The 72,089-nt window shown below is 34.2% G+C and overlaps 4 protein-coding genes across 4 annotated transcripts; 2 read left to right on the forward strand and 2 right to left on the reverse strand.

Annotated features, from left to right (window-relative positions):
• Positions 1–14,203: 14,203 nt before the first annotated feature.
• LOC132621648 (proteasome subunit beta type-1) lies at positions 14,204–19,251 on the reverse strand. Its single transcript, XM_060335986.1, has 7 exons — positions 19,010–19,251; positions 18,834–18,941; positions 17,393–17,474; positions 15,313–15,442; positions 15,080–15,222; positions 14,875–14,961; positions 14,204–14,626 (listed from the first exon to the last, which is right to left on the reverse strand). Exons 1-7 carry the CDS (start codon positions 19,054–19,056, stop codon positions 14,552–14,554), a joined length of 672 nt encoding a protein of 223 aa, XP_060191969.1. The 5' UTR covers positions 19,057–19,251; the 3' UTR covers positions 14,204–14,551.
• Positions 19,252–20,063: 812 nt separating this feature from the next.
• Positions 20,064–23,828, forward strand: LOC132621647 (abscisic acid 8'-hydroxylase 3-like). Its single transcript, XM_060335985.1, has 9 exons — positions 20,064–20,502; positions 21,259–21,583; positions 21,828–21,977; positions 22,111–22,362; positions 22,649–22,735; positions 22,863–22,941; positions 23,115–23,221; positions 23,313–23,431; positions 23,523–23,828. The coding sequence occupies exons 1-9, from the start codon at positions 20,099–20,101 to the stop codon at positions 23,623–23,625; spliced, it is 1,626 nt and encodes a 541-aa protein (XP_060191968.1). The 5' UTR covers positions 20,064–20,098; the 3' UTR covers positions 23,626–23,828.
• A 64-nt stretch (positions 23,829–23,892) lies between these two features.
• LOC132621649 (heavy metal-associated isoprenylated plant protein 43-like) lies at positions 23,893–26,506 on the reverse strand. Its single transcript, XM_060335987.1, has 2 exons — positions 26,028–26,506; positions 23,893–24,359 (listed from the first exon to the last, which is right to left on the reverse strand). Exons 1-2 carry the CDS (start codon positions 26,110–26,112, stop codon positions 24,040–24,042), a joined length of 405 nt encoding a protein of 134 aa, XP_060191970.1. The 5' UTR covers positions 26,113–26,506; the 3' UTR covers positions 23,893–24,039.
• A 10,782-nt stretch (positions 26,507–37,288) lies between these two features.
• On the forward strand, positions 37,289–40,213 carry LOC132624042 (probable methyltransferase TCM_000336). Its single transcript, XM_060338864.1, has 4 exons — positions 37,289–37,411; positions 37,553–37,975; positions 39,114–39,386; positions 39,627–40,213. Exons 1-4 carry the CDS (start codon positions 37,337–37,339, stop codon positions 39,957–39,959), a joined length of 1,104 nt encoding a protein of 367 aa, XP_060194847.1. The 5' UTR covers positions 37,289–37,336; the 3' UTR covers positions 39,960–40,213.
• Positions 40,214–72,089: the final 31,876 nt, after the last annotated feature.

Genomic DNA, 72,089 nt, shown 5'->3' on the forward strand with positions numbered 1-72,089 from the left:
TAAAAGAAATTATTTGTTTGTATGCGTAGAGACTAATTCCATTCGAGTTAATACATTTTCTTAGTTCATTGCATTTACAAAAGGGTGATATCGCTTCTCCTTCATTTTCACTTTTCTCTCAGATTCACGGTTTAGTTTTAGGCAGTTTTAATTGGTTTCATCTCTGTTTGGATTCTTCATTGGCGCTCATGTTAATTTGTGTGATCAGTGAGTCTCAGTACTTATTTGCTGGGTTAGTTGAATTAGAATAGGTTAGAGTATTGAACTTGCTTATCATGAAAACAAAAGCTGCTGTTTGTGCACTAATTTGATATAGATGTTAGTATAACATAGTTCCAGTTTTTGAATAACTTGTTGAATGATTAGCATGAATCTGTCTAGGTCATTCAAGCTTATTAAAGGCTTGTTTTAGATGATTTCAGTGTAGCCAGTACCAGTGGTTTGTGTTGTCAATTTGCTATTGGTTTTAGTATTTGAAGATCTCGAAATATGTTTCTTTAAAGGGATACAAGCATTTAAACTCAGTTCTGTCCCCTTTTATTCAAAAGAATGAAATTTCAATTTGTTAAGGTTGTTGTTTCCTTAATGTGATTTGGCATTCTCCTACCCCCTAGGTGTTAACGAACAACCAAAACCTGTGTATGGTATGTATGCTGCCTGATTTTCCCTTTTGCGTATTATTCCTCCTATGTGGTTCTATCCCTTGATTCAGCTCGTTTTCATACTTCCGAACAGTTTGGGTATCTGGTTGAGTCCTGTTTTGATGGATCTGTCGTTAACAGATGACATTAAGTCTAAATGTTTGTTAAATCTCAGTCTACTGAAAACAAGCCATTTTTGTCTTTTGTATTGTTTCTATCGCCTTTAAACTACCCTAGTGCCATGTTTTGAGTCGATCGCTACTGCTGTACTGCCTATTTGCTGGGCTGTTATGTTGGTTGTTTGGAACCCTGGTTGTGCTCGTAAGAATCTCCTATGCTGCTGTTCTGTTTCCGTCATTGCGTCTGTCCTTTGTTAATTATTGGCTGCTGTAATATAATGTTGACACTATACTTAGGAAATCACTGGTTTTAAAGGAAAAAAATGCTTCATGTGATGAGAGTGTAATATTAAGCCTAGCTGCTACTGTTTCGATGTTTCTAAAATTGAGTTTTTTTTGGGTTTAGCATAGTCGATTGGTTGGTGTTTGAAAAGCTAATTTGATATGTTTATAAAGAGTAAAACTTGTTTCACGTGGTTGCTGCTTCGCCTAGATTTCTTTTAAGTTAACGATGTCTGGCTGTTGGTCTGTAGACTTAGCTTGTGTGTGTGTGTGTGTCAAAAGCATAAGTCATTGTGTCCTCATTTGAACTTGCAGTTGTCGTATAAAAGATTTTATCATGTGCCTATCGAGAAAGAAAGTAAAAGAAAGGACATTTTCACCACAACTATAGTTCTCTTCCCAAAACAGAAAACTAGAATGAATTTTGATACCTTCTTAAGTACTGCATTTCATATCCTGCAGCGTGCACTATCTTGCTTTATTTTCTTACTCGATTTTAAGATCATTTGTGAGACTAGTTACCCCTTAGTCACTCATTCCTGAAATACATTTGATTTGTACGTATATCAGTAGAAGCATCCCTTGATTTTTGTTTTCCTTGGCCTCTTCGCTGTTTCTTTGAATCTTACAGGGAATATTGCATAAAAGTTTAAAGAAAGGGGTAAAAATCATTGTTGTTGTATAGTTATATTTGCAACCTGACGTGGTGTTTCTCCTGCTGCTAAATAATATAAATTCTTAGCCCATTGAATTACCCATTTATACAATCTGTTGGGCCTACCCCCTCCAAGTATATGTATAGCTTTGTTTGCTTTATATCTTGGTATGTTTCCTTTCTTTGTGGGCCTGTTGTCCCTGATGTGCAAACTACTTGTAATCCGGATTGGTTTTTGTTGTGTCATGAGAATTAGCTAAAACAAATCAGTACTTGCGTGGTCAAGTTAAATTCATGTTATGTATGCATTTAAAACCATGATATCTTCGAGTAAATTTTCATGTCGCTAATCTTTATTTTTTTTTTACATGTACACACCGGAGTCGAAGAGTCTTACTTTAAGACTCAACGTCATCTCCCGTCTTCGGCGTTGGGCCAAAGTCCAACGGAATCCTCTCGTCGAGTCAGCCCATTCACAGCAATCTATTAAATTTCGCTGGGCCGAAGCCCAATAGCAATCAGAACCGCAGCAGTCCTGGAAAATGGGCCGAACCCATTTAATTTTATTTCAGCCTCTATTGTGTTTTGTGCATTTAACTTGTATTATTTGACTAACTCACTACTTTGTTTTGTTTTCCTAACTTAGATGAATTCTAGAAAATGAGTGGGTTAGCTTAGCATAATGGGTAGTTAATTTAAGAGAGAAATTCATCATTAGTCCCATAAGTCTCTTTTTATATTTACAGCATATATAGTATTCATTTTTATTGGAATAATTGATTTGCAAAATAGCATGCCTACATATTTTGGGTTAAAGAAATTATTTTTATTCTTACTATCTTAGGAATTTCAGAATTTCACTAATACGTAAATATATTTTATAAATAACTCTTTAAGTTTTGAGTCAATTACGCATATCTTTAAGCATACTTAATAAAAGGATAAAGAAGCTCACATTAGCTGTTTTCATATTTTGTTTATGCTCTTAAATCGCAAAATCAATTAATATCTCACCATTTGAGTTGTTTCAAATATTTATTAAAACACTGCACAAACTCGCTTTTTCTTCTACTTATATATTTTATGCAAATCTTATTTTAAATAGCATTATTATTTAAAGTCTTTGCAACATTTATAAGTTTATTTTAAATGGCATTTGAAGTTTCCTTTTATGCAAATTATTATATTTTCTGCAAATCTCATTCTAAATAGCATTTTTATTTAAAGCCTTATCAACTTTTATAAGTTTTATTTTAAATGGCATTTAAAATCTTCTTTTATGCAAATTATTATATTTTCTCTAAATCTTATCCTAAGCAACATTCTTATATCTTCTTAAAAACCTTAGCAACATTTCTTAGCCCCTTTTTTTTTTAAAATTTCAAGCATCTTATTTAGCATTAATTAATTAACCTAAGTTTGGTCGGATAATCGTAGTTAACGGATTCTAAAGGATACCTAACCCCTTCCCTTTAGGATAATATAGAACCCTTACCTAGAATCAAACTGATTAAGCAGACTATTAACGGAGGTTTAGCCAGCTTTACCTTAGTTAATAATTAGGTGCCCTAATTCACCTTAAAATCAATTAGGTGGTGACTCCTTAAAATAAAGCAATATAGGAATCTCCAATATGTTGTACTCTAAATTTAACCCGGTTAAAATGGGGTATAACAAATGCAACAAGTAAAACTGAATATATAAAAATATATATACACAAAAATTATTAAATACACTATAAAAAAATGAATACAATCTAAACATTTAACCAAAAAAAGCTCAAAAAAGTGAATACAACCGTCGTATTCGTGTATACAACAACACCAACCATTAGCTCCGGCCAGATCTGCCCACGATTTCCGGCTAGATCGGCCGGAAATTTCACAATAACAACAACAAAAGCCAACAACAGAGAGAGATAAAACCACAACCAACAACAACAACAACAGCCATCACCGGAGCTTACTTCTCCGGCGAACCACAACAACAACACCACCAACCAGATCTGGAGGATGCACAGGTCGTGGTCACGACGGAGCTACGGCGGCGACGGGAGGCATGACGTCGTTGCTAGCAACCAGATCTGAGTGCACCGATGAGCAGATCTCTTTTTTGGCTCTCACCAGCATATGTCTCACGTACGAGTCGTCACTTCCCCCAGTTAGACCTGGCTGCAATTAACCTCATCAATACATTTTCATTTTCTATAGATAGCCTTACTTTTTTTTTTTTTGAGATGAAGCAATAGAAAGAAGACTCACAAGCAAAATGAGTAGCGGGCAGTCAGGAGGTAACAGGCGATCATCGCCGGAAAAAAAGGGCACGACATTTTGGCCGGAGCTCCGGCGGCGGTGGTGGCCAGTGGCGGAGCAGTGGGAGGGCGGGGGGGGGGGGGGGGGGGGGGGGGAATGGGAGGGATGGGTTGGAAGTGAATAGTGAGATGAGTATTCTATTTTGTGTGTGTATATATATATATATATATATATATATATATAGTTATTAAATGGTATTAATACACAAATGTTTGCTATGAGAAGTAATTAAGTTAAACTATAGCTACTAAATGTCAATACCCACTATATGTTTGTTATATCACGTAGTTAACCCTATATCAATCGTGTTTTGAACATAGTATATATATTAAAAAAAAAAAAATTGGGCCCCATATTAAACGGTCCATTAAAAAAAATTATAAAAACAAATTGTGGGCCCCATATATATTAAACAACAACTAATATTAAAAAAAAATGTGGGCCCCATATTAAACACCATCCAGTATTAAAAAAAAAAAAAAGTGAACCCCATATTAACAAAATCAAGCAATATTAAAAAACAAAAAAATTGTGGGCCCCATATTAAACACCGTGCGTATTCGTAGCAAACACTAATATAATAAAGTTTTAAATACGGAGCACAAACTACAATGTTATAGTAATCGTGTTTTGAACATAGTATCTCATATTGACAAAATCAAGCAATATATATATAAAAAAAAATGAATCCCAAATTTTGGGCCCCATATTAAACACCATCCAGTATTAAAAAAAAAAAAAAGCGAAACCCACCACATCCAAATTCACGGGGAAAAAAAAGTGGATCCCATATTAACAAAATCAAGCAATATTGAAAAACAAAAGTAAATCCCATATTTAAAAAATAAACAATGTTAAAAAAAATGTGGGCCCCATATTAAACACCATGCGTATTCGTAGCAAACACAAATATGATAAAGTTTTAAATACGGAGCACAAACTACAATGTTATATTAATCGTGTTTTGAACATAGTATCCCATATTGACAAAATCAAGTTTTATGTTCACTAAAATAAATATACTTAAAATATTTATATTTTAAAATAAGATAGAATTTAATGCAAAAGACAACATGACAAGTAAAATGAGCTAAACCGAGAATATTTACCAAAAATTAAAAAATAGTATTTCTTCGTTTAAATAGAAAATTAATTTCTACTTTGTTTCGTTTTAAACATGTAAAATTAATTTAATAATTTGAATTAGAATTATCCAAATCAAAATTTGATAAAAAATAATAAGTATTTTACACCTTTAAATTAATCGAATTAAAATTGAAAGTATGCTTAAATATTGCTATTGTTTTATCTGAAAGAGAGGAAAATAGTTCATTTTAAACAAGTCTTCTCTTTTAAAGTTTTTTAATAAATTTGCCGATTTTGTATTCGTAGCAAACATTAATATAATAAAATTTTAGATACGGAACACAAACTACAATGTTATATTAATCGTGTTTTAAACACAATATATACTCTCTCTCTATATATATAAATATATATAATCACTATTCAAAGACAACTACATACACATAGATGCACTATAATCTAAAGTGTTGGGCCCGTGCTCCGTCTAGTATTATATAGAAGCACCAGTTGGGGTGCTTTTTCGTGGTCCGTTGTGGCCATTAAAAAAAATAAAATTTTGGGCCCCATATTAAACAGGCCCATAAAGAAAAAAAAAAACAAAATTGTAAAAAAAATGTGGGCCCCATATTTATTAAACAACAACTAATATAAAAAAAAAATTGTGGATCCCATATATATTAAACAACAACTAATATTAAAAAAATAGTGCAAATTAATAATGTAAAAAAAAAATGTGCACCCCATATTAAAAAATCAAACAATATTCATGTAATTTCTAAAGTATCTCACTAAGTTAATAATGATGGATTCATTGCCACGTGCGTATTCGTAGCAAACAATAATATAATAAAGTTTTAAATACGGAGCACAAACTACAATGTTATATTAATCGTGTTTTCAACATAGTATAATTGTGGGCCCTTCTATACAGTAGTAATATATCCGTTCCAATTTAATTAAAAAAAATTGTGGGCCTCAAATATATTAAACAACAGCTAATATTAAAAAAATATCAATCATGTTTCGAACATAGTATATATATATATATGCATAAAAATAGTGCAAACTAATAATGTATCAAGCAATATCAAAAAAAAAAAAAAAAAAGTGAACCCCATATTAAAAAAAATATAATATTAAAAAAAAAGTGCTGGCTTTGTATTCGTAGCAAACACTAATATAATAAAGTTTTAGATACGGAGTATAAACTACAATGTTATATTAATCGTGTTTTGAACATAGTATGTGTATATATATTATATGCATAAAAATAGTACAAACTAATAATGTCCAAAAAAAAATGTGTGGGCCCCATAATTCTAATATATATATATATCCGTTCCAATTTAATTAAAAAAATAAATTGTGAGCCCCATATATATTAAACAACAACTAATATTAAAAAAATAGTGCAAATTAATAATGTAAAAAAAAAAAGTGCACCCCATATTAAAAAATCAAACAATATTCATGTAATTTCCAAAGTATCTCATTAAGTGAATAATGATGGATTCATTGCCACGTGCGTATTCGTAACAAACACTAATATAATAAAATTTTAAATACTGAGCACAAACTACAATGTTATATTAATCGTGTTTTGAACATAGTATCCCATATTGACAAAATCAAGCAATATATATACATAAAAAAAAGTGAATCCCATATTAAAAAAACAAACAATGTCAAAAAAAAAGTGCAAAAAAAAAAATTGTGGGCCCCATAATTCTAATATATATATATATATATATGCATAAAAATAGTATAAATTAATAATGTCAAAAAAAAAAAGGTGTGCGCTCCATATTAAAAAAATCAAACAATGTTCATGTAATTTTCAAAGTATCTCATTAAGTCAATAATGATGGATTCATTGCCACGTGCGTATCAATTCATTAGTCGGAGCAAATGAAATTTCTTTTTATTCTTACTCTAATAAATGTGAAAAGAGATTAATGTCGTAAAAAAAATATATCAAATGGAGATCAAATAATGAATAAGGTAAATTAGTAAAATTACAATTCTAATCGACGTTTTCTTAAAAAACCATGCAAAAGACAACATGACAAGTAAAATGAGCTAAACCGAAAATATTTACCAAAAATTAAAAAATAGTATTTCTTCGTTTAAATAGAAAATCAATTTCTACTTTGTTTCGTCTTAAATATGTAAAATTAATTTAATAATTTGAATTAGAATTATCCAAATCAAAATTTGGTAAAAAGAAAAATAGTTTCCTTTTAAACAAGTCTTCTCTTTTAAAAAATATTAATAAATTTGTCGATTTTGTATTCGTAGCAAACATTAATATAATAAAATTTTAGATACGGAGCACAAACTACAATGTTATATTAATCGTGTTTTGAACATCATATATATATATATATATATATATATATATATATATATATATATATATATATATATATAATCACTATTCAAAGACAACTACATACACATAAATGTACTATAATCTAAAGTGTTGGGCCCGTGCGCAGCACGGGCATAGGCCGTCTAGCATATATATATATAGGGGCAATATAAATTCATGAGAATGACTAAAAAGACTATGCATATTAAAAAAACACCATTAATGCATATGCAGCCACCTAAATTTATCTTTTTATTTTGACATTTCAACTAAGTGTTGTTCCTATTGAACCCCTGAACTCATCCTCAAATGTATCTATCAAACCCTCTAGATCTGTTTTTTTTTTTTTTTTGGTAACTAACTTGTTTTATTAATCACCAAGTGTGTCAATTACAGCTCCATAGCATAGCCAAACACAGCTATCTATCTCGTTTACTACTGTCTACCTACACAACACATATATAGCCTAATGTTGGGTCTATTACTCCCTCAGAATGTGTAGCTCTACATAAGAGATTGGAGGCCTGGGGTAGCTCGCACATTGCATATGTAGGCTATTTCGCGGGCAACCCTCTCCACTTCACGGCTTCGCTATTCAAAAATCCTCGCATTCCTTTCGGTCCATATTGAGTTCGTCACTTTAGCACACACCATACGAAATAATCTAGCTTGCTCTGACTTACCTTTCCCTCGGTTGATCAGCCATTCCAGGTGCTGCAGCCATGTTTGCGCACTAGTCAGTGGTTGCTGTAACCACGTCAGAACTCTGCTCCAGAGTTGCTGTGCATATGCGCACTTGACGAACAAGTGTTCTCTGTCTTCATTGTACGTTTTACATAGCCCACACACTGGATCAAAGCTCAGTCCCCAGCTGAGTAGTCTATCAATTGTCAACAATTTTCCATGAAGACAGAGCCACAAAATAAACACAGATTTGGGTCGGGCAGCATTATGGAACATTAAGCATTTCCAATGCACTCTCTCATGGTTGTTCAGTAGCTGTAGATAAAAGCTTCTGGTCATGCTTTTGGTAGGCAACGTCCCAGTGGTCATTTGCTCGAGCTTTCCCCAAGTGCCAATAAGTTGTCGCACCATCCAACTTGCTTGACGAGGTATGGGAAGAGTGGCCAAGTGCTGATCTTTGATGTAGAATGTATGAACCCATTTTATCCAGAGTCGATCTTGCTTCCTCGCTAGGTCCCAACAGAGTTTAGCTATAGGCGCTTGGTTCCACACCTGAAGGTTTATGAGATTGAAACCCCCCGAAGCCTTAGGGCAGCAGACTCTATCCCATGCAACAAGTGATTTTTTTGTTATTGTATTGACCCCGGACCAAACATAGCTCCTACAATATGCTTCAATGGTTTTGATCACCTTAGCAGGCAAGATGAAGAGTTGAGCCCAATATGATTGTATGCCAAATAATACACTTTGTACTAGTTGAACCCGCCCTGCATATGATAGTTTCTTAGCAGTCCATGAGGATATTCTTTTAACAAGTTTCTCAATCAGTGGCTGCCATTATATTAGAGTAAGCTTCTTTGTAGATAGCGGTATACCAAGATACTTGAAGGGTAAGTCTCCACATGAATATCCCAGGTGGTGTAGGATTCTATCCCGCTTACCCCACCGAAATAAACAGAACTCTTGTTCAAATTTGCCTGTAGTCCTGACGCCCGAGAGAACAACAAGAAAGACTTATGCAGTGCAGTCACAGAGGCAAGGTACCCTTTGGAGAAAAGCAATAAATCATCCGCAAAACTGAGATGAGTTATCCCTAATTTTGAGCATCGTGGATGGTATTTAAAGGACCTGTCTGTCCGCAAATTGTTCAGGCTTCTACTTAAATATTCCATGACAATGACAAATAAGAACGGGGAGATCAGATCGCCTTGTCGCAGCCCCTTTGCTGCATCAAATGGTTCAGTTGGAGACCTATTTACCAGGATAGTATAGTTGATAGTAGTAACACATTGCATTAGCCAGCCCTTGAATTTTGCAGGGAATCCCAACTCTTCCAAAATCTGTTCTAGGTATGCCTACTCAACTGAGTCATACGCTTTTTGTAAATTGATCTTGATCATGCATCTAGCATAAATATGTTTCCTAGAGTAGGCTTTCACTAATTCGTGAGCCAGTAGGATGTTATCAGAAATCCTCCTACCTGGTATAAAACCCGACTGAGCCTCACAAATTAGGAAAGGCATAATCTTCTGCATTCTTGATGTCAATATCTTAGCGATGATTTTGTTCAAAATGGTACAACATGCAATAGGCCGAAAGTCCTTGACCGTCTCAGGGCTCAGGATTTTAGGCACCAACGTGATAGTAGTACAGTTTATGGCTTTGTACATTAACCCAGAGCTAAAGAATTGCTTGACTGCTGCACATATATCCTCTTTAATAATAACCCATGCTTTCTTGAAAAAATAGGCCGAATACCCATCTATTCCCGGGGATTTCTCATCATCAATAGATCTAAGCCCCTCCCAAATTTCCTGATCTTGGATTGTTGCGCATAACTCCAGCTGTTGTTGTCTTGTCAGGACCGGTCCCAGCTTCATAATTCGCTTATCTACAGCTGGGAGGCATGTCTGAGTTGACCCCATCAAGTTTCTATATAAATTAGTGATTTCCACTTCAATATCTTTAGGCCACTTCAATATCTTTAGATCTGATTTTTATTATAAGAAAAAATTAAATTGTGGTAATGAAGGTGAAGTAATATTCTAGACGTGTGGTAAGCTATTTTTTAGGTCATGAATGTGTCAGTTTCTACTAGTTCTGCTCTTCCACTGCCTGCTTAATTAAGAGCTTGCTCTTTTTTTCCTTGTCAATTGCTGCTAATCTTAGCTAAAAGATAGCATAATTAATTAGAATATATATTAGCATGTTGCTACATTGAAGATAGAATACCATGTAAGTCAAATTGTGTTTGATAGACACATTTGAGGACGAGTTTAAGGGTTCAATAGCAACAACACTTAGTTAAGGTACCAAAATAGAAAAGGGACAAGTTCGGGGGGCTGCTATGCATTAAGCCTTCTTTTTTCCATTCAAGTGAAATTTTCAAGTGGAGTCTTGATCCAAATGAGGTCAAACTATAATTTTTCTTGGGAAAACAACATCCAATATCCCTAAAATATAAAATATTTACCCGCCTCATGCCTCTCCTAAAGTAATTTCGCTTCTACCTTAGCTGGTCGAAAATATTTACCCGACATACCTCCTCGTCCAAACCCCTTCCTATGTGATACCATCGCAGTATATTTATATATCATGATGGTGTCATGGAGGATTAAGAAAAGAATTGAAACAATCCTCCATGATATCATCTCAGTATATTTATATACCGCAATGGTACCATTGTCCTGAGGAGTGTTTAATTAAAAGACTGGAGCAGTCCTCTATGATATCATCACAATATATGTATATAAGACGATAGTATCATAAAAGTTTTTTTTCGAGAAAAGTGTGTTTTTTTGAATAAATGGACATAATCATCCATAACACTATCTCAGTATATTACATACCATGATGATATCATGGAGGATTAAGAAAAAGACTAAAATAGTTTTTCATTATACCATCTCAGTATATTTATATACCATGTTGGTATCATAATTTTGGGGGCATCTCGGGTAAATAATTTTGATTTTCTTGGGGGTACGAAAGTAATGGGAGAATGGACGGGTAATTATTTTGATTTGAAAGGGCACACGCGTTCTTTCTCCTAATTTTTTTAGGTGAGATTATTACACACTTCAATATAATGACGGAATAACCAGAGGTGTTAGATAGAATCTCACCGCGCCAATCATCAAAAAGGATTCCTCATGTTTGGCTCATGCCCATTATCAAAAGGGATTTCTCATGTTTGGCCTATGAAAAAAAAGATTCATATTAGCATATGAGAAATCATGTTAAAAATATAATTAAATAAATAAAATATATTATGAGAATCTCTCTAACAATTAAATTTTTAAATGAGATAGGTCACACGCTTCAATATTTTTTTCCCATAAAAGTTGCACTTAAGTAGAATTAGTGCTTTGATGAGAATAGGTGTGGGCCTAAAATAGTGCTATTTGTGGATAAAGATCATTTTGGGTCTCAATCCGAGCCTTATTCCAGCTCATCTCTCTTTTCTGGTAATGTAATTTAGACATCACGAATAAGCAATATGCCAAAAGAAAGCCATCAGTAGAAAGGTTACTTTTACAAGAAAAGGTCCAGAAAGCCATCAGTGCTTAAGGGTGTTCATGGTTCGGTTTGGATCAATTATTGACTAAAATTATAATTAAACTAATTTAATCGGTTTTTAAATGTTTAAAATCATAACCAAATCAAACAAAATAATAACCACCGTTTGGATATTGTCGGTTTGGTTGGATTTTTCAGTTTATGACTAGCAACCATGAGACTTATCAGTAAAACATTAAAAAGTTGAAAAAGACATATTTTTTTTTTATTCAAACGATAAATTTTATTCATAGTTTAAGGTGGAACATACATCATAGAAACATTTTCACTATTAGTGATAGTGTAATACTCAAGTTACCCAAAGTTGCTAAACTATTACATATAGAGCTAAAAACTAATTTAGTAGTGGCTGTACCATTTTTATCATCTTAATACACATACCTGAAAATAAAGTAGAGCATAGTAACTTTTAGTTGTTGTTACAAACATACATATTAATTAAACATAAAGACTACCTAAAATTAAAATTAAAATATATGACATAAAAAAACTTTGTGTAATGATCCCAAACTTTGAGGCAGTACTTGCATTTTGTCCTCAATTCTCCCATTTTATTAAAAAAAACTTTGTGTAGTGATCCTAAACTTCAGATGTTTTTCTACCATTATCCCCAAGGCTAGGGTCTCGAATACAAGGAGTTGTTCTTTTCTGCTTTTTAGGAGGATTACCCACGGAAGAAGTATTAGGGCATTAACATGTGCTTGAGTTGCAGCAAATGCTGATGCTACTGAAGTATCTTCTATAGGAACCTCCAAATCTACAACCTCTATCCTTTTCATATGAAAAATATTAGAAGTTTAGGACCCATTCAGACAAGAAAAAAGAAAGGTATAAATTCGAAAAAAGAAGAAGAAACAACCTAAAATCAAATGGCTGATAAAGAAAGGCTAAAAATTTAAGTTAAAGACATTAGACTCTAAGGTGAGCTTCTCTTAGTAGGTTTACACTTAACACTTAAAGAGTTGAAAGACTTAAAGACATGGGCTTGGACATATTCTTAAAAACATAGGATTAAAAAATCATGTGAAATAAGTAGACCAAAAATTAAATTAATGATTAAAAGGTAAAAAATATTTATAATTATTTATGAAAAACTAATATTATACATATAAATAATTATAAAATTTATGTATATAATTTATCGGTTTGATTCGGTTATTTTTTAATAGAACCATAACCAAATCAAATATTATCAGTTTTTAAAATTGAAAATCAAATCAAACCAAACCAAACCAAATGTCAGTTTTTTTATTCAATTTGATTAAATTTTCAGTTTGATTTTAGTTTTAACCAAAACCGTGAACAACCCTACTCAATAGATAGGTTACTTAGAAGAAAAGGTCCACTCTATGGAGAACATATTACACATTTGGGATAATACTTTCACTGCAACAAAAAAACAGAGTATTAAAGTTAAAAATAAAAGATACAGTATTTTCTAAAAGTTGCAGTTATATTTAAATATTACCTATAGTAAAAAAAAAGTCGAAAATTTGCAGCCAAAAACTGTTATTTCACTCAAAATGATCCTCGTATAAATTTTTAAATATTTACTAGTGATTGTCTGAACATACTATTCTATGCTCAGCCGACATTATTTCAGTGAAGTAGATGAGGTAGGGAAGAGAAAAGAAAAGAAGTAGTTCTGAAAGGAAAGATGACCAAGCCAATATTTGCAAATACTGAAATACTTCTCAATTTAAGTGTCTTATTTTTTTTAACCTGTTTCAAAAAAGAATACATCTTTCTATATTTAGAGCCCGTTTGTCCATGAGAATTATTCACTTTTTTGTGAAATATTTTTTCACTTTTTTTACTTTATGGTGTTTGGCCATAAAAATTCCAAATACAGGTTGAAATTGTATTTGAAATGTGGAAAACAACCAAAATTTATTTTTCACTTTTTTTCACTTTCAATACATTCAAACAACCAAATATTCTTTGCAAAAATTATAACCAAACGCAACTCGAAAATACCAAATAAAGTGAAAAATATTTGGTTTTCATGGCCAAACGCCTAGTTAGTAAAATTTTCAATTCCAACATTTTACATGACAAATTTAAGATTATAAGATTTAAAAGACTCTACACATCTTTAATTTAGTACCACATGATTCAAAAATCTCCCTTTATTTTTTAATATTCATGTCTAATCAAATTAAGACATTTAAATTGGGACGGAGGGAGTATTATTTATGGCCAAACTATAGCTTCTCTCAGCTGCTGAGGCAACAGCTTCACTCAAAATTTGAAGAAAGGTTATTACTGTTTTAATAAAGAAAGTATTAACTGCTTTTTTCCGGCCAAAATTAGTGGACAGAATAAAAAGATTATCCGAACCAATCAGCCCCTAAAACTTGTCATTTGCGTGCAAGCAACTAGGTTCCAAAACAAAAGATAGCCCCATTAAGCCTACGTTGCAATCAGAGTCCAGACACTCGTTTCAATACAGCAGCATCATTTTGAAAGAGACGTTGGTCAAATGTCAGATGATGGTGATTACATTAAGAACCTTTCATAATTTTTAAGAAGAAACAGAAGTACCGTTCTGATCCCAACAGGTTTCCTTTCTAATGAAAGCTTATCAAATACATAAAATCAACTTGGAAGAAAGCCCTACAGAGAGTTTCTCAAGGACGCTCCACGGTCATGACCTGACAATGAATCTCCCAACAACCCCTCTAAGTCACTTATATACTTTCTTTTTCAAATTAAATTAGTTTAAACTGCCAATCTTTTCATAAAATTCACTTCATTACAATAAGTTTAAACAGCCAATCTTTCATAATCGAATAAGAAACTAAGGAACGGAGCACAAGAAATCAGTCTTTCCTCAGATCCATTTCTTCCCTACGAATGCCATCAGCATTTAATACTACTATCTCCAGCTTGTCACCCTGCAATAAGAGAGCAAAACATTCAGAAATATAGTAAAAGTTTATTTCTGATCATCTAAAACAGAGTTTCTCCCATCAACTTAAGTACATAGGAAAACACCACCTCAACATTTCAGCTCAGTAGAGTTTGGAGGGCGTGAAAAAGGGAGAGACAATTTTATCTCGCTCTTATAAACCAAAGGTCCAAGAACCCAAAGAACTTTAATTCTAAAACATATTGCCTAAAATGCATCACAGAAATGACTTACAGTGTATATATCCCTTTCTGTTGCCGACGCAAAGCATGTCTTAACTAAATCGATGGCTTCTGATTCAGAAAGTGGAGTAACGGCATCCTGCAGGGGTCATGGGAACTTCGTGAGCAAGAGAGCATGTTCATAATTTCCCCTCATTTTGAGGTCAATTTCAAATGCTTATGTGGCAAAATTTGAACAGATGAAGTATGAAGCAAACCTTGGCAGGCAGCAAGAGAGGGCTAGGAGACTTCAGTTGATTATCCAGGAAAGGCATGATCAGAGTTGAACCAGAACCTTGAGAGCTGTAACCAACCCTCTCATATGATCCAACAGCATCATATGTGAAGACACACCCCTTTCCTACAAGGTTTTTGCACGAAATTGTATAAGCTTCTTTACCAGCAAAGGCTACAAACAAACCAGACAGCATTTCCACCGATAACCTATTACCTTCATTGTCAAGGCCACCTAAAACATTGAATGAATAGTAGGGGAAGAATCGTTTGTAGTATAGTGTGTTCGAAAGAAGCTGGCCCATAGCTGGACAACTCATCTGCTTGTTGTGCTGGTGCTGGTAGATCTATTTCAGTATAACAACATCAGAAGATCATTATCCAATATCTTATTAAGAATGTAAATGCTAAACTCTAGAGAGCACATGATTCATGATAAAAGAACTACAGATTAGCATTTCAGACATCATTCTATATCTTAGACCCATTAGGGATAAGTATAAACATGCTATTTCCTGGACTGGATAACCAAGTTTGACTTGGCACAATAAATAATAAAAGAGTTGACAGTAGTTTACCAGACAGTGTCAGAAGAATAAAACATGTAAGGTGAGGATCGATATTTGTTTTCTTAGGAAATCAAAATATAATGAAACAAGAAGAGTAAAATTAGTGCTCTATGTTAGAACTTAGCATCTAAATTATTTAACAACCTGTCTATGACCTGCATAACAAAACATCAGATGCAACCCCAAACAAGTCCATGATCTATTGTCCTACTTTTTCCAATTTGCAAACCAAACATAAATTTTAGCAATTATCCATACAACTGTAATACTTTCTTTTTGATCAGTTCCATGGAATTGTAACACTTGTATCTCACACTTGGTGCAGGGAGAATAAAAGGTGGATAAAAATTTCAAAGACAAAAAAAAAATGGCTTAAACATATCAAATAAGCTATAATAAATTAATAAGTAATCAACTGAATTCATATCATAGAAAAAATTAATATAGGCACGGAATGCTAAATTTATACCTTTCATAGTGTTTTTTGTTTTTAAATACAAATTTCTACATTAGTAGAGTTATAATAAAAGCCATAAAAATAGACGAAAATGAAAAGTAACAAAATAAAGAAATATTTAAAAGAAAACTAATAATATAGTCTATAACATGGGAATATTGTCCCTTATACAGTATCCTCTTCATTCCAATCCGAAACTTCCACTTAAAAATAAAAAAGAAGAAGGTAAATCACCCCCAACAACAACAATGTCTCAATCTTGTACTAGTCGGGATAGGCATATGAATCCTCATTATCCATTTTGCTTTATTTGGAAAATTTCATACCAATATTCAAAACGTCAGGGTTCTCTAACTCTACAAATTCTCTACATTTCATACTGATATACAAATCTCTAAATCTCTAAGCATAGCACCATAAATAAGCCACAATATTGGCATCATCAATATGATCTTTTGCTTCTATTTATGTTCTGCTTTTTTTGTGTGTGGCCAAATCTGCTTATATTGTTAGAGATTATAGGTCCTTTGAGACAATTTCCTTCTTTGTGATTTTAGGTCTATCTCGTTCTTTTTTAATACCTTCGGTCAACGTGGTTTTACACCAACAGACAGATCTACATAAAACATGACCAAACCATTTCAAAGGATCTTATCTTATTCTATCGTCTGTGTGCTACTTGCATAGTTTGTTGGATTCAATAATTTCGGGTCATGTTTTTCCTAATTGAAAGAAAAGAAAAAGAGCTTAAACCTCTGGCTAAAGAATTTTAAGGCTTATGGAGCAGACCATGGTCACTGTTTCCGTCTTTCTACCACATAATGCTTATTCACTTTTTTTCCAAATAAATCAAGCACATAATGCACCTAACAATCAACCTTTGGTTCTCAACAAGCTCATAAGATCATATTGCACAAATAGGTGAAGCACACTGAACAAAGATACAACTATTTTTTTTTTTTAATGACAAGGGAACCCGCAGCTGCTACCCTTCGGGTGCACACAGGGTAAATCCGCTCCTGTGCAGTAGCCCGCAAACTACACAGAAGAGATAACCCGCACTAGGCAAGCCCCTTGGAATGAGCTCGACCCAGAAGGCAAATTCCCTACTGTTGCAGGTAGGGGGTTTTGAACTTGAGAACTCAATTATGGAAGCCCTATGCTCAACCAACTGAGCCACCCTTGCGGGTTAAAGATACAACAACATCTTACATGCTCCGTAGCGAACTGTCTGAAGAAATAAAGGATAAACGATTTTTTTAGCATATTACCAGATGCCTTGATGCCAAAACCTTTTGCAAAGCTCTCACATCAGCCTGAAATCCTGAAGACGCCATCACACATTTATCCGCTCTACATAGTCATATAGTTGACATACAATGCTGATATGTTAGAAAAAGGTTTGTGTGTAAAGATAAAAGGAGAGAAACCAATTACTATCATGACATAAGGTGAAGATTACATGTATCCATATGCATCTCATTCATTCTCTCATAATACAATTTACACGTATCTCATTCATTGTTATACTTTCTTCCACCCAAGGCAGAGACACATAAAGGCAAGTGAAATTTGATTGTCTCCCTCCCCTTTGGTTGTCTGGCATCAACTCAATGAGATTAGTTCTCTTCTTCTCTTTTTAACATGCTAAGTCAATAGTTATGGCTTGAATTATGATGGTTCTCTATAGTCTATTCAGGGGCGGATCTATTAAGCCCCGGGGGATGCCACGCCACCCGCTAGCTTCGGTGAAAACGCTAGGTATATATGTATACACTAGTATAAAATAATATGAATAATTTGATTGCCACCTGGAGTAACATATGACGACTCGGTGCCAGTGGCAAAGAGCAAAGGCTGCCTCCCTCAGTGGTGAGGGTTTGAGCTTCACCAACAACATTTTTAACAAAATTTTTTGCTTGCTGCACTAAATAACGCACAACAGCACGCATACACGGTAAATTCCCACAAATTTAGGAACCCATTATCAGTTAGTATCAGTTATATATTTTATATTTTAAAATGAATTTATCTTAATGAATGAGATTACTCCACAAATTTAGGAACCCATTTATATCAGTTGCCTCTTTCTTTTTCTTTTTTTTTTTTCCTTCTTTTCCTTAATTCCTCTTGACTTGCTTTTATTTTTTCCTCTCTTATTAATTATTTGCTTAATATAAAAAGTTAAATTATCATAAGTTTTATAGTTCAAATATCTTCCTCTCCGATCAGAACAAAAACGTCATGTGCCAAGTTGTCATAGTTATTATATTTTTCCATTCGATCGATTTGTCTAATTAAAATTGAAAAGACGAATAACCTGAACTGAAGCCCAACGTCATCAAACCGACCAATTTAAATACTACATAATAGTTTAACTCATCCGTTTGATATGAAAACAGAAATTATGTGAATAATTTGATAACAGCACTTCTTTATAAGCAAGAAATCCTGTAGGTTCCAATAACCACGTGCCACTCCGATTGCTGTGTACGCTACTGTTCCCCCCTATTACGAATATTATACATGGGGTAGATGTCAACATTCTACCGGAAATTCCAATCTAACTAGGCTCCCAGTTACCAATTTCAATGATTACCGATCAAGTATATACAACTTTATATCAGGTGTTATTAGCCTACTACATCATATTAGGCAGCTAAACGGAACAGAAAAACAAGTCAATTGAAACAAACAAAAAAAGGAACATACAGTTTAATGATCTTGGAGTAATCACGAGTAAGAATGTTGTAACCAGTGGACATGCGAGTATCTGCTGCAATTACACAGTAATCTGCTCCAGCTACTGCCACACACGTTCTGCAAAATCGTACCCAAAGGACATAAGAAAGCAAGCCAAAAGAAAGTACTAATTTATGAAAGATTACCCGCCATTGTTGTCATAAGGAGACCAGTTAGCTTGTTGCTTCGTCATAGTGATTCGATGTGTATGAGAGATGCAGCTAGGGTTTTTTTTTTTGGAGAAGAAGATTCAATTGGAAGAAAGAGGGAATAACTGATTGATTATTTTCCTTCGTCTTCAGCAAGTCATCAATGGGCTTTAGTATTTCTGCTTCCTCATTAGGCCCAATGTTTTGTCTGTGCAGTCTTCGCGATCTACTTGAAAGTGGGTTTATTGGTCCCTGCCCAACTTCTAAATGTTGACTAATAAACAAGGAGAAAAACCTTTTTTATTTGGATATGTGTTTCACTTGTCTCATTTGAAATACCCCTCAAATCAATTTTTTCAGCTTGCAATTCTCCATTTTGAGTTGAAGTTAAAATAATGGAGTACTAAATTCTGAAGCAGATATTGATTTATGAATATTGTTTCAGGTTGAAGTTACGAAATATATTGTGTAGACATACGTCCACTAGACCACAGCCAAAATAAGTGCACGATCTCACTGTCAAGAATCTGCCCTCATGTTGAGCATGCAAACGATATCCAATTTTATCAAGGAATACTAATTTATTCCTACCAAATCGCCGTTGGGATATTATATATAGACAGAGTGGTTTTAAAAATAGTGAGTACAACATTATTTCACATCGATTGACTTAAAATAGTGAAATTACCATTGTTCAATTATAACTCGTGAGGGATCCCTTGTAATTCCTTCATGCTTTGACTTTACAGAATCAACTCATCCATTTCGAGCAATTCATTTAAACACATAAAAAGCATCCAAGGCCAGGAGGTTTGCTATCTCGTATGTTTTTTTTTTCTCCGTAAGATGGTAACTTACTACCTCGTATGTTTGGTTATCCTCCACAAAATTTCATGATAGCTGTCAATATCATCTTTTATGTGGTCACTCATAATAATAGACCATGCAGGCTATGAGAAGATCACATTTAGCATCTTAACCTAGAAATATCAAGTCCCCATCAGCACAAAGAAAGTAACTGAAAGCAACTCACATTTTTGTCAGCCTGTCCTATTATTTTATCTTAAAGATAGATCCGAACCCATTATGCAAAGCAAGTCAAGACAAAAGATCCAGGCTTGTGGCATCTTGTCCTATGGTACATTGAATCTTCAAATCTCTACCAAATGCACAATTGTTATGCCCTATAAAGAGAGTGCATTACTATTAGTGATAGCTTGTCCATTCAGGTTGACATTAAAATCCGAATATACTTTGTCAATGGAAGAGATTCTTCTCCTAGTAAGCAAATACTATGATATTCTTCTGGCTTCAATACTTGTCATAAGTATTACACTTTACTTATCAAAGGTATCAAGAAGAGCTAAAGATGCAAAAAGCTGTATACCTGGGAGTTTGGGAATACCTTTTGTGGGCGAGACCTTTGCACTTCTATCAGCAACCAACAGTGTCAAAGGTTGCTATGACTTTGTTAGACTCCGACGCGAGTGGTAAGAAACTCCATTTTAAATCCGTCAAGTGCCAATGCAATCTCAAATCCAACACTTTCCTTTTTCTATATTGAGATTAACATACTAGCTTTTATATTTAGATGACACAGGGTCAACTGTTCCAATGACTTCATAGGCCTTAAATTCAATATTTCCCAAATATTTATAAATCAGCATATATTTATTGATCGATAAGGTTTGGTTCATTCTTTGACTGCTCTGCTCACCCCCAAAAAGAGAGAGACTGAATTTCTTCCACCTTCCCTGTACGAGTAGTGAAGAAGTATAGTCTGTTTCATGATAAAAAAATCCTTCCTAAAGAACGCGTTGCGGCTTTGGTATAGGACAGATAATTGTGTCTTCTCAACAACTGAAGTCATCCCCCTTTTTGAGTTTTTCCTCTAATCAGGACTTGGTTCTAAGTTTATCTCCCAAGTCTGCAATATGGTGATGTGGAAACGCGAACCTTTTCTGGGTTTACCAGGGAATTGTACTCGATATTCCCTAAGGATTTAACTCATATATAACTACAACTTCAATGAGTTTACCAGGGAATTGTACTCGATATTATGAACAGAACTTTGTAGTTATCTTTTTAGGTGAATCTAATATAAAAGTTAAAACTCATTGCCAAATAGGCTAAACCATCATGTCATATGAAGCTTCTGGAAACCTTTTTTTCAGTCTCATTTGTTCCTCCAGCTTTACAGCTATAGATTATGCAAATTATGGTAGTTTGATTGTTGTTTAATACAGGTATGGGAAATGGTTCAAAACTAGAATTTTCGGGAAGATACATGTGTTTGTTCCAAGTGTTGAGGGTGCAAAAACGATTTTTACCAATGATTTTGCTCTTTTCAATAAGGGCTATGTGAAATCGATGGCAGATGCTGTGGGAAAGAAAAGCTTGTTATGTGTTCCTCAAGAGAGTCACAAAAGGATTAGGCGCCTCCTATCTGATCCTTTCTCTATGAATTCACTGTCAAAATTTGTCCAGAGGTATGATAACATGCTGTGTGAAAGATTGAAGAAAGCACAAAAGGAACGGAAGAGCTTCACTGTGCTTGACTTCAACATGAAGGTAATTTGTCTTTAATGGCTTTGCATATATTGCTCCATATATACACTAACTTCCTCTACCAGAATCAACATCTCAGGCAACACTTCGCTACTAAATTACGCTGTGAACATGGGAACTTCTTGTATTGTGGTAACTGGTAAAGGTGGCTCAAAAATAGCTTTAGCTTTAGGTTGTAGGTTTAAATGCTAATTGCAGAAAGCTGAAGGGCTGCGTGTACACTGACCTCTGCGAAAATTGGATACAGATAATACTTGATGCAATGTGTGATATGTTGATGAGCATCAAAGATGCTTCGCTGCTAGAACAAATTGAAGGAGACTGCACTACTGTTTCTGATGCCATGCTATCATTTCCAGTCATGATTCCAGGCACCAGATACTACAAAGGAATCAAGGTAAGTTGACTACTGAATGCAGGACATTGCTTGCAATAGGACTTTAGTAAACAGATCATCAATTATGATATCATGTACTAATATAATAGAAATCTATCCTTTTATATTATGCTCACCCTCAATTTCTGTGCAGGCACGTAGGAGGCTAATGGAGATCTTCAAGGCAATTATAAAAAATCGGCGGAATGGGAAGGAATATCATGAAGACTTCCTGCAGTCCATGTTGGGGAAGGATTCCTCTCCAGCCAATCAAAAACTTGATGATGAAGAGATCATGGATAATTTGTTAACATTGATAATTGCAGGGCAAACAACAACTGCAGCTGCAATGATGTGGAGTGTCAAGTTTTTGGATGAGCACAGAGAAGCCCAGCACAGTCTTAGAGTGAGCATCCGTCACAAAGACTTTTGATTACACTATGCACTCTTCTGCAAACAAAAAGATTAAATATCCTACTTTTGGCATTTCTAAAGCAAAATCTTCCGATTAAACTAAGATGTAACTGGTGACATTATGTTGAAGAAGCATATTTCCTTCGACCAATTTTGCCGTACATTTGAGAGTATGGAAATTGATGAGAAGTATAGCTCCCACATCTCTGGAAAGTTGATATAAAATTCAATCATTCTATATGGTTATTATTATGACTTATACTACTATCAACTTACAGGAAGAACAACTTTCAATACTCAGAAGCAAGCCTAATGGAGCGTTACTTACCATGGATGATCTCAATAGCATGTCCTATGCCACAAAGGTTTGTAGAAACTATGTCGTATGATCTTTCTTTTTGATTTGTTTTACTGTAATTACTGCAAAATTTTGGTACTTTATATCTGGCACCAGAATAAGATTAGATGTGACTCAATTTCCTCTATACTTAGGTTGTGAAAGAAACATTGAGGATGTCCAATGTACTGCTATGGTTCCCTCGTGTTGCACTTAATGACTGCACTATTGAAGGCAAGTTTATCCGTAGCACATTGCTCCATATTTGCAGTAGTCTGTGACACTGCATCGACATATTTGCTTTAACTTACAAAAATGAAAAACAGAATTCCTCTGTTTGTTGGTTCTTCCCCAGTAAATTACAGAAATAAGAGTCATCTGACAACTATTTTTTTTTCTCTATGCAGGTTTTGAAATAAAGAAAGGGTGGTATGCCAACATAGATGCAACATGCATACACTACGATCCAACATTATACAAAGAACCTATGCAGTTCAACCCTTCAAGATTTGATGTATTAAGTTTTATTGCTTATTTTATCTTGGGAAACTTTGAAATTTGAAAAACACTATTTATCCATTAATAAGCAATATTCTCAAATTCAGGAAATGCAAAAGCCATATAGCTACATTCCTTTTGGATCAGGACCCCGAACTTGCTTGGGAATTAACATGGCAAAAGTGACCATGTTGGTATTTTTGCACAGATTGACAAGTGGATACAGGTCGGTCGATATCTTTAGAGTAATTGGTCATTTTCCAGCTTTCAGTTTGCAATTTCCTAACATATGAACTTGCATTTTTGTCATTGTATAGGTGGACTGTTGACGATCAAGACCTCAGCCTCGCAAGAAAAGCACATATCCCCAGATTAAGAAGTGGGTGTCCAATAACTTTGACAGCCTTGCAAGTTGAATAGCAAACTTTTCCAAATGGGCCCATTAAGAAGATGCCATGTATTAGTTCAAATCATGAATCAGAGAACAACATGATATTGCATTAGAACTTAGAAGTACGTAATGTAGCTACAAAAGTTTACTTGTGGAAGAATGGGGCTTAGCAGTAGATAGGATAATGTCATCCACAATTCATAGTGTATGAATAAAAAAGAATCTCTTCTTCAGCGAATTATTTCTTCTTCGTTCATGACAGCTAGTACAAAATTGGAAAAATTAAACAAAAGCAAAAGAAACAGCCAACAAGAGTAATCATGAAATCTCAGTCAACACTGTAGATCCGCCCCTACGTATTCGAACTTATAACACTGATTGGTCCTTCTTGGTGACATTATGGACTTGTCTGCTTACAAAATTGTGCAACTAAGAGCTACGTGCTACAAAATAGAGCATTGTGGGGTGGGTTCTTCCCTATGTGTCATGTGAACGACATGTGGCGATCTCTGGCAGCAAGCACAGACTGGGGGCATAATGTGACCATACATATGGGCCATGGGCTGGGGCTCGGGTTGTGGTTTGGGTTTCTGGTCGGGCTTTTTCTGTCCATCTGGTTTTGGAGGAGCTGGTAGAGGCCCAATACTGATCACCTCAGCAAATTTGCCAGCTTTTCTTGATCTAACAATGACCTCGTACGGGTCAGCATCACCCGTTACACTCAAAGTCCCTTTTGCGTCATCAATTTCAATTTTTTCCACACCTTCAATATCAAATTGTAGAGTTTCAATTTCATATAATGCATCCAAGTAGCCGTAGGTAAACCTGTTAACTGGTTCGGTTTAACCGGTTAAAATCGGTAACCGGACCGGTTAAACCGGAACCGGTAGAACCGGTTAACCGGTTCCGGTTAACCATTTAAAAATTACCGGTCCGGTTCCAATATTTTTGAAACCGGAACCGGACCGGTTTAACCGGTGAAATTAAAAAAAAAAAAAAAAAAAGTATATATAGTATATACAATATAAGTATATATAGTATATATATATATTAAGTTATACATATATATAAGTATATATAGTATATAGTACATATATATAAGTATATATATACTTATATAAGTAAATATAGATATATATTAAGTTATACATATATATAAGTATATATAGTATATAAGTAAATATAGATAAGTATATATAATATATATAGTATATATAGTATATATAGTATATAAGTATATATAGTGTATATATTAAGTTATACATATATATAAGTATATATAGTATATAAGTAAATATAGATAAGTATATATAATATATAAGTAAATATAGATAAGTATATATAATATATATAGTATATATAGTATATAAGTATATATAGTGTATATATTAAGTTATACATATATATAAGTATATATACTTATATACTATAAGTATATATAGTATATATATATTAAGTTATATACTTATATAAGTATATATAGTATATATATTAAGTTATACATATATATAAGTATATATAAGTTATACATATATATGTATATGAAAAGCACTATTCTGTATTGCTGACTTGCTGTTAGCCTGTTAGTCAGTAAATATTTAAACTTTAATTATAAACTTGTATAACATATGTAAATATACCTACAATATATTAATAAAAAAAAAAAAAAAAAGGTTTTAACCACTTTGAACCGGACCGGTTCCGGTTTGGGATTTCAAACCGGTAAACCGGAACCGGTTAAGCGGTTTCGATTTTTAACCGGAAACCGGCCGGTTCCCTAACCGGTTACCGGTCCGTTTCCGGTTGCAACCGGTTGCCACCTTTAGCCGTAGGATGTGGATATGTTAGAGTTAAATTAATATGGTATTGTGTACAAAGTGTTGGAGTGTAAATGTTTAACTTTATATTTTTTGTTGTGAATTTGACCAATTTTTTTCTTTTGAAATGAAATTAATCCCAATTTTATAATTTGAAATAGTCTAAAACGTTTGGCGCTGTTAGACAAATAAAAATTTGTTTGATTCCCTAAATAATAATATGGACGACGACATACCAAATGAGATAGATGGAGCATTTCGTAAGAGTATTCGATCTAATTTAGAGATTTGAGTCATTAGAATTACACCTTGTTGATCATCCTGGATGGAGTATTTCGAAAGATTGTCATATCTCAATCCTCCGCTAAAAAGTGATTGAACAATAATGCTTAATAGGAGTTTCGCAGAATCTTTTTTAAAAAAAAAAAAAAAAAGTCAAAGAAAGAAAAAATATACCGGCAACATGAGGTCAAATTCACAGACACATATATATATGACAAAAAATACTTAAATTAGTTAGTGCAGATTTTTAAATAGCAATCTAGACAACAAAAGGGCAAAAACAAAGTCACAAAATAAAAACAGTAATACAAAATTAAGAAAAGTTGCTGTACCTGGCAGTCCTGAAACTGCTTTAAGGATCTTCTTCTTGCATTTATCACAAGAAACATCAACCTTCAAAACAGTCTTTTGCACCATTAGCAAGAAGGTTTATTTTGGGTCTATTTCAGAATATCCTAATTTTATTAAATCGACTATGGTTATGTCAATTCAAAGAAAACAATAAAACTCAACCAACTAAGAGATCAATCTTTGGGTTGTTCACCATCCTCTCATTTTGTTCTCCAATAAATGCTTCCTTCCAATTGTCTTCTTCCGTCATAGAAAACAATGCTATTAGTTTAATTATCATTTTCAACGCTTGATTTTTTCCACTCCATTTTTTTCTTTACCCCCTTTGTATTATTGACTTGATTTTTCTTCTCGAATGTTCTGTCATCTATGTAACAATATTATGGGATTTGCTTGGTTCCAAGTTAAGTACCATATGTCGAACTCAACAACCAAAAAAAAATTCTTTGTTAATTTTTTTGGGAGGAGGTAAATAATGAATAGTGAGAAAAATAAAGAATTAAGATGACAATGCTCACGGCAAAAAATTAAAATCCCCGAATCCACATGGTACGTCTAGATGGAGTTGAAATTACTAATTACTTCTAGTATATAGCAACTTCAATACTCGTAAAACATCTTTTCTTAAAAACTCTTCATCATCAAAGGAACAAAGAGATTCCTATTCAGCCCCCGGTAGCTACGAGCACAAATCGATTTAACAAATTACATGGAGTGATCACATAAATTATTCGCAAGCTTACGCACGAGGGAAACTTGACACATAGTGATAATCCCGGACATTTCGTAGTGCTAGATCTCATATTTACAAGTCGCCCATATGTTTGAATTAGATTGTAGAAGCCCAAGACTTTTCTAACTCAAAAATAATTTTTTTTTAAAAAAAGAACCCATTAAAAAAAAAAAAACCTAAATAACCTTCACGCACAGATTATGTGCGTAAAAGGACCAAAGTGTAGTTTTACACTGAAGTCCTTTCACGCACAGATTCTGTGCGTGAAGTGCGTTCCCTCCCCCCCCCCCCCCCCCCCCCTTCCGCCCCAACCTTTATTCTTTGGAAATCAAACTCAAAATTAAGTTTTTTTCCATACTTTGACCGAAAATTAGTCACGTTTCAAAACACCGAAATATAAATATTTTATATAGAACTTAATATTTTTTTTCCTGTACAATAATAACGACTCATTACATCAAGTATACATATACATTTAGATCGTCGTTTTAGAGGTTGTAAAGTGCTCCGAAGTGAGTTTGAAAACTTGTTATACATATACATTTAGATCGTCGTTATATAGTTCTAATTAATATAGGACGTCGCACAAGTTATTATTAATCGACAATAAATACTAAAATAACTAATTATCATTAAAAAAATAATACCCAAAAATATATATAATATTAACATAAAATGTACATTTTATTTATAAATATACAATCTCCTAAGGCCTAAGGATCCTCCTAACCCCACCACCGTCATTATCATCAGGATCCTCTCTCTTCCTCTTAATGACAGGATGATTTATGGCATGATCATCCTTTCTTCCCTTCTTCAGCTCCTGGGTGAAACACATGCTTCCTGTGGAAGACGGCAGCGGTCTCCACCTGAGTAGCCTCAGTAGATGCCTCAGGAGATGACTCAATCGAAGGAGACTGGACCACATAAGCAGAAGAATGGACCTGAAATAACATATAAACAATTTAATGTTTCATAAACTAAACATGAAATAACATATAAACAATTATTTATTTAATAAATTATTTCTTTGTAAAAAAACAAACCTGTGTGTCGACTGCCTCATGAGATGGCTAGTTAGAGGGCTCCTTAGCTGGCTCCTCAACGGTCTCCTGAGCACTACCCGGAGCTATAGCTGGAGGTGGAGACGGGTCAATCTGAACAAGAGGAGACGGGTCCACAGGCGCAGAAGAATGAACCTATAATACATGTAAATAATTTAGTTTAGATTAATAAATAATTAATTAATACATTATTTTATTGTAAAAAAAAAACTTGTGTGTCGATGGGCACCTGAGATGGCACGTGAGAAGGCTCCTGAGCGGCCCGCGGAGCCAGAGATGCAGATGGTGCCGTAGGCCTGGCTGTAGAACGAAGAAAGTAGTCATCGAAAATAATATTCAAGTCTATGTCCTCATCTCCGTCTCCCATATGTAGATCACTAACTGGCACCAGTGGAAGTGATAACCAAGGATCATAATGTGGGACCATCTCTGGCGTATATCCAGGTCTCTGTGAAGTCGACGGCCTGGAAGAAGAAGTCGACGGGATATCTGTAGCCGACGGAGCTTGACGGGCTATATTGTCAGGCTCATCTACTAGACCTCTGCCAGCCCCACCACTTCTATCACCCCGACCACCTCTATCAGCCCTCCACCCTCAGGAACACCCTATGGTGCAGGCTCTGGAACATCCTCATCGACACGATGCCACTTCTATGCCTGTGTCATACCAGTGTCGGTAAGATGAACTATCCGTGCTGCATATGCCGCTATCCCGGGGTCGATGGACTTTGTAAGGGGAATGCTCTCATGGCGTATCATCAGAGTCATTCGTAGCTGCATATATTTGCAATTTTTAAGAATTGAATAAATTCGTAAAGTAATATATAATAAGACGACGATTGAATAAACTTACCAGCGCCTCATACGCTCCTCAGAGTGATGCATATCCTCGGCCATCAGGAAGCGACGTCCAGGGGTTGGCAATCAAGGAGAGAGTGATACGCATGTACCACATCATGTATTAATGGACCGGAGTATCATGTCTGACCGCCGTTAGAGTCGCCATCCTCGCGTTCCATGCATCGACTTCCTGGTGCATACGCGCCCGCTATGCTACACTGTCGATCGAACGCTCGTTCCTGGTATAGCGGGTGTGCTCCCAACGTGTAGCCGCGGGTATGTTCTGTACATGCCCAAATTGCTGTAATACGCGGTCGGGTGCGTGATGCTCGACGATGTCCATATAGATCAATGGACACCGTGCAGTCCATATGTGCTCACCAGCCCTACAAAACGCCGGCAGCTGACCCAAAATCTGATCATACGACGTCCACATGAAAGCCTATAAAGGGAATTCAACTAGTTAACAATAAAAGACTAACAAAAATAACAAACTAATGTTAAATAAAAAAACTTACCTCGGGCACCGTCATGCGGTCTAACTGATCCCTAAACGGGAGAATGACATGGTGCGTCTCCACACCTATGGTACGACCTCGCGACCATCTCCGCGCGTATGGCATATCCTCAGCAACATAGTCATCGGGAGGGTGAGCAGCTATGGGCTGAAAAGGTCTCAATCTAGTCCACACCCATATCGGTCGTAGTCATCAAAAAAATTATTTATCAGTCGTCGTTTCGAAATTTTTTTTTTAGTGTTTTATCTACACACACTTAAATATATTACCTGAAGAAGAGCGCTAAATGCAGCGACCTCAAGCCTCTCGCCCATAGAGGCTCGATCAAATCCTCTGTACATGTAAGCCAGGACAACGGCACCCCAACTGTAACATCCCAGCTGGTCTAGGTCCTCAATAAAAAGCAGATACTTGATGCTCATATCCGCACCCGTCGTGTTCGGGAACATGATGCTCCCGAATATGATGAGAAGATATAAGCGAGCACGTCGGTCAACATTAGCCTCAGGCGTCGCCTCGTCAATCGAACCCTGCATATCTACGAGGCGCAAGTGAGCATGGAGGGAGGACCGCAACAACCGACTCCGTCCACGCATATCCCTCTGTAGAGGCTCGAAGCCAGTGAGCCTAGTCAACTCCTGGCGATACGGCAGTATCTCTAGAGGCTTTACTCTATACAATTCATGTTCATCAATCTGTAGACCATAAATCACCTCGACATCCTGCAAGGTAATGGTAGCCTCGCCTGTGCGGAGATAAAATGTATGGGTCTCCGGTTGGCAGCGCTCAATCATGGCCGTCACTAGAGCCCTATCGTGCACAAGCCGACCAACCTCGATGCACCGGTAGATACCACCCCGATGTAGTATATCTATGACACGGGGATGTGGGGGAATAACCTCTAGAATATCCCATGCTGACTCCCCCGAACGGGCACAAACCACTCTACTAGAGGATACCGATGCATCCCATACATACTGGGACCTATGCTCATGTTGTAGATAAAGTACCTCTCTGTTATCGAAGGGCCCCGGCTCCATGGTGGTGTCCTATCTATTTTAGGCATTTTAAATTAATCATTAATACATAAAGTAAGGATTAAAGTGGTATATTTTTTACGCATTTCAAATTAATCATTGTTTTTTTTAATTAATATCTAATACATAGTATTAGTTGTGTAATCTTTTACCGAGAAATTATACAAAGGATTCAATCCTAAACTAAGGATTTTCAATTTCTAATTAGCAAATAAATAAATTAGCTATTAAAGATATAACGATTAATAATTAACAAATCAAAAAATTAACAATTAGCTAGCAAACAATTAGCATATAATTAATAAATAAACAATTAACTAACTAATCAAATAAAAAAAATTAATTAGCATATAATTAATAAATAAACAATTAACTAACTAATCAAATAATTAAAAAATTAGTAAAAAATAAAGAATTGGCTTAACAAAAACTAAATAAATAATTAGCTAGTCTAACAATTGAAATAACTAATCTAACAATTACCAAATACTAAATAAACAATTAATAAAAAATAAATAATTAACTAACTAATCAAATAAAAAAATTAATTAGAATATAATTGATAAATAAACAATTAACTAACTAATCAAATAATTAACAAAATATTAACAAATAAACAATTGGCTTAACAAAAACTAAATAAATAATTAGCTAGTCTAACAATTGAAATAACTAATCTAACAATTATCAAATACTAAATAAACAATTAACAAATTAACAAATTAACAACAAATAAACAAATATAAAAATAATAAAAAAGGAAAAAACGGGCTGAAAACAGCCCTTTTGCGCACAAAAAAAGTGCATAAAAGTTTTTTTTTGTCCATATTCGCACAATAGTAATGTTTAGGTTAATAATGTAATAGAAAAATCGTAGTAAAATACCTGGATTGAAGCTTTGATTTTGAGTTTTTGAATTGAATTATACGCCGCTTTATTGCGAAGAAACTTGTTCCTAGACTTCAATATACCAAAAATATTAACTTTTGGGTTGGAAATCAACAAGAAAACGAGTTTTTAAACGCGTGGGACCACGAAAAAGGACCTTTAATGGTTGATTTTCCTTTTTTTTTTTGAATTAGGGGGACCAGTGGGGAAGAAGAAGGGCCCGATTTATTTACCTCTGTGCGTAAAAGGATTTCAGTGTAAAATTACACTTTGGTCCTTTTACGCACAGATCTATTTAAGTTTTTTTTTTTAATGAGTTATTTTAATTTCAAAAATTTATTTTTGGGTTACAAAAGTCTTGGGCGCTAGATTGTATGATGCCACGTTGCATCTCATAAACCTCATTCTAATTGGTCTATATACCAACAACTCGTAGTTAGGGAATTGAACAAGTTGTGATAGGGCAATACTAGTAAAATGGGTGGCACGGACTATTGAGCCAACATGATTGCTAAACGCATTATCTGGGGATAAGCAAGAGCCTGAAAAGAAGGGCCTGATAAAAAAAATACTACGAGACTATCTTTTCTTAGCTTTTTGGTGGATCACTTTCATTTCTTAGCTTATTTTTTCCTCCCAGTGCTCCTCCTTCCTCTTTGTGTGGTCTACAACTTATACTAATCAGTAATATACTACTTACTTAATTATTTTGGCCTTTAGCTCAACTCAAAATAACAATGTCACAAACCCTTCTGATCAATTTTATATATATTTAACAGAGCAAACATGTTTTAATAGTACTATGCACCAGAATTAGGAATCCTAACCACCGCACTATCAACTGCTTGTACAAACTAGCTTTTATCAAGTTAATTAATGAGCATCTGACTGAATAAGAGATTTACATTATTTAGAACAAAAAGGCCAAACAAGCAATAAAGAATCACTACTATGGCCCCCAACTCAAAGATGCAATATTTTTCCTATTTATAATCCCTCAAATGACGCGTGTACAAACGCCAGCGTAGTTACGGCCCACCACTCAATATTCCATATGGTGCAAGTTGATTTGACTTGCTCTTAAAGCAAAACAAAGCCGGAAAATAAAAAGATGAGTTGAGTGGTGTCTAATCCAAGGAAAATTTTATTTTGTGTAAGACACGACTAATGGACAGACATAAGTTGTATGAGGTTGCTCTCATCTTTTGCCAAGTGGATTTTGGGTCCCAGTTAGCAATTCTTGTCCCAGTTTTCAACAAAAGAATTGCTGAAGTTTCAGCACTATTTTTCTCTCTCCATATTCTCATTTTTTTTTTTAAAATAAAAGTCAAAAACACACTTCAACTATCATTTTTTTTTTAGTTTTATACCTAAACTATCATAAGGTTGAGAAAACTACCTAAACTATCGATATCTAGTTTGCAAAATACACTTCAAATTATTCTTGAATGGCATGTGATCTATACTCTCCATTTTATATAAACATGTTGCTAAGTGTTGTCCACGTGGATAAATAACATCACAATGGCACCTACATGAAAATTAAAAAAAAAAAAACTATTTGTTTTAAAAAACAAACTAAAAAATAATAATTTTTTTAAGAAAAAATATCAAAAATTATACAAAATAAAAAAATAGTTTAAAAAATGAAAAAGTTATTTTTTTTTAAAAAAGAAAACTAATTATTTAATTTTCACATTTAAAAAAAAATCAACTTTTCCATTTTTTAAATCTTTTTTTTTTCTGATTTTCTAAATTTTTTGATTTTTTTTCATATATTTTTTAAAATCCAGTTTTTTTTTTAAAAAATTAGTTTTTAATTTCCATGTAGGAGCCACCATAGCATTTCTTATGCCATGTGAAAAGTTTTTTTGAGAAAATTTCAACTTCACTTGCCTCTTGGAAAGTGAGTTCACACATTTAGTTCAGGTGTGTTTTGCAAATTAGATAGTGATAGTTTAGATAGTTTTCTTAACTTTATGATAATTTAGGTATGAAACTAAAAAAAAAAAAAGGTAAGTAATAGTTGGTTTATTTTTTACCCTTATCTCTTTTTTCAACTTACATCTTGTTTTAATACTCTCTCTCTTATTCCAAGATATTCCTTCTCGCGTAACTCTTACTTCTAGCAATTTAACATTGACTGGTTGTTTCATTCTTTTTCTTCCAAATACTTTTATTATTTTCTTTTCCGAGAAAATACCAATCTTTTAGTTTCAAGAAATTTTAAATTTTTCTGTATGTTTGAGCCTCTAAATACAATGATAAATGATACTAGTATAAGTTTTAGTACATTGTTGTACATGCAGAGATTTTGGCATTATGGATCTTTTTCATAATCGAAATTATAATTGGATAAATTATCTGCCCTTTCGAAGCCTATTGTAAAAAATATTGAAAAAAAAAGAACTGTAGACATGGAATACACAAAAATAAATGCATGGCAAAAGTAATCTAAAGAAGAATAAATGAACCCCTTCAAAGATACTTAAAAGTTAGATCCACGAAATAATCTTAAGAGGGAAAAAAAAAAACAGAAACAAAGAGTGCCATTAACCTTGAAAGCACTCAAATAATTCAATTTTTGTTGTTACCATGAATCCCCAGAAACAAAAAACAGCCATAAACAAAAACATTCATTACTTAAATCCAATTTTAGACCCATTTTTGGTCAATGATTTCCAACATAAATTATTCCTTGATAGTCAGCTATTATTTGGCCATGCCTCCCAAATACATAAAAGAAAATTGACATCAGGAGTGAAGAATTTTATGGGGAAAAAGAGAATAAGATCTGCTTTTATTTTGTATATCATGAAAACTCACAAATAAAAAGAAAAGAAATAAAAGAAAGAAGATAGTTCAAAATATGAGGAGAGAGAATGGTGCTGGGGATGAGAGACTTTGGTTCACACGTGAGTGCCCCATATTCTTCTCTCTCACTGAAAAGTCGCACAGGAAAAACATTTGGCAAAATATGAGAGGAACCTCACACAACTTATATCTGCCACGTAATATTTGTGTCTCATGCAGAATAAATTTCTCCTAATCCAATATGGTCCTTGGCAGAAAACACTACAAGCGCTTAACATGATGAGAAACCCACTCGAAACAGCCACGACACTAGCTTTATTGCCCATTTGCTCAGAGTCAAACACAAGGACTAGGGACTCCAAAATAAAACCATAAAATCATGACGCTCCCAATCCATTTAGGGTTGGGCAGGTTAATGACCAGTTTGTTTTAGTAACTCAATCCATTTTGATTCACTTAATTCATCACAGATAATTCATGGGAGACTGTCTAAACTAAATTATTTTTTATTTTATATGTTATATATAGTCAATTAGTCATAACTCATAATATAGGAAAAAAGATTTTTTGAGGTACTTAAACAAATTATAAGAATATAAACAAAAATTTTTAAACTTAATTAGAATTGAGAGGTTGGGGTATGATTCTGTTTCTAGCTCATTTAAGCCCAAATAACTTTTGGGCGGATATTTATTAACGCAGTGTTTTTTGACATGCCCAATTTCAGCTCAACTCACTCATTTGATACCTTCGGACAGTGCATATGCGCAAATAGGCAAGATAAGGTGCTAACTTGACGAATGGTGGCAGGTTGCGTAAGTAGTACTGTATAGTACTCTCTCCGTCTCAATTTAAGTGTTTTACTTTCTTTTTGGGTCTGTCCCACAACAATGAGTGCCTATTTCTATATTTAGTAAGTTGACAGTTCAAACATCCTACATGACAAGTTTATAACCAGAAGACTCAAAGGATATTTTAATACATTATACGCATCTTTAATTTAGGACCGCAAAATTCAAAATCTCTCTTTATTTCTTAAATTTCGTGTCTAGTCAAACTAAGACGCTTAAATTGAGAGGAGGAGATTATCATTTTTCTACTGTGAGATGTTGACGGATTAAAGAGTTACATCATTTTCTCGGATCAAGAAGTGAGCTAGGTTCATTCCTTTTCAAAATGTATTGTTAAACTTATTCATGAGAGGATGTATATTAAAACTTGATCTCTAAATCCAACTACCTTAATGGTGGGGGGCCTGCACAAGGCCATCCCTTTCTAGCTAATGATTTTTAGCCAGTTACTTCATAAGTCAAATGTATTAGCACTACAAATTGCTAGCAAGACATGTGTAGCATTACTAGCAAGCATATCAATCTGGAGTCTCATCAGATCAAAGTAGCAATGCATCCATAATTCACGAAGTCTTCATTCGTTGCTCTATCTTAATCTATGTCAGCGCTTGTACGTAGGGAGTTCAATTTAAGGAATACTAGACCAATTACTTAGATTAATGCTACTTAATGCTAGCTAGCACCAGCGTGACTAACATTTCAAGCTGTACATAAGTATTGTCACGACTCACACGGCACCTTCCTTAAGGCCCCCTTCGTATGCTAGATTTTATTGTAAATGTCGTACGAGAAATCTAATATCAAGAACACAAGAATTGAATTAAGAAAATTGAATGACCTTCTGTTTGTATTAAGGAGAGTAATATTACCAAAAAAAAAAAAAAAAGGTGCTGGTAATAATTAGGTAACTCATAAGGGATGAGCATTTCATGATCACTTTTATTCTGCCTCTTTTACTATTCTCTTTCTCTTGTTTTCTTTCTTCCCCATGAGTAAGTGAAGTGACCAAAAAGCGAAAGTACTGATTCACGAAACTTACTTACTTGCAATACGAGCCAAAGGAGTGGTGGAACCTAAAGAGGGGGAAAAGGTGTGTCAAAGTGGTTGACAGGTCGATTCTGCTCTTTAGTTGGTTACTTCCCGCAAAGAGAAAAAAGAAAAGCTTGAACAAAACCGTTGTGTCCTGAATAGTTTTTCTTTTATTTTTTTTCACTTGATATCCAATATTGCATTGAGGCTCTGATTAATTTAAATTCGTATCACATCAGTTAAGAAAAAACACTCCCTACCAAAATTTTCTCCATATCTAGGGCTCAAAACCCGAAACATTTTGTTTTAGGTAGAGGTATTTTATACATAGCACCACAACCTGAGTGGTTGCCCGGAATGTTATGTTCTCCCAACTTGCTTGTAATAATAGGTTCCTAACCGAAAAACGTACCCAACTCTATTATCACTAGATTCGTTTGGCAAGCGTCCATGATGTAAGCCGTCCTCCTGATTTCAAGCTTGTGCACATATAAAAAGTGAAGTGCGAGGAAAAAGCCTTTTGTCCTCATTAGTCATTGATACGTACGAGGAATTGGAACTGTTTTATATGTTTTGACTATGCTGTATAGTTATAAAATATCCTAGCTTGTTGGATTTCTTACCCTTTTGATAAGTGCTACGAACATAATGTAACACAAGAAATGTTATATAACAATACAACATAAAATAGTCTAAAGGGAAAAATGCTCTTCAAATTTAAAGGTTTCATTGAACTTTATCCGAATTCTTTAGGTTTTACCTTATCAATGCATCAAATATCACAAAAATCTCGGTAATTTGAATATATTTAGTTTAATTGATCAAAGTAATTGAAAAACGTCGTCAAGCATTAAAACAGTAGAAGTATTGTCAATCTGAGTGGTTGATGTGAACGAAATTAATAATACGTAATTTAAAAGTACATTTACACGAAAAAATCAACGGTGAAAATGGAGTGTTTCGATTAATTAACTAATCAAAACTAATTGAAAAATAATAGAAGTATTGCCCATGATGAGAATGAACAATGAAAATGAAATAAGGATGGAATTAAGAGTTCTGTTTCAAAACAATATTTAGCCACTTGCAAGAAATAATACAGATAAAATATATTTTGGTCAAATCAAAAGTATTTATTGCGGAAAAGTGTCTAACTTGTGACTTTAATTGATCTTAGCTTAAGGCTTCGTCAAACAATCAAGAGTTAATTTTGTTCTAGAATTTTCGGAGAGGAGTGATTTACACTTGCTCGAAAATTACATTGTATGATTTTGGTCAAGTTTTTTTAAAATCTAAAAAGTAAATTACATTTTGATTTCTTTATAATGAAAATTTTGATTCCGCCGCGCAAAACACTGATGTTAAGTTCTACTCAAAATATATTTTATGAGATGACGTAAAAAAACAAAAAATAAGCTTAAAACTACAGTACTACACCCCCACCCTCCTCCTTTCCTCCTTTAAAAGGGGATGGCAAACACAATTGAGTGCAAAGCGTGAAGAAACTCTCATCACCATGGATGTTGAGAAAGTCTTCCACATGACTGGAGGAATTGGAGAAACTAGCTATTCCAGAAATTCTTCTCTTCAGGTCTCTCTTTCTTTTATTCATCTCATTAATTTGCCCTCACATACTAATTAAATCGAAAATCTAAAATTCTACTTATTTGATATATAGTATACAATTTCTGGTATTGTCTATTCTAACTCTTTTCATATTTATTTGATGCAGAAGAAGGCATCTGATATGGTTAAGCATATAACTCTGGAGAGCGTGGAAGAAGTTTATGTCGCAACAAAGCCCAAAAGTATAGGCATAGCTGACTTAGGTTGTTCCTCAGGACCTAATTCCTTGTCAAACATTAAAGATATTCTGGATAAAATCGAAACTGCCAGCAGGAACACAATTCAGCAATCGGCACCAGAGTTCCGAGTTTTTCTGAACGACCTTCCAACGAACGACTTCAACGCTATATTTCAGGCCTTGCCAGAATTTCATGAATGGTTAAAGCAGAAAAGAAATGATCAAGAAAATGGGGGCACTTCAAATAATATATATGTAGCTGCTTATCCTGGCTCATTTTATGGAAGACTTTTTCCAGATCATTGCTTGCACTTTATCTATGCCTCTTATAGTTTGCATTGGCTTTCCAGGGTTAGTCTCTTCGATTCAATTTAAGAGTCCATATATACTCCATTAGGTTATTACTTCAGAGTTTAAGTTTTGTGCACCGTCAGTATATAAAAAACTTTACACCATCAGGTAATCTCAAAGGTTTTTTACCACAGTAACTCTCTTAAATAGTATTTCAAATACATTAAAAGGTAAGTAGAATCCTATTTATACTCTTAACTAAAATAATTTCTGAGTTTACTCGTAATCAGAACTATTTTCTTATCCAAATTTATTTATTACTTCTGACGTTTTCATGCTTATTCTCAACATCATCATCAAAATCATGAATGAAGGTTTTGGCTCTTTTGCTCATGAAATTTAACTAGGTTTCAAACTCCTCTTGGTTACCCTTTTGGTTTTGAACAGGTCCTTTTCGTTTCTTAGCTGCTGTATCTAATTCATAAAGCCTTACAAATAGCAATTATGCAAATCGAATCTATTAGAGAACTTGAAAAAAAAATCAACTTAAATCACACTGTTAAGCCATGTAATTATTTTGTATCTTTGCTGGAAACTGGATATATTATAGAGCACATCAAAATTTAGGGTGGACGATACACACGGGGAACAAAAATCCAAAAACAGAAAACATAAATAGGTGATTAATTCACTGTGATTTGAGAGAGGAAGACGGACATTTTGTAGGGTTGAGGAGAGGGGAAAAAGAAGCCTTATTAAGAAGGGAAAAAATAACTCTAGTAAAAAGTTAGTAACCTGCTATAGTAGGTCAATATTACCTGATGATGTAAAAAAATTGTAATTATTGTCCGTATGTTAGAGCATGATAATTACATGTTAGAGAAATTAAAGAAAAAGACAAAAATACTTTTACAGAAATTGTCCGTATATTATCTGGAGAGATAGGAGAGGTTTCTTCGGGAAACAACAAAGCCATTGTACACCGCAAATTGACTACTTCAGGGAGTCCTTATATTTGTAGAGTTTAAGGAAAGGGACGGAATACAATGTCTTGGTTAATATTCGGCCGAATACAGTAACTTTGGTCCAAACTCTGAAATGAATTTACCTTAGATAATTATATTGTGATTGACCCGATTATATAAATATTTCTTGTACTTGTGTTCATAATTAATTTTTGAATTTTCCTTGGTCTTAGGTTCCACCAGGACTGTACGATGAACAGGGCAATTCCTTGAACAAAAACAGCATATACATATCAGAACATAGTCCTCCTGAGGTTTCCGAAGCTTACTTTGACCAGTTTCAGGAGGACTTCTCATTGTTCCTCAATTCGCGGTCGGATGAGCTGGTTAGTGGAGGAAAGATGGTGCTGATTTTACTGGGAAGGGAAGGTTCTAATCATGTTGATAGAGGAAATGCCTTCTTTTGGAAGATCCTCTATCAAGCATTATCAAATTTAATTAGCAAGGTATTCATCCTTCACTAGTAAAATTAGATATTTAGTCTAATTTCATCTCGTTTATATGAGCAAGAGCCGGAAGTCCCAATAAAAAGGCACATAATTGGCAATCAATAAGACTTAGTATACCTTATACAGTACTTTATGCGCCACTCATTTTATTGTTCTGAAGAGTAATATTTAAGCGTGTAATACATTAGGTCACGGCCGCTTTCTGAATATTCTAATTATTTGTCATTATTTTTAAAGGGAGAAGTGGAAAAGGAAAAGCTTGATTCCTACGAGGTACATTTTTATGCACCATGCAAGGAAGAAATAGAAGAAATAGCAAGGGAAAACGAGTGTTTTGAAGTGGAGCGGCTTGAAATGTTTGAAATAGAGAAAACAATTGGAAAAGGCATGAGCTATGGTACAATGGTGGCTATGACAGTTAGGTCAATCCAAGAATCAATGGTGGCTCACCATTTTGGAGAAGCAATTGTTGAGGACTTGTTTAAAGAATATGGTAGATTGGTGGATGAAGAAATGGCGAAAGAGGAAATTAGGCCTATAACTTTCCTTCTCGTTCTTCGAAAACAATAACAGAATTGGTGAATACTATATATTGTCAGTCTGTCACGGCAATTAGGTATCAATTTAAATAGTACATATATGTCTTTGTTCAAATAGATTATTTAACCTACCATTGATTTCTGTATTACAGTGGGATAGAATTATGAATACTATATATATAAAGGTCGAGAATGTGGAGGAAGTAATATATTTTGGGAGCCTTTGACATTACTCATTAATTCTCGACAGAATATTAATGAACAATTATCTTCTAATGGATTCAATTTAGGACTTTTCCACTCTTGAATATATGCATTATATAGAGAGTTGAGTTTGTTGCTTACATAATTTTGATTGACCATCTCCAAGTAATTATTAGTAAGTCTTATGATTGTATTGTTCGACAAAAAAAATACAATAGACACGTTATTCTTCTATTTGAATTTGTTTTACTATTTTATTTTTTGGGTACGTATCATTCTCTTATGTATGTGTTACCTTATAATGTTTGTTTTCTTAATGTATTTTTTATGTATTAGAAAAACTTTAGTGAAGTGATGTGACACCTCTCATAGAGTAGGAATTCTATTTATTTATTTTCTCTATTTAAAAAAAAAATTGGTTTTTTGTCTCATTTTTCAATTTGGTGATCTTTTACAGTTTTATGGTGGAATGTAAGAAGCTGTAAAAACTAGACTGAAAAGTTTAAAAGTTGCCTAAGCCTGTTTGGATGGGCTGATGCCTATAAGCTGCAAACAGCTTATAAGTTAAAAAAAAAAAATTGGGGTAGTCTAACTTATTTTTTTTGGCTTATAAGCTGTTTTCAGCTTATAAGCTGCTTTAGATAAGCTAAGTCAAATGGGCTGAATTATTTTTTTGAGCTTATTTTAAGCACAAAATGACTTTAAGCTGGCCAGCCAAACACTCAAAAAAGCTAAAAATAGCTTATAAGCAACTTATAAACAACTTATAAGCCAATCCAAACGGGCTACATTCAATGGCTTTTGTAACTCCCAAGAGTTAAAGGTTTTACTTACTCTTTAGTGATCAGTGTTACTTCCTATGAGAATGAAAAAATCAACGGAACATATCAAGGAATTAAGGAAGAGCATGACTTGGAAGATCCGTAGTGTGAAGAAGGGGAGTGCTACTAAGGCTGAAAAGAAGAAATTAGTTATCTAAGACCAACATATAGCTTGAAGTGACAATGGTATTTTGCTTGGGTATGACATTAGTGCTTTGGTTCGATATTTAAGAACTTCGGTATTCGATTTATGAATTGTGTATATCAAATACCGTACCAAAATTATTTCGGTACATTTCAATATTTCTTATTCGATTTATTACAATTTTGGCTTGAAGTTTAAACCTGATCAACTGAAGTGTATGTTTGCGTTGATTCAGATTGCTGATATTTGTACCTAGCAGAGCTTGAAACAAAAAAGAAAATAAGATTAATTACAAAGTTGTTCTTGAAACCAAGCACCATTGGACAACAGGAAATAGAAAATACTGTTGGTTCTCATAATACAACTTATGGAGCTAAGTTTCAGGAATTTATGTCAACATTTTGTTCCGTTCTCTTTCGGTAAAAATGCACTCCTATGTGATGCTTTATCTTCGATTTATTTTCTATATATTTCACATGTAATTTTTTCCTTATACTTTTGAGTTTTAATTTGTTTCCCGTGAATGTCCTGCATTATATATACATATTTAATTTAATTTTTATTTCTTTTGTATTAACTGAATTTCTTAAAAAGAAACTTCGACCCGCGCAAAGCGCGGGCAAATTAACGAAGTTAATTTGATCAATGTAATTAACTAATTATGGTGATCTCCTTACATGAAAATTATTAGAAGCACATACACCTGATGAGGAACTGCATCATTCCTCTCATTTCTAAAATCTTACTCCCTCCATCTTAATTTGTTTATCTTAGTTTAAGTTGACACTAAATTTATGAAAATAAAGAAGACTTATAAATCTTGTGGCGTTAAATTAAAGATATTTATAATGTGCCCAAATGCCAATTTTTGCGGTCTTAAGCATGCCATGTGAGATGTTAAAAATAAAAAGTTGTCAAATTAGGAAAATGACATTCTTTTTTAAACAGACTAAAAAGAAAAATAAGAAAAATAAATTGTAACAAAGGAAGTAATTCATAATCACATAAAAGATTGACCAGCTAGAGTCATATATCCCACCCAAGTTATGCCCCGCGCTCTTAAAGAACTTATGTCCTGCTAAGCATAAATTCGATTTCGGAGGACAAAAATTAAAGACCAGCCAATTTCTTCCTTTCATCTAACCGAAGTTCTTAAAAATAGCCTGTTGGGCTCTTCTTGTCTTACTCTTGTATTTTCTGCAGCCCAATTGTCCAGATATGCGAAAGCCCAAATCCGTGGCCCAAGTAACTTTATGGAGTGTGTTTATTTACTAGTACTAGTACAATTTAGAGATGAATAAAGCTATATTATGTTGCGGGCTGTTGTTAGACTTTGAACAACTTTAAGTTAATAAAGTATGTGGTTTCTGGTAGTGAATCTAACCAGCATCAAATTGTCATTTGATTATCGTCGAACCTAAACAGAAAATTAGTCACTGACTTCATGACTAAGCTACAGCCATATATGCTGCTAAGGCATTGTTCTTGTGCTCTTTCTTTTGGTATTTTGTGATATTCTCCTTAATTGGTAATTAAGACTAACCAGAGGGTACATATCTACAGTCACTCATAGGTGTGGCCATAAAATCCAAAAAATGGAACAAAAGCGAATTCGGTTTCAGTTTTCAATTTATTCGATCGGTTTACTCTTATGTATTTCTATAATTTCGATCATTCCGTTATATTTTCATTTTTAATGTAACGTAATAACCGAAGTTCTTAAAAATAGCCTATTGGGCTCCTCTTGTTTTACACTTTTGTTTTCCGCAGCTCAATTGTCCACATATGCTAAAGCCCAAATCAGTGGCCCAAGCAACATTAAAAGACTGTTTATTTACTTAAAAAATTAGAGATGAATAAAAAAGGAATTTTTACCTAGCATAACTACCTCTAAGACTTATTTATGGATGATAACTACTATTGAATTAATTAACTATTAGTAGCTAAATGAGTTTTTTATTTACATATCATAGCTACAACAATATACACACGGTTATTTCCTCCAACCAAGCGTATGTTACGACCTCTCTCCCACTTCACTGTTTTTCTCTCCCTTTTCAAAATCCAATTCATTTTTTCTTCCCCACGATCTCTGTCACGGTGGTTGTCGTGATTGTTAAGTAGCAACAAGGAAAGTAGTGGAGGATCTCCAGCCAATGGCCGAAGCTCAGCCATAACAATTCGTCTGCTAAGTCTCCATGTATGGGCCGAAAGAAGAGGAAAATTCTTCTTATGTTTTTTGGTCATATGGTGTTGTTTATTTTATCAGTGATGAAGAATAGTATTGATTATAGCAATATGATATTATAGAATCATCTAGGAGCAAGAGAATAGGTTGTTGGTGTGTAGAAACACCATTGATGAGAGTTGTGGAGCTTCATGCCCACCAAGTGTTTGATAAAATGTTTTAGTATATTTCAACGTATTTCTGTGTATTAACAAACAATATATCTAATTTTCAGTATATTTCTGTCACGACTCAACCCCGTAGGCCGTGACTAGTGCCCGAGTTGGACACTCATATTGCCTGTTAACTGTAATCATTTATAACTAGCATGTCATGAACTTATTTGTATAAAAAGGTAGGGTGTTGTTTTAAAGTTGTCAAAATTTTGTATGTCGTAGGCACCTGTCTCCTGAGGAGTTACAATTTTTAAACAACAACATATATATTTCTACGCAAGCCGACAAGGCTGCCACGATATGCAACATACCAAACATACATATATATGCAAGCCGACAAGGCTGCCATCACGAATGGGTACGCCCCAAACATAAGTCATAAAATAGACACAACTGAACAACATTGATACACAACCCACACATATGTCTACAGACCTCTAAGAATAACAACAGTATCATATGACGGGACAGGGCCCCGCCGTACCCCTGCATAGCCACATATATACCACAGGAGAATCTGTACCAAAAAGCTAGGCTCCAGGACAAGGGAGCACTCCAAGATAGCTGGATAGGACTCCTAAGCTGGCGGGTTACCAACATAAGTATCTGTACCTGCGGGCATGAACGCAGTCCCCCGAAGAAAGGGGGTCAGTACGGAATATGTACTGAGCATGTAAAGCATGAAATGTAATAATAGACTCATAAGGAGACAAAGTATGTAGGACCCAATGCAACAATCAGAAATTCATAAAACTTGCCTTTGGACATATTTCATCTGTATAAATCTCATATCAATATCGTTATAGAGTTTTGTAATCAAAGCTGCATAATCATTCTGTATATAACATATATAACGTGTCCCGGCCCTTTAATAAGGGACTCGGTAATTAAAATCATAGCATCATAAACATAAACATAGACGTGTCCCTGCCCTTTAATAAGGGACTCGGTAATAGGGAATATGCCCTCCTGGCCACCATCTCCATATCATCATGTCATCATATCATCATATCATCATATTATATATATATATATATATATATATATATATATATATATATAACGTGTCCCGGCCCTCTAGTGAGGGACTCGGTGATTAATATAGTAAATATGCGCACGAGAACGTGTCCTGGCCCGGGACTCAGTGAAGGATATAGCGGTAAGCACGAGCAGAATAAATAGCAACCACATATATGCAATTAATTCTTTGAGACTCAATGGACAAGCACTAACCAGCTCTAAAGTGTCAAAATAATATTCATATTCAGTTCTTTTTAAGTCTCATAACAAACTATAACAAGAAACGTTTCAAATTTCGTGTACATGTACCAACTTAACATGGTGTAGCTTTTGAAAGTCAAGTATGCCTCTATTTGTGCAATTCTTTAAGAGTAGGAACTTTTATACATCATTCATTAGTCAATCATATAGTAGGCTTGTGACAATAGCATTAAGGAAATATAGAATCATAAGTCATGCATGGAACTAGAGAGTAGAATTTACCCCAAGGTTCATATCGTTTCATACTTACGTCTAGGACATGCCAAAAGAAAGAAGGAATAGGCTTTACATACCTTTAGCGTTTAGTCGTATTATAACTTGTACTTGCTGCCCAAAAACACTTATCCTATATCAAGATATCAAGAGCTATGATTAGTCTACGAGGGAATTCAATACGTATTTTAACGTTAATAATCCCTTTCTAACATTTAAACGACGTTTCGTTCGCATTCAAACCAACTAGTGCTACAAGCTAACATTGCTAGTCATACTTTCAAGTACCAATCCGAACTTGTTTAAACATGACTTAAGGGAACTTTGGACAGTCCTTACATAATTCAAAACAGTCCCATCTCATGGCCAAACAACACACACAATATTACCATTCTCATTTAGCAATTTTCCAGCTTTAACTTACAACGACAACAACACGTTTAACAACATTACCTTTACAATTCTTGGAACTGTTTTAGCATAATTTTCATTCTTACAACAGCCCACAAACCATTTCAATTTCAACTTGAATCATTAAACTTCACTTTCACTATACGTTCGTAACAACATTCAACATTCAAAACGCACAAATTTACTCTTATCATCAAAACAGTCCCAAATACAACATAAAAGATGCCCGAAATTCTAACGAACACATACAATACACCAAGCACCCCACATACTCTTCTCATACATTATTTCATGCAATCTTTTCAGCAAATTTCAGTAAAATACGACCAGCAGTCACACGATAAATATATCACCAAATTCGTATGCAAATAGCTACATTGTCGACACTATAACCTTACAACAACCTATAAACAATTTTAGTTCCAACTCTAACCATTAAATACCTTAATTCCCATCATAAAATTCATGACAACAACCATCAAAATACCAAATAAAATCAGTTCACTATCTTCCACAAAAACAGTCCACTACACGGCCATAATTCAACAAAACAACAACATGTTCAACACAACTTCACATTTAACCTTCCAATTCTTTTCATTCTTTTTGCCATGCAATCTAGGATAGCCATAACCATGATTACTAAATAAAATCAGTCCATTATCCCACACCAAACAGTCCCCTACGGCTTCTACAAGGCCTCAACATCAACACACACACAATTTCATACATGCAATTCACATTTACACATGCACAACATATCCAAATCACCTCTAAAACAGCCCCTTAGGCCATAACCATATTTCAACACCAACATTCATAATTTCATACATGCAAGGTACTTTTACATATTCACAACACCTCAAAATTCGTCCTAAAACAGTCCACACGGTTCAACTTCATCATCAAACACATACAAAATGATCAACTCTTACCTTAACAAGTTGGCTTCTTAACTTTGCTAGAATTTTGTGAAATGAACTAATACTTGTTCTTGTTGCTCCAATGGATACTCCACGTTGCTATGCACCTTCTCAAGGGTTGAAACACCTTGGAAAATAATTTTTTTGAATAAAAAATGGAGAGCTCAAATCTGGCCGTGAGCTTATAAGAGCTTGTATGGCATATTTATGGTTTCTCCTTCACTTGAAACTTAATGGTGAATGTGTAGAACACTTTGGGGGTTTAATGGTAAGAAAAATAGAAGGGCTGGCTGTCCAATGGTGGTGGAAATGCCATGGCTGGCCGTGGCTCTCTCTCTCCCTTCACTTGGTGAAGATGAGAGCCTCTCTCTCTAAGTTCACTTGGTGGGATTGGGAAATGAGTTGTGGCATGCAACTTTGGTCAACAAGGAGACCATTTTGCTGCCCAAGAAGGTCTCACACGTTCCCCCAACTAAGCATGGGCAAAAATCTGATTTTGTCATGTGTTTGTGGGGCCCACACGGCCACTAGTGAAAAATTTGTGAACATTTAAGTCTTAATACTCAGTCCAACTTGCATCGTCCATATCTCCTTACCCCGATATCATTTTGACGAGCGGTTTGTTGCGTTGCAAACTATACTCGATGAACTTAATTTTAGGCTTTTGAAACACCTTAAAACTCATTATATACTAGGAGATATGCCTCCTACAATATAGGCTAAAATCGGGTCCGAGATTTTTCTGAGGTTGTTCCGATTCATTTCGTTTAACTTCTAATCCTCTTCCAACCTCATGTAACCTCTTATACATACGTATACACACTCATATACATCCATAAAAATCCATATACGCGTCTCGAAGGGTCCGGAGAATCACAATAACCTTAAACATAACTAGAGAACTCACAAAGCTTCGACGAAACTCCAATCGCAAAAGTATATTCATATCTTTTGTCCATCCTCTATATCATTACTAATAATCTCAAATACTTTTAAAAGGTCACTCGCATTACCTCATATACATACTCATAGCGTGATTTCAAATCCTTTAGGTAACCGTGTCACCTTGGGATACTTAAGGAAACCATATATATAACGACATTCTTACTAACTCGATTAACTTTCCTTGAACCTTCTTAACTCATTCTTTCTTGTTTTAATACAAGTAGCACGGATTATTATGGAGTGTAACAATTTCAGTGTATTATTTTTGCCATTGATTATGTGTATTTCAATATATTTCAGCGTATTTAAATTTATATTTAATTATTTTTGCCATTGATTATGTGTATTTCACTGTGTTTTATCTAATTTCAGTATATAATCAGTGTATTATTTTTGCCATTGATTATGTGTATTTCAATATATTTCAGCGTATTTCTGTTTGGAATTGAGTAATAGGGGGAGAGAAAGACGTGAGCTGTTATTGAACATCAGCCGTTATGCGTGAAATATGGTTGATTTAATTTGACTTACCATTTAAAAAGAAAAAGAAGAATCCGTTAAAAAAATATAGCCTATTTTACTCAACCCGATTTTGTATTTCCGTGTAATTCACTGTATTTAAAAAAAATAGAATGAAATCAAAATTACCTTGTTGATAATCGAATTTTCCAACTGTTATTCATTACGACAATGTAAAATCACTCGTTCGTGAATTACAGAGTGTATTAGCCCGAATCAGATTGTTGAAAAAATTTCAAAGATGAAAGAAAATTTTACTGTATTTTTGGAAAGAGAAGATGCTGAGTTTTTTTTTTTTTTTTTAATTCAAAAACTTTTGAATGGAGTGATTTTGATTGACATGCGTTAGTTGTAATGGAACTCATGAGGTTTGCGTGAATCATGGAACCATTAATACAAATTACCATATAATTTGAAAAAGATTTTTATTGCCATAAATATAGTCGTTTTTTACTCAGCAGCCGCGTTGTATTTCGCTGTATTTCAAAAACACGAGATTCAACTGAAATATAGTCAAAAGCAGCTACGGATTGTAAATCTTCAACTTGTAGCTATAACTTGTTAGAAGCTATTGAAAGGTAGCTATTTGTGTAAGTTTTACAATAAAAAAACATATATGCACATGGTAAGAGGGTTTATTTATAGAACATGACAATATTTTTCAGTTTACAAAATATATCAATAGACTTGTTACAAAATCTATACGAATTAGGTAAATTAAAAAGAAGCAAATAAAACACATTAAATAAGGTAAGGAAATCGTTTTACTTATTTTATTCACTTTTCTCTCTCCATTAAAAATTTAGAGATATAATTCCCTGACTTTTCTCCAACTTTTGCTCCCTTATTTCATCCACTTTTCTCTCCCCATTCAAAATTAAGAAATATTGTTACCTAATTTTCTCCAACTTTTACTCAAAAAGTCCATTATAATTGGTAATTTTTATGTACAAAGTTCATACACCAAAAAACATATATGTATAATTTTCGTATGCAATATGTATAACTATATAGATTCTTATAATTTTTATATATCAAATATGTATAAAAATTATATGTGTATTTTGATTATTATAAAGTACATATAAATTGTATAAAATCTAATCAAAGTATGTATAAATTTTGAGAAAAATATATATAATAAACTTGTAATTGATACAAACCAGATTCCATACAAAGTTCATACACCAGAAAATAAATATATATTAATTTTTGTATACAATATGTATAAATGTATAAATTCGTTATAAGAAATATGTATAAAAGTGTTATATATATTGTGATTAAAGTACATATAAATTGTATAAAATCTGATCAAAGTATGTATAGATTATGAGAAAGTATATATGTATAATAAGTTTTTGGATTGATACAAACCAAATTCCATCCACATTTCATACACATATCAGTTTTCAACATTTTTAAGACCAATTGATACCGAATTTGTTCGCATTTCATACATATTGTGTCGCGTATATCTAAAAAATGACATACAACAGACTCCATACACATATTAGTTTTCAACATTTTTTAATACTACAGTTTATATAATTTATACGGATTTTCAAAACACACAATGATCATATATATCTCAAAACGATACAAATCAATTTTTATATACAATTAATACACAAGTTAGTATCAAAAATACTTTGTCATATTGGTTTGAAAATTTATACTAGGACAGAAGATGGATTTTAGGTATGAAAATGGTGTCTATCATAAGAGAGAGAGAGAGAGAAATATTTTTAAAAAAGAAGAAGAAGTTGAATGGTAACTATCCTAAAATTAAATCCACATTTAAAATCAGATTTTCTTCCTTAAAAAAAGCCTAAAATCGTGGGTATCCCATTAAGCCCAAATCTGATATACTTTATAATTTTGTTGGTATGGTTTGTTAATAAGAAAAAGTATCCTTATGTTTTATAATTTAGAGTCTTAAATAGGTTTTATTAGGCCATTTTCCCAATGAATAAAGTTATATTATGTTGTGGATTATTGGACTTTGAATAAGTTATGTAGTATGTGGTTCCTGGTTGTGAATCTAAAATGCATCAAATTGTCATTTGATTATTGTCGAATCTAAACAGCGAATTAGTCACTCACTTCATGACTAATTCGGTGGTCCTTTAATTTGTTGATAAAATCCTATGACTTAAAGAGGTTAATGAGTTAGTTATTTCTAACTCACTGATAAAATAATTAAAAAAATTCCTAATTTTGACACGAATTAAATTCAGATTTCACAATAAAATTCAACTTTGTTAATACATGCTTGACAAAACTAGTGATTGGATAAAGTATTACTTCCATGTATAAAGATCACTTTATGTTCATCTGTGGTGTTAGTAGAAAAAAGTCCAAAAGAACAAGCTAATTTTTGAAAAATATTAAATCTGAAGCCTAGTCTTTAGTAGGGAAAAAAGTTCAACACGACACGCCTAAATCAACCAAATCGAACCGAAGTCCTGAAAATCCAAAAATTGTATAGATTTCGGTTCGATTTTCTGTCCGCCTAATAAAAATCAAATAATTGAACTGAACTTCGTGAAAATTGAACGACGCCCACCCCAAACCGTCAGTAGGAGCTTAAGAGCTTGTTTGGATGGGTTTATAACTTATGCTATGGTTTATAAACCAAAAGCAATAAGTTAGATTTTTTTTTGTTAGTTTAAGTTAAAAATAAGTGCTTAAAAGCACTTTTTTATCTTGCTCAAACACCACAAAAGTGTTTAAAAGCTATTTTAGCTTAAAAGCACCTAAAATAAGCCAATCCAAACGGTTACTAAGGATAAAAAGAAAATTTAGACAATTGGTTACTTATGTTTAAACATTAATTTGTAGCAATGATAATTATCTAACATGTTAATTGCTAACACACTAGTATTATAATTTAGCATGTCAGTGTGCATAACTTAAATCTTTCATCATGTGCCCGTTTCAAAATTGGGCACATGGTCTCTGAATGAAGATTTGCAGGTCATATCAAGTTCCCTTCGCATGTCATTCTTCTGCTTTCATGTTTCACTGCAATTGGCATATGCCCACTGCTATAATGATTTTATGCACTTGTGCTTTCCCTACTTCTCAGAGGAACCTTATTAAATCGGTACGTCCGTTCATCACATGCTGGCCTTTTATGCGGAATATATGTACCAAAGCTATGCACCTAAGTTGAATGTTCTTCATCTTCATTACACTAACACTGTGCTAGTCTATCTTGTGAGTAGTGATAAGAGATTTTAGAATATGGTTCAGTTCTTTTTTTTTTTCTTTCCTTTTTTATGTTTTATAATACCATATTTAGGCATTGAACGTTAAAAAGAAAATGGGAATATATATGGCTGGAACATTGGTGATCTGCGTTTTATATATGTACTAATTTTTTCACGCCACGTAGCTAGATGCAGTGAATTTCGTTTAGTCTAGATCTGCAAGTTTCAATTTATACATTGGAATAAAAGCATAATAAACTAGATTATTCACGGTATGCTGGCCCTAATCTCCAGCTAGGGGCTCAATCTTCGAAAGGTTTGCTAGATAGGATAATGCGCTATATCTGGCGGTCCAATTTCACTTACAAGAAATAGGAAACACACATACACACACACGCACAGAAAAGAAAAAGATATAGCCTTTCTATTTCTAGAATGATTTAATTATATGAGGCATCTAACCAAAACCAGAATTTAGTTAGCTAGCGAGGATCAATTCAAAAGGGGAAATCCCCGAAGGGTGGGTTAAAAGAGATTGTTCTAAACGATAGAGAAGGTAGAAAAGGGAAAAGTAATGATCTTTTAAAGATTTGGCCAAATGTTGCTAATAGGAATCTGAGCTTTTAACTACAGTATGGATTATTAGTTAATCAAAAAGCATAAATATGTAGAAAGTTCGACGCTACAACACTGTCAACAGCTATAGAATGTTTTTTCCCCAACAAACTATAGAATATGCATGTTTGAATTGATTGCAATGCAAATCAGAATATTAATTCATGCAAATTTTCAATATTTCTCCAGTAATTCTGTTAGCATCTGATTCTTCATGAAAAAAATTGATGTAATCTTTGTGTAATTATCTTAATTTGACGGTATATTAAGATTCACCATGGAATACCCGAGCATATGCATCTCCTGAAAATTCTAGAAAGATGTCAAAGAACTTCAGAATTTGTCCAATATTCACACACACACACACAATAAGAGAGAGTCCTAACTAAAAATTAATTAATGGCAGGAAGTTACTGCTTTATTTATGAAACAAAAGCTTAAAATAGAACAGGGGAGCGGGAGGGGGAGCAAAGAGACAAATCCAAAACGAATTCTATTAGTTCAACTAAATTCATATGTTCATTTCAACTTGATTCTATATATAATATAAATCTAGGCAATAGAAATGTGATGTGACACCTTTCTTTGGCCAAGGATTCTATTTATTTTTTTCTCATTTTTTTGACAATTTCTCCTATTTTTTATTGTACAAAAAATAAATATGGTAATTACTACTTCTCAATTCATTCCTATCGTTAATGCAAAAACCTTAAATGTCAACCCTTCAACAACCAAATTAATTATTCTACATTATATGCACCTAATACCCTAAACCTAGATTGCCACCATCGACTATGACCACCATGGCCGGCGGCCAGCCTCCTCCGGAGACTGGTCAGCCTTTAAACACTTCCAGTACTGAGTTCCCCCCATCGAACAATTTAATTCAACAACAACAACAACAACAACCCAGTGAAATCCCACAACGTGGGGTCTGGGGAGGGTAGAGTGTACGCAGACCTTACTCCTACCAAGGTAGGACGGCTGTTTCCGAAAGACCCTCGGCTCAATTTAATTCAAGTGATTGAAAAAAATGAGAATAACCCAAAGCCTGTTCTATTGAGAGATCTTCTGCAAACTACTATCAATGTTGACCCTATTCCTATGAAACCTATTACTTTTATTAGTGGAGTTCCTAGAATTCAGTGGACTGAGAATGAAGTTGCTAGAATGAACATTATTGAAAAGTTACAATATGCAGTAGTAGGAAAATTTTCCTACGGATGGCCATATATTGAAGAACTAAGGACGATCATACCAGCACAATGTGGGATGAAAGGAGAATGTAGGGTTGGGGTCTTTAGGCGTAGACATGTGCTAATTCGGTTGTCTTTAATGGAGGACTATTTGAACCTTACATCCAAAGAATCGTATTATCTAAATTCCAAGGATGGATATTACTATCAAATGCGACCTTTGATCTATGATCCCAAATTCAATTTAGAGGAGGAAACTACAAAAGTCATGGCATGGCTCTCATTTCCAAATCTATTACCTACATATTTTGTTAAAGAGTCTTTACTTTCTTTGGCTTCGGCAGTTGGAAAACCATTACATCTTGATCAGGCAACAATAAACAAAACCCGTCCAAGTTGTGCTAGGGTTAAGGTGTTGGTGGATCTCAAGTTAGATTTACCAAAATCTGTTCAAATGGATATAATAGATGAGGAAACTGGGGTTGAGAGGACAGTAATGGTTGAAATAAGATATGACTATCTCCCTAAATATTGCTTTGAGTGCAAACTTCAGGGGCACAATGAGGAGGAGTGCAGGGTGCTGAATCATGAATTACTACCTACAGAAGAGGAAACCATCAATAACAATGATAAAGGAGTTCAAGAAGAAAAACAAAATGTAAAGCAAGGGAATGATGACATGAGGAACCGTGACTCTAAAGGTGAGGAAAGAAAAGGAGGATACAGTTATAGAAATTATAATAGGTACCCCAGGAAGTTGACTAGTGGCAAGATAGTTGGAAATTTACAGAGATGGAATCCTAAGAAGGGTAACAAGGAGAATGGTACTGAGAAGAATACAGGAAAGGAGATAGTTACACAAGGAACAGAAGGGGACACAAATGTTAGATACAAACTCACAACAAGTTTGATGTACTAATAGAAGAAGGGAAAGATGAAAATACAAGAGTGAATTCTGGAGACATCAACAAAGAAATACAAACAACAGGAAGTCTAAATACATATGGAGAAGGCAAGGATAATATGGAGGCAGGGTCTGAGAAGAAAAATGCAGGAGGAGAGAAAAGGGGTGCGAAATCTTGGGTAGAAGCCACATTTGGAAAGGTTCTCAATGAAGAAGGGGAAATGCAGAGCAACTATGAAAAATGAAGTGAATTATTAACAGATCCAGCAGATACTAAGTGTAAAAGGGGAGATAGAGTAGAGGATATAGCTGGATTACAAGCAGAAGAGGGTGATTCCTATCAAGAGGTTAATTCATCTTCATCAACATATGGGGATAATGAGGTTGACAATGGTCTAAAAATTCCAGCAGAACAAAAATATGTGAAGGAGGCAGGAAGGAGTGGCAATCAAGAAACTCCTACCTGTGGTTCATGCTCTAATTCACTGATAGGAGAGAATGAAAACAAGAAAATACAAGAGGGAGGCAATTTGATGGGGGCACAAAAACCACCAGGAAGACCCCCAGATATTCAAGAAGAAAAAGTGATGGTTGATGTGTTGCAGATAGAGGATGACTCCAAGGAAATTCAACAGAACATTATTAAAATATGTGAACACCAGGGAGAGAAACATACCATGGAAGTGGTTGCAGATAGTACTGATTTAATAAAGAACCTTGGGAATTCCATAATATCATCTAAACAGGCCCCTGCAAAGGAAAAAGTAGATTGTGAGGAAAACATGCAGATTACAGTTGGTCAGGAGATCATCACAAATGCTGAACCAGTAGAAGTATTGATACCAATTGGAGAATCAGCTGAACAACAACCTGCAAGAGAAAGAAAAGGGGAAGAAGGTAAGCAACTAGTAATCAAAACAGCAACTCTAAAATCAAATGACATCCTTCAGGATATTGTTGCACATAAGGTGACAGAAATTGAAATACAACAATCATTGGAGGAATCTCAGCATCTAGAAGAAGATAGAGGTATGGAGGACATATCACAAAATATTAAAAAAGCAGTTAGAGATGCAGATGTTTCACCAAAGGCTATAGCAAAGAGTGGAAAGAAGGTCAAGCACACAGAGATTCAACAGACCAAGAGGTCTATGCCAAAGAGGACTGCTTCATCAAAAAATAAATGATGATTAAGGCTCTCATATGGAATATTAGGTCTGTTAATACTCAACAGGCTTTTCAGAGACTAATCAATATGCACAGACAATATAAAAGAAGATTGGGTATGAAGGCTGCTTTATCAAACACTAATGGAAAGATATGGGTATTTCTTGATTCTGAGATGCAATGAGAGATAGTGTTGGATACAGAACAACAACTTACTCTAAAGTTACAACATCAAGGCATAGGGAAGGACTTCTTGGCTTCCTTTGTCTATGCTAAATGTGATGGAAATGAGAGGTTGACTTTATGGGATAATATTTATCAGATAACAGATAGCATGAACCTACCATGGATGGTTGGAGGGGACTTTAATGTTATTTTAGCTGATGAGGAAAAATTGGGTAGATTACCTGTCATATTAGATGAATGTGAGGATTTTGCCTTTTGCATAAACTCTTGTGGTTTACTAGATATAGGATTCAAAGGAAGCTTGTTTACTTGGTGGAATGGAAGATCAGTAGAAGACTGTATTTTCAAAAGGCTGGACAGGATCCTGGTTAACAATTCTTTGCAGGAGATGTTTACCCAAATGAAATTGAGCATCTGATTAGAACAGGATCAGTTCATGCCCCACTACTTATGTCATGTGGAGAAGAAGTTACCAATGTTGTTAAACCTTTTAGATTTTTGAATTTCTGGGTTCAACATGAATCATTCAAAGATCTAGTTTCTCAACACTGGAGAACTGAATTTGTGGGTATTCCATATTTGGCCTTCAAGCAGAAATTGAAAAATTTGAAGAGGGCCTTGTCAGCATGGAGTAAAGAAACTTATGGGGATATTTTTAAACAACTTTCCATCAGGGAAGAGGTGGTGAAGGTCAAAGAAGCATTATTTGAGGAAGAACCAAGCATTGTCAACAGAATTGTTCTTCAGAAAGCACAAGCTGAATTGAAGAAATACTTACATTTTGAAGAACAATATTGGAGGCAAAAAGCAGGGGTTACCTGGTATGCAGAGGGAGATAGGAATACTAGCTTCTTTCACAATTATGTGAATGGAAGGAGGAAGTCTTTGCAGCTGAACAAAATTCAAGATGGCAGTGGCACTTGGCTGGATACAATGGAACAAATTTCTCAAGAGGCGGTAAACTTTTTTCAGAATCAATTCACTCAGGATAGAGATACTACTGACTTTGAGATTCTGAAACATGTTCCTACTATGGTAGATCATGAACAAAATATGGGCATGTGTGCTTATCCAGGCAAGGTTGATGTTAAAGAAGCAGTTTATGCAACAAGTGGAGAAAGTGCTAGTGATCCAGATGGTTTTACTGGGATTTTTTATCAGCACTATTGGGATATTGTTGGAAATGATGTCCATGAAATAGTCCTAGGTTTTTTTGATGGAGCTTCTCTTCTCAAGTCCTTAACTCACACTAATTTGGTCTTAATTCCTAAGAAGTACCCTGTTCAATCCTTCTCTGATTTAAGACAAATTAGTTTGTCTAATTTCATTAACAAAGTGATTTCTAGGGTGCTTCATGGGAGATTGGAAAGGTTAATGCCAAGGTTGATTTATCCTAATCAATCAGGTTTTGTGAAAGGAAGGAGCATTTTTTAGAACATTCTCCTTACACAGGAGATAGTTTCAGATATCAAACTTAGAGGAAAGCCTGCTAATGTGGTTATCAAATTGGATATGGCCAAGGCTTATGATAGAGACTCTTGGAAGTATTTACTTCATGTTCTCAGAAAGATGGGATTTGCAGAACATTTTATAAATTTGATTAGGAGGCTGGTTGATAACAATTGGTATTCTATTCTTTTGAATGGGCAGGCTACATGTTTCTTTAAATCTTCTAGAGGTGTTAAACATGGAGACCCTCTTTCTCCTGCACTCTTTCTCCTATCAACAGAAGTGTTATCTAGGGCCTTGAACTCTCTTTTTGATGATAGTAGATTCATTGGATATGGGATGCCAAAGTGGACCTATCCTATGAATCATCTTGCTTATGCAGATGACACTATTATATTTGCTTCAGCTGATGATTACTCTCAGAATTGCATTATGCAAGTGCTGAGTGCATATGAGCAGATATCTGTGCAGCTTATCAATAAGGGGAAAAGCTTTTATTTTATGCAGAGCAAGATTGGGAATGAAATGTTACAGAGAGTAGGTAATATAACAGGATTTGCAAAGGGACATTTTCCTTTTACTTATCTTGGGTGTCCTATCTCTCATGCCAGGAAAAAGAAGATATTTTATGCTGAGCTTATTAAGAAGGTGAAGAGCAAACTCCATTCTAGGAAAGGTAAATTGCTATCTTATGGAGGAAAGGTTGTTTTAATTAAAAGCGTGCTTCAAAGCATGCCTATTCATCTTCTATCAGTGGTGGCACCTCCTAAATGTGTCGTCAATGAAATTCATAAAATATTTGCTAAATATTTTTGGAGTAACACAGAGGAAAGGAAATGTAGACACTAAACAGCATGGCGAGATGTTTGCTTGCCAACACAAGAAGGAGGTTTGGGCTTTAAGTCTTTATTTGATGTTTTTAATGCCTTGTTTGAAAAATTGTGGTGGAAATTTAGAAAAACAGGCACTATGTAGGCTACTTTCATGTGGAACAAGTATTGTAAAAAACAAATTCCGACACTGGTGCAATGGAAAAGGGGTTCACAAATATGGAAGAAAATGTTGGAAATGAGGGAGGTTGTGGAACATGAAATCTGGTGGGAAACTAAAGGAGGTACCGCTAATGTATGGTATGATAACTGGACCAAATTAGGAGCATTACACTATGTTGTGCCTATTGAATATCCTATTAATGAAGAATTAGTGGATGTAGTAGATTTAATAGAGGATGGAGGTTGGAAAGATCAGCTACTGCAGCAATCTTTCCCAACAGACATAGTGGAGCATATTAAGGCTGAGATTCATATAGAGCAGTTACAAGGGACATGGGACAGACCATGGTGGATGCCAACTAGTACAGGAAAATTCACTGTTAATAGTGCATGGCAACTTGTGAGACACAGGGCACAAGAACAAGATGTTTATAGACAGATATGGATCAAAGGGGTGCCATTTAAAACCTCTTTTTTCCTATGGAGATTGTGGAAATTTAAGCTTCCTACAGATGACAAGTTAATGAGAATGCATATTCCTATTGTTTCTAAGTGTTACTTGTTGACACCCAATTTTGTCCCTCCTTTATTCCAATTTATTTCCTTGGGCTTTTAAATTTATTAACGAGCTAAATACTTTGTTTTCACTACTATTTTTATCACTATCAACATTACTAGTATTACTTTATCACAAATTTTAATGGTTCGCCATCATTTTATTTTAGGATTTGTACTCGTTAAAATAATTTTTTACTTTATACACACTAATTATTATTTGTCTTCACATAATATATTTTGTACTAGTTATTAAGTTAAAAGCCCAAGAGTAATTAATTAGGAGAAGAAAATACCCAACAATTTTAGCCATTTTTGCAAGTCCAATTCGTGACCAGTCCATTTGTTTTTTAACGGACCAGCCCACTTGTTTAAACCCGACCGGCCCTTCACCCGACACGACCGGCCCACTTTCTCTTAAACGTTTTCATCGTTCTTTTCACCCCAAAAACCTAGCCGCTCCCTCTCTCTCTCGTCTCTCTCCTCTCGCCTCTCTCCCTCTTCCATTTTCGACCAAAGCTCAGGCCCTTTCAACCATGGCAGATCCTGCCACCCCCATTTTCGTGCAATACGCACGACTTTTTTTCCTCCTCCCTCTCTCCTCTCCCTTTCCAGTTAAATACCAGCCTCCCTTTAGCCTTGCACAAGACGCATCTTTCCATTTCCACACAAAAACGTCTCTATGTCTGTTTCGTCTGAGTTTTCTGTCGATTGACAGAGAAAGACGCTTCTTTCTCGCTTCAAACAAATTGAAATCTTCAAAGATCAGAGAAGGTCGAACCACTTTAAGTAGGGTCTGAATCAACCACGTGAAAGGCTCCAACGTTCGGATTAGCAAAACTTTGACTCAATTTTGAATTTTGATTTAAAAACCCCGCCCAATTTCGAATTCAAAAAACCCTACAAATCATCCTATAAAAAAAATCTCTAAGGTCATTTTGAAAGGAGGGGGATTTTGGACGACATTCAACATTTTTTCATCTTTTCATTACTACTCTAAATCTGGGAGTTGTTCGAAGTCCGTTCTGTTTCAGTTCTTTTTCAGCCACTTTAACCCCTCTTAAATATCTACATTTTTTGTTAAATCACTTTATCCGGGAATATTCAATTTAAGTCGTTGATCCTCTCTGTTGTGACTTTGGAATCGAGGGTAGATTGGGACTTAAAACCCGTTCACTGCACACGACAAAGGTCAGTGCAATCCCTTCCTTCCACTTTTTTAGGTTCGTTTTGATTTATGATGTGTGTTTGGATTCCCTGTTTGCATGTTTAAAGTGTTTTTAGTTTCAAGTTGGATAAAGTTTGTATGTCCGATGTCAAAAAAATAGGAAGTTACATTTATCTTTTGATACTGGTTGGTGCTCGTTTAATATAATCAGTGTTTCACTTGAAAATATGGCTTAAGATCTCTATTTGATGTTCATATGAGTTATTTTCTATGGTTAGTTAAGCTTAGTTTGATCTTATTCAGTAAACTTCATGACTGCTTAGTGCGTTAATCGTGTCGTTTGATTGTTAGTTGATTTATATTAGGCATCAAACCCGCTTGTATGTTTAAGTTAGGTGTTCATGTCCAGTGTTGATTTACTAGTATTCTGGGTCTTATCAATGAAATTTGTCGTACTTCTTTTGTTGAATTAAGGAACTAGCCCTAACATCTCTTTGCTATTTGCCCAAAATTGAAGATCGATGCACTATTTGGTGTGGATTTAATAGAAATATTATGTATTTTAATATTGATATGGTGTGCTGTTATTCTTACCCGATACTTGTGTAGCTATGAATTTTGGTGTTGCATACTAAGACTGTTACACCCCGTATCTTGGAACTAAGGTTAGACTCATATCATTAGAGTTTTAGTGGAAAAATTGAAGATTTGAACGTTTTACGAAAATGGTTGATAACTTCGGGCAGTGATAACTCCTTGATTAGTTGGGAATTTGGGAAAGTACCCTCAATGAAAGTTGTAGTATGTAGAAATATCTTTCTAACGATATAAGGACCAAGCCAATCAGAGATCGGAGCAAGGAGATATGATCGTCTCAATATGGCTAATAGTAAGGCACTTAAAATTCGATAGAATCGGCTAAATTTTCGATACGTCTGTCTTCCAGTCATATTTGGTGAAAATCCATTGGGAATTTGAGGAAACTTAAAACATGAAAGTTGTATCCCTTTGAAATATCTTTCCAACGGTATATTGTGGAGCCCAAACAGAGCTCTGTCCAAGAAGTTATATCCATTTTACCGAACCCTGTGCAGAACCGACACCCGTCGCTCTTTCAGGCGCGTGGGGGCGCGTGCGATGGCCCCGCATCGCGGGCGGATCTCGCAAGTCTTAGTATTTAGCTGTAGAACATTGCGCGATGGTCCCGCATCGCGGACCAATCGCGAATCGGGTCATATTCGGGTCAACAAGTCGGGTTACGCGTTTTTAGTTATATCTAAGGTTTGGGGTTTATTTCCCCAGCACCCCATTCACGAAAAATTACCCTAAAGTCAATAAGAACAAGTCCGAAGCCTCAAGAACCATACAAGGTAAGTGTTATCATGATTCTAGGTTGAATTCAAGTCCCTAATCTCTTTCTAACTTGAGTAAACCCTTCTAATCAATAGATTTGTGAGTGGAACATTATTGTTGGGCGTGGAAACCCTAGAACTTGAATTCAAGAGGATTGAACGTCAAAAAGGTAATGTTTCTACACTCTAATCATTCATAATAGTGAATTGATGAGTTCTTGGGAGAATAGTAAATGGGTTTAGTAAAGAGAATTACACGAACTATAGTAGGGTTTTGAATTGTTGACTTGAGATTGTTATAATGATATGGGTGATGGAGAATGATGTTAATTACATCTAATTGAGATTGTAGAATCACCTAGAAGTAATAGACTGGGAATTGGGTGAAGAAACACCATTAATGGAGATTGTGGAGCTTTATGCTCACTAAGTGTTTGATAAAATGCTTAGATGACCAAAGCATGAATATTACTGCTAATATAGAATCGCTTTGGCTTGTATTGATATAGATCAAAGTTGAAAGGGGTGACGAACATTGTATTACGCTCAAAGGCTGGAATTAAGGTATGTGAGGCTAACTATCTACGTTAGGGAATGTTCATGATTCTCCCTACGCCTCATTCTTCATACTTGTCAGTAATTTGACTCAGAATACATTTTAGCCCTAGTTTTATGATATGTTGTAGAACTGTTATCTTCTAGGGTTGCAGTTACAGAATTCGTTCATGGTTATCAATTTGAATATCATGAACTCAACACGTAATCTTTATAGACTTATGTATTGTTACCACATGAGTCTCAGTCTAGAAATTCAGTATGCTCAGAAACAGTCAGTGTTTTCAATTCAGTCCAGCATGTCTATTTCAGTTCAGCATTGTTAATTGTTGTTATGGTCTCAGTCCTTATTAATTAACCATAATTATACATATGTCATTTTGCCCGAGGGCACAACACAGTCTTGTGTATACGTATACATGGCCGAGGCCATTGACTGACGCACTACTAGGCCGAGGCCATAGCGTGCATTTATTATTGGGCCGAGGCCCCACATATACAAACACAGATAATACAGATGATTCAGATACAGAGCAGAGAGTATTCATATCTCTACTTCCTTGCTATTACAGTTACAGTTATTAGTTTCAGTTTCAGTATTTTATTGCTTCAGTTGCTTTACATACCAGTACAATTCAAATGTGCTGATGTCCCTTTTTATTGCTTGGGGGGCTGCATTTCGCGATGCAGGCAACGATATACAGGTTGGCGATTCAACTATTTAGGGGTGCACGTATCAGCTACTGGTGAGCCCCAAATTCCTTCGGGGCGTTGTCAGCTATCCAGTTATTTCAGTTTATAGACAGCTCTATTATTCAGTACTCTTAGAGGCTTCATAGACACAGTTCAGACAGTCAGATATTTATTATGTAAGCCTTGTTGGCAGTCGTTCAATTGTTTGGTTTAGCCATGTTGACTACTTTCAGATATGTTCAGATTGTCTAAGTATTTCCACATTATGATATTTCAGTGAGACTTTTAGTTAATCATTATGTGTTAGTTTTATTTTATAAATTAGTTATGTTTTGGTATCACATGTTGATTCAGTCAGCCAGTTGGTTCGCTCGGTCACATGCAGTCAGGCACCGGGTGCCGTGTTACGTCCAGGCCCAGGTTCGGGGCGTGACAAAGACTTTTCACCAAATTATATTTTTTTGTTGTAGTATTTTCCTTTGTAGTCTCTTTTTCTTGCTACTTCTTGGTGCTCTGTGTAAGTGTTTAGAGGGATAAAAGTATTAATTCTTTTACATTTGTTGTTGTTGGAATTATAGGGTTGGTGGTGTATATCTTATAGTAACTGGTTTCAATATGTGTAAACTGTTGGTTCTTAAGTACATACGTATTCTGTACTCAAAGTTAGAGATCCTGCTCGTATGCTAAAGCTGAAATGATTTAAAGATATCTGCACGTTACTATAGTTGGTTATGCGATTGACAACAAGTTGCACTAAAAATCATGATTTTAAAATAACACTAGGCTCTATTTATCTCTTTCTTTGTATTCTCATTTTAGATCCATGACATGGCAAACTTTGATGTAAACAGTGATTACTTATATAAACAGTGATTACTTGTTTAATAGCGAAAATGAAATAGGTGCAGCCAAGTAATCACTGTTTAATCACAAGTCCTATTTAAATAATATTCTTATATATCTATAACTTTAGCAACATTTTCAAACTATTTTCCAAACATTTAAAATATTATATTTACACTTAGCCTAATTAATTGTAAGTCCGGTCGGTTAACCATTATTAATGGATCTTAGAGGGTGCCTAATACCTTCCCTTTAAGTTAGTTGAACCCTTGCCTAGAATCTTTTTGGTTTCGTAGACTTTAAAATAAAATCAACTTTAGATAATTACTTTAATTACCTTAGGTGCCCTAATTCACCGTAAATAATTAGGTGGCGACTCCAAACTTTAATTAACCCCGATATTACCTGAATGTTATAAACTATTTTGACACCGGTTAAAATAGGGTATAACATTACTGTTGTGATATTCCTCAACAGGAAACTATGCAGCATTTATTTTTGACAGGAAGTTTTGCTACAGGGGTGTGGAAGGTATTTAAGGATGTTGTTGGAATTCACATAAATCTGGTCCAGATTTATCAAGTGCTCAAGAATTAGTGGAAAATAAAATGTGCTGAGAAGTTCCAACCTATTCTTCATGCAGTGCCAGCAATGATTACTTGCGAGTTATGGAAGAGGAGGAATACTATAAAACATGGAGGAAATGTTAGTTTTAGAAGGGTGATTCATGAGATTAATAATAATCTGTACTACTTGGCAAAGTATAGATATCCATGGTTAAAAAATATCCCCTTTTTATGCCAGAGTTGATTGCTTTTTTGGAGGAATACAAGCCCTTATTAATGACCAAAACTGTCTGCTGGAAAATCCCTTGGGAGAGGTGGTATAAGTGCAATTCTGATGGAGCATCGAGAGGGAATCCTGGCCCTAGCTCTTATGGCTTTTGTGTGAGAAACTGGAATGGAGATTTAGTTTATGGCCAGTGTCAAAGTATTGGGCATAATACTAATGTGGTGGCAGAAGCAAGAGGGGTTTTAGAGGGGTTACTATATTGTATGGAGAATGAATTGCATGCTTTGATTATGGAGACTGATTCTATGATGATGAAGAATGTAATTGAAGGAAGATGGGAGGCCCCATGGTGTATTATCACATTAGTTGACAGAATAAGGAGTTTGGTGGAGCATAATAATGTGATAATACAACATGTCTTCCGGGAAGGAAATTCATTAGCTGGTTTTTTAAATAACCTTGCTTTTGTTTTTGCAGGTACATCAAGATTTTATAATTTCTCAAAATTGCCTAGTGTAGGGAGGAGATTGTTAAACGTTGACAAGCATCAAATTCCTAATCTTAGAATTAGGAATGCCTAAAACACTGCTTTTACTGATTATTAAGGTTAATTGTGTTAATTCAATATTGTTAAGACTTCTAATGGTGGTATTAGCCTATGGCTCAACCCATTGAAGTAGTGACAATAAGGGATTAACATAGAAGCAATTTTCAGTGGTTTACAGAGGTATTATCAAGACGTGTAATTTTGGGGTAATTCTTGACCTTTCAGCAATTACAGTCATCTACACTTAATTCTAAAGGTTGAGAACTACAAGCTATGTCTGACAAGAGAATCAACAGTACCATATGCAACAACATTCACACATTTCCACGGGGTTGATATGAGCTACGGATTCCAAATATAGAGATACTCTACGAATCACTTGCTAGACACATGGAATGGAGCTTCTATTCAACAACATCAGCACAGGATTAAGTAAGTTTTTGAAGGGATGAGTTGAAACTTTACCTCATAGATCAAGATCGAGTTTCCTCAGAGAATCAACTCCATGGCGATGGATTCACGGCACCTGGTGAGAGCTTGAGGTGCGAAGAAGTGTGTCCAGAGCAGAGAAACTCATATCGGAGCTATGGTGAAGTCCAATTCCGGTCATTTTTCGGCCAAATCTGGCGGATTGGAAGAGGAGAAAACCCTTAGGCTTCAACTTTCCTAATTGTGTGATGTTTTTTGTTCTGTTTTTTTTTGGTCGGCTTTGACCCCTGACTTTATTTGTTTGTTTTGTCTTATTTTATATTTAATAAAGTATCCCTCCACTAAGATTTCTTAGTGGTTGATTAAAAAAAAAAATTCTACATTAATGTACAAAAAAGATGTAAAAATATTTTTTACTGAAAAAAAAAAACTTAAATGTCTAAAATTTACTACTTCACTTATTCCTATTCTTTAATGTAAAAAAATTACTACTCAACCTTTCATTCCCTCCATGAAGAAAGAAAATCTATATCTATGTATAATATAAAGCTAGGCATAAAAGAGATGAGGCGGCACCTCTCATAGGCCAAGAATCTCATTTATCATTTTTCTCCTTTTTTGGGGTTTTTCTATCATTTTTTACAATTATTTTTATTCAAAAAATCATCTAATAAACGTGTGCTTACAATGTTTAATTGACATTATGATGGGCCATTAAATTGTATAAATGCCTTTTTCAGTTGCATAAGCTACTTTTCCATTGTAGAATGGAGTCTTTCCATCTGCATATCTTATACGTTTGTGATAATTAACGTTTGTGATAATTAATGGGTTAATGCACCTAATACTCTTTCTATTGTACTAGTATTACTTCATAATTAACACATTGTATAGCTTACTATAAATATTAGAGTACATTTTCTCATTACATACTAACCTTACTTTTCCTCTTTTCATCCTAATATCTCTACGTAGAAAGTTTTCTCTTCTTATTTTGTCTGCTCTTTTCCCGTTATTGGTTTTCTTGCCATATTATACCATTTTGTTTTTAGTACATATATCTTCAATTCGTTTATAACAGATATTATAGTTAGTTTTTTCATATGCTAATTGATTGATTTCGTTTTTGAAAATCCAAAATTTATGTACTTTTTTTATGTGAATGATAATAGGTGTAGGTTGAGCCGGAGGGTAAATCACACGCGACAGTGAAAATTTACAAAAAGGAAATAATAATCTCTCGAGGTAATTTCTTTCCCGAGGCACATTGTGGTTGAATTTTTCCTATTTCCTTATTGTGTTTGATCTTAAAAAACGAAAATGGTTGTAGGTTTAGCCAAAGATAAATCACCCAAGACGTTGAAAATACCAATCTTTTGATGTAATTTTTTCTAAGGCATATTGTGGTAGAATTTATTTTATTTTCTTACTGTGTTTGATTTTATAATGACCATAAATTTCTGATACGTGGCGACACCATCGGACGGAAAGGAATTAACTCCTAAAGAGCTCAAAAAGAAAAATTATATGTATTTTTTTGATAGTCAATAGATGTATATATTGTTGTTCTTTTAATTTGTTGCAGGCTTGTAATTACAGTGGAAATTTAAATATAACACTTTGCCTTTTGTTAGGCGTAAAATCCTTATTTTGAATTATAGGAGTAGTTGTACCAATTAGATTTTAGTTATTTTTTTCGTTGCTTTTATACAATTAAAATGAGTGAAAAAATTGAGAAAGTATAATTATGTCTACGTGCTCTCAAACAAAACACTGGTATTGCTTCAACTTTTCACGATACTAATCCGCATCATTTTATTTTTACATCTACCATATGTATACATAGTAAACTAAAATTGTGATATTTCTTTTTCATTTATATTTTACTATTTTTTTATAATAAAATTTACTCTTGCATTTGTTTTTCCTTCTTTTGGATTTTAGTCGTTCGAATCGATATGCATATCTTGATCAACTTAGAAAATGTTTCTGTAATTTCTTGAGTTAATATTTTTCGTTCCACAAATTGTTATTGTTGTTGATAATATTATTATTATTATTATTATTATTATTATTAGTATTATTATTATTATTATTATTATTATTATTATTATTATTATTATTATTACGTTTAAGTGGTAATACTACTGTCAACAAATAATCTAAATGTATTGGGACCAAAGTGAAAAAATGAGATTGTAGATCTGAAATGCCGATTTCTAATCTTGGTTTAAGGCTAATTTAATATCTAGATGCCGATTTCTAATCTTGGTTTAAGACTAATTTAATATCTATGTATGTAAATGCTACTAATATTTTTATATCATCTACTGATATAAATACATATATAATACTTACAAATTACAAGTATATCATGTGATTCAGAAGATATTGTACTTACATATATTGAAAGCAAATATTTCTACGATATACAAGAGTTACTGCAACAATTTCAGAATTTTTATTTGTAGATATGCCTACATTTTATTGGAAAATACATATAACAAAGTATGAGTTCAGTCGATAAAACATGATTTTATGGGGGAACTGATTTTTAATTTTTTATTATAATTTGACTATGTGAATTTTTTTTAATATAAAATGGTTTTGACACTTTTTCTTTAGGCCATCGCTATTATTTCGTCGAAGCAACTTTTTTTTATTTTCTTAGGTTATGTTTTGATTTGACTTTTTAGTTTAGTTTTTGATGTATTTCAGTGTATACAATATGAGCCAAATACAAGGAGAAGAAACTAGGAAAAATATGAAAGAAAAATAATGTGGTTGGCTGGGTTCGGACCTGGGCACGCACGGGCAGAGCCCACACCCAATAACCACTCCAGCCACGGCCACTTGATGTATTTTGGTATTATGAATGGTAATTTACAAAATCACTCTAGCTACTAAATATAAATAAACTAAAAGGTAATTATTATCAATAATCACCTCTTAGAAGTAGTTATGCCAAGTAATTATTCTTTTTATAAACCAGTGCTTAGATTATCTTCTTAGAGAAATTTAAAGATACTTTTGTAAAAAATTCCTTTGAATATTTAAGATTCGAGTATTAGAATAACACTATTTCATAAAATAAGAAAAAGATTTTATGATCGTGAGAAGCGCGACCAAATTCACTAGTTAGATATACATATGCGAACAATATTAAGATGCATACATATACATATGTCTAAAGGCTTCACAAATGTGTTGTTTGAGACTAATTCAACCGTTGCTAGACTGATCATGATACAAGAAGCGTATTGCATTGCTAAGGGATAAAGAAATTTGATTTTTTGTCATGTGTGTGTATTGTAGGATCAAAGTCATTCTAAATTTGATGACTTTAAATTATGAATTCGTCTAGACGGGGCAATAGGCTAGTGGGAATGTCTCTTTGCACCCTTCTGGCCATTATCAATATACGTTATATTTTCCCTCAAAGCACATAGATATAATATACTTTCTTCTTTCCCTCCAAAGCACGTTGATTTAAAATGTTGAACCAAAGAGAGAATTTGGGCAAACTTCAAAGAAAAAGGACTTCAATGTATTTGGCGCACGACCACGGAAACAGTATCATTGCATTGCCCATTTGCAATAACAAAAATTAAAGTATGACTCTTTCGGTTAACCAACGAGATATCCATCTTACAACTACTACAAAAGAAATCCACACATGCAATTTTTGGTGGAATTGTAATGATGGTGTCTCCCAAAACAATTAGGAAAAGAGCCAATGAATTTTTTTAAAGAAAGACAGGAAAGGTTGGGATAAGAAATCCAAATCCAAATGCGTCAGTAAGACGGTAATTAAAGATTCTTTAGTCACTCATTAGAAAAAGTATAAAAGTGACTTTTTTCGAACAAAGATTACGGAGATAATTAAAGTGAAAAAGGTTATATCAACGCGTGGAACGCTGTTACCAGTTTTCTTATTTATTTTTAAAAAAAAAAAACAAGAAAAAATACTGTCTTGTCCCTTTTCTCCCACTAGAATACTCCAAAAGCTTTTTCTTTTACCTTTTTATAAAATGTTGAAATTCTCATTTGTAAAAAGTTCAAAGCACAGCCACCTTCAAGTAACAGAATTTGATTACCTTAATGACTGCAGAAACAAATGATTTGTGAAACTTTGGCAATGATGAGTTTTATGTGGCAAAAATTACTCTTCTCGTTCTTTATTATATTTATTAAAAATAGTTAGTCCATTTCAGAATAATTGTTATTTTCAAAAAATCATAGAAATTTTATTCTTTTTACTTTTTATTTTACTTTTACTTGAATAAATGTGGAAAACAAGAAGGTCTTAAATATTGGGCATGAGAAATTAATTAATATCTCGAAAGCAAGAAGTATTAAAGAAAATATGTTTTATTAATATTTTTTAAAGGTCGTGCAAAACAAAAACGTGACAAGTAAAATAAAAATGTAATATTATTTCATTTAACACTTCCTCTGGTCAGTATTATATGATATCTTTAGTTTTTTTATTTGATCCATAATAATTGATTTTTCACATAATTAAGAAGGTATTTTTTTTTAAAAAAAAATTACTCTTATTTAAATAAGCGAATTTTAAGACAACCAACAAATCATATTGAATAGGCACTACTAATTTTGGAAGAATTATTTTTTCAGAAGTGAGTGAATTTTTTAAGGGGCTTGATCAACTAAAAATACCCTGTAATATGGACCCAAGGGGTTGCTAAAAAATTTCAAATTTTGGGGCGAATGGATATCAATGATGGCAGTGAAAAGGGACTCCTAATAATATGCAAAAACCTAATGATGGTTAAGTGTACCTTACCTAGTGTTTGAGCTTTTTGTTTCATCTGTTCCATAATTAGTCTTTTCAAAGTTTCCAAATGAGCCCATGCACATTATTTCTTGTTAAAGTCTTTTCATTTTAATTCCTGATTTCTAGTAAATAGTACAGTAATATTACTCTCTTTTTCCTATATTACTTGGTCATATTATTAAAAATATATATCTCAAATTATTAATTCATTTACAAAATAAAAATAAAAATTAATTAAATCTTTCTCATCTTACCCTTAGTATTAAATGTTGTTGAAAATAATCAATATTGACTAAAATATATTTATTGAAGAGAAATGTTTATTTATGATTTTTTAAGGGGCGTATAAAAGAAAAATGATTAAGTCGCTATTTACATTACATCGCACAACCATTATTTGTTAATAAAATGTTTTTTTCATTCTTTTTTGAGTTATCGCCAAGGCACATTAGACTTGCTGGGAGATATGAATATTGGAATATTGCAACCCTAATTAGAATGCCAGAAAAAAAAAATGAAGCATAGTCTACTTCTTGTGGTGCGAAGGAAGTTAAAAAATAAGGGTGTTAGGACTCATGATACTATTATTTCAAGAATTCAAGTTAATACCTGTTCCTGTTGGGCTAAAACGGCTCAAAGATACTCTTAACATGATGTGATATTGTCCGCTTTGGGCCAAGCCCTCACGGTTTTCCCCAAAAGGCCTCACATCATTAAGAGTATCCAACTCCTTATAAATAGCTTCCTTTTCTTTTCAGCTATCAATGTGGTACTTTGTTCGCATAGCCAACAATCTCCCCTTCGAACTAAGTTTCACGTGGCTCATTATCATACCACGGATCAGAGATTCAATATGTCTGTGTGTCACCCACACTGTCAGAGTATTTACGGTCACCGAAGCCCAAAGGCTGTGAATGCGTCTTCAAAGCTACGGGTAAAGGTCGTAAACTGGCCCATAGACGGGCAAAGGCACTAAGCCGGGCCCCACGCCACACTCCGTTATCTTCATACTCGTCCCGCCAAACCATTGGCTCTGATACCAGTTGTTGGGCTAAAACGGTCCAAAGATACTCTTAACATGATGTGATATTGTCCGCTTTGGGCCAAGCCCACACGGCTGTCCCCAAAAGGCCTCACATCATTAAGAGTATCCAACTCCTTATAAATAGCTTCCTTTTCTTTTCAGCTATCAATGTGGTACTTTGTTCGTACAACCAATAATGTCTTTGTTGGGAAGAAACAAGCAATAATCAAATTGCACGACGAGGTAACAACGGAAGAAATACCCAAATCGAAACTTCCCACACTATTTGAACCAAGAGAAGACAATAAACACTAGCACAAATGGAAATCCAGGCAGCACCTATACCAACAATAAAATAGCAAAGCAAGCAAAAATAAATCGAATGGAAGAGACACCAAATTTACGTGGTAAAACCCTTTCAAGGTGAAGAGGAAACATCCACGGGACCTCCGGCCCACAAAAGCTCCACTATAAACAACAGTTAAAACAATGTTCTCCAAATGACTACAACAACAAAACCAAGCACGGAGCAACAATACATAAAAGATAGCACCAAAACTGGCGAAGAAAAGAGAGACATCACCCCCAAAAACGAGCTACTGTTCGTACTCGAAAACTGGAGCTACAGACGACAAAATCCGATCTCCACCGTTACAATAGAAGAACCAGATGTTAAGAACCCCCAGCTAAAATTTCAGCATGATCCAAGGGTAACTAATCGGGAAACGCAATTTAAAGAAGACTGCTGTAGCAGAAAATTTCTGGACGAAAATCTGCTTTCTCTCTCACGTTTTTCTCTCTATATGGCTGCTATGAATTCACTCTTGTGTTGTCAAAATAAGACCTAAATTGATCCTATATATAGAGGAAATTTTGGGTAAAATTGGCCTAGTCCAAATTGGATTGGGTTTTATTAATCCAATTCCACATAGGAAGGGAAAACCCAAAAACCTAACAATTCTCCCCCACCCGACTATGTGGAGGAAACCGTCATCCCGGCGATCAAGCAACAACACTCTAAATCTATACTTGTAACCAAGCCCAGAACAACCTGAATGGATAACATCTTCACAACTGCAGAAAAGATTTCATCAAAATCAACTCCCTTCTTCTGATTAAAGCCCTTGACAACCAATCTAGCCTTGTACTGTGGAACTGGGTTACCATCTTCATGTTTCACCCTAAAAATCCACCTGTTTTTTAAAGCTTTTCTGTCTCTAGGAATCTTAACCCAATCAAATGTATGATTATCATGCAAGGATTTAATCTCATCTTGCATAGTATCAAACCACCTTTCGTTTTCTTCACTATCAATGGCCTCATCAAAACTTTCATGTTCTCCCCATCAGTCAAGAGTACAAACTCATTGGGAGAATAACGAGATGAAGGTACTTTCTCTCTAATAGATCTTCTGAGAGAACTCTTTGGAACATCAATAGCAACTGGTTGCTGGCCAACCACATCATCTTCCACTGGAGCATCAACAGCATCATGCTGGTCATTCTGAACATGATCATTATCTTCATTATCAACTTGATCTTCATTATTTTGAAGATTTTCTTCAGGTGCAATAGTCACAGGAACTGGATCAACATCAACTAAGCTTTCATTGCTCTGAGAATCAACCTTCTCAGCTTTGTCAAAATCTTCAATTGTCTGGTCTTCAAAGAACATAACATCACAGCTTCTAACAAGTTTCTTCTCAACTGGATCATAGAAACGATAACCAAATTCGTCTTGATCATAACCAATGAAGATGCACTTCCTAGTTTTAACTTTCAGCTTTGACCTCTCATCCTTAGGAACATGCACAAAA

This window comes from Lycium barbarum, chromosome 12, assembly GCF_019175385.1.
Source record: "Lycium barbarum isolate Lr01 chromosome 12, ASM1917538v2, whole genome shotgun sequence".
NCBI classification, from domain to species: domain Eukaryota; kingdom Viridiplantae; phylum Streptophyta; class Magnoliopsida; order Solanales; family Solanaceae; genus Lycium; species Lycium barbarum.

Bases quoted from the DNA above. Each gene is read 5' to 3' on its own strand.
- LOC132621648 (XM_060335986.1), bottom strand. From the start codon at position 19,056: ATGACGAAGCAACAAGCTAACTGGTCTCCTTATGACAACAATGGCGG. The intron at 18,942-19,009 runs GTAATCTTTCAT...ACGATTTTGCAG, and splicing joins CCTTATGACAACAATGGCGG to AACGTGTGTGGCAGTAGCTG. The intron at 14,627-14,874 runs GTAAGTCATTTC...CTCTTATTGCAG, and splicing joins CAGAAAGGGATATATACACT to GGTGACAAGCTGGAGATAGT.
- LOC132621647 (XM_060335985.1), top strand. From the start codon at position 20,099: ATGCAAAGCAAGTCAAGACAAAAGATCCAGGCTTGTGGCATCTTGTCC. The intron at 23,222-23,312 runs GTATTAAGTTTT...TCTCAAATTCAG, and splicing joins TCAACCCTTCAAGATTTGAT to GAAATGCAAAAGCCATATAG. The intron at 23,432-23,522 runs GTCGGTCGATAT...GTCATTGTATAG, and splicing joins AGATTGACAAGTGGATACAG to GTGGACTGTTGACGATCAAG.
- LOC132621649 (XM_060335987.1), bottom strand. From the start codon at position 26,112: ATGGTGCAAAAGACTGTTTTGAAGGTTGATGTTTCTTGTGATAAATGC. The intron at 24,360-26,027 runs GTACAGCAACTT...TTGATATTGAAG, and splicing joins AGCAGTTTCAGGACTGCCAG to GTGTGGAAAAAATTGAAATT.
- LOC132624042 (XM_060338864.1), top strand. From the start codon at position 37,337: ATGGATGTTGAGAAAGTCTTCCACATGACTGGAGGAATTGGAGAAACT. The intron at 37,976-39,113 runs GTTAGTCTCTTC...CCTTGGTCTTAG, and splicing joins GTTTGCATTGGCTTTCCAGG to GTTCCACCAGGACTGTACGA. The intron at 39,387-39,626 runs GTATTCATCCTT...TTATTTTTAAAG, and splicing joins TATCAAATTTAATTAGCAAG to GGAGAAGTGGAAAAGGAAAA.